At 35.9% G+C, this 72,089-nt stretch overlaps 1 protein-coding gene and 1 long non-coding RNA gene across 13 annotated transcripts; both read left to right on the plus strand.

The window, feature by feature from the left end:
* The first annotated feature begins 16,541 nt into the window (after positions 1–16,541).
* Positions 16,542–46,325, plus strand: LOC122052072. Of its 12 annotated transcripts, none has more exons than XR_006131775.1 (6): positions 16,542–16,891; positions 17,250–17,295; positions 17,514–17,580; positions 17,788–17,851; positions 34,099–34,211; positions 38,498–38,985. It is a non-coding gene; the product is annotated as an uncharacterized LOC122052072 (long non-coding RNA). The 12 variants fall into 12 exon arrangements; XR_006131774.1 differs by having other exon boundaries at positions 17,816–17,851; XR_006131780.1 differs by having other exon boundaries at positions 17,816–17,851; positions 38,587–38,985.
* A 1,061-nt stretch (positions 46,326–47,386) lies between these two features.
* Positions 47,387–50,258, plus strand: LOC122050526. The gene is made up of 5 exons (XM_042611420.1): positions 47,387–47,521; positions 47,605–49,008; positions 49,536–49,763; positions 49,971–50,170; positions 50,234–50,258. Exons 2-5 carry the CDS (start codon positions 48,898–48,900, stop codon positions 50,256–50,258), a joined length of 564 nt encoding a protein of 187 aa, XP_042467354.1. The 5' UTR covers positions 47,387–47,521; positions 47,605–48,897.
* Positions 50,259–72,089: the final 21,831 nt, after the last annotated feature.

Genomic DNA, 72,089 nt, shown 5'->3' on the forward strand with positions numbered 1-72,089 from the left:
TTCAAAGATTGACACAAACTTGAAAACTTGCAAAAACTTTAGTGTTTTTCTTCAGGTTTGTGTTTAACTATTCAATGGTGATTACTATCAAAAGATAGCCTTCACCAAAGTTTTCCAAAAACATTTTAAAAACATTTTCAAAACCAATATCCCATCATGTTCCTTGGGCATAATGCACATGACTTGTACATTAGCTTTCCCAATGATGGGAAAACACATAACTATGTGTTTTGATGAACCTAAAAACTCAAAAGAATGCACTAAATCAACATTTTGAGTTTTGTTCATCATCCTAACATCTCACTTGTATCTAATGTGCACTAATCACATACAAGTCACCTTATAGTCTTTGTGAGATGTAGATTTTGGTTTTTGCCCTAATCTAGGGATCATGCATATCTATCTAGGCATTCTACAAATATTAGACATCCACCTAGGATGTCACTTGTCAATAATTGTTGTTAAATGCCATTCGTCCTTAATTACAAGGAATTAAACTTAATGCATGATTATGTTATGGCATACATCAAAAGAAAATAATTTTCAAAAGAAAATATCCTATTACTACATGATGTATGAATGTCATGACATGGTATTTTTGGATTTTTCATACTAAAACAATGAATTCAAAAATAGACATGATGTCATGGCATATGATGGGCAAACAATCATGGCAAGATTTAGCATAAATAAAATATACCTAGATTAACTATCTAAGTATCCTTAAAGTCTTAGCTAAACTTACACCTTAAACCTAGATTGCCCTAAAGTGTTACAAGAGAATGCCAAAGCCTAAATTTGGCATTTCTAATTTCCTTGATTTAATGTATGCCAATTGAAAGTAAACATGTCCTCAAATGTTGGCATATTCCATTTTTCCTCAAGAGTGATTACATAAATCAAGGCCCGGATTGCCTTAAATTTCCAAGAGAATACCAAAATCCCAACTTGGTATTTCTCAAGGTTTTCCCAATTTGTGCCATTTTAGATTAAAATCAATTCTTCCACCATTAGGCACATTTTACTCTTTCAAGGAGTAAACAATAGGTCCATTTCATTTTCAAAGGTTAACTAAAACCTTGAAAATGCTCCTTGAGTGTCAATTTCCTCAAAGTTAGGTTAACTACCCTTCTAATCGGAGTTGACACTCTCTAACCCATCTATGGGGTAGAGAAGATGCTCCTAGGAACCCAACACCTATTGGTGCTCCTTGGATGCTCTAGGTACTCACTAGGGATAACTTCCCTAGATACCTTCCTAGTGACCTTGTTGGGCTTCTTAGAAGCCTTGGTCACATTTTCTAGGTCAACTCTAGGGATAACTTCCTTGTGACCTTGTTTGTGACTTTCTTAGACTTCTTAGAAGTCTTAGTCACATTTATTGCAAAAATACTCTTAGGGATGACTTCCCTAGTATTTTTGGCTTGACCACTAGACCTAGGGTTTGTTCCATAACTATATGGAACTCTATGGTAAGAGGGCACATCCTTCTTAGCCTTTGGTTTGTATCCCAAACCTCTATAGCCATTGGATGGCTTTTGTACCCCTAAACCTAGGTTATGCTCATTTTGCCCTAATAGGATATTTTCCATCCTTTTTAGGGTCTTTTCCATTTTATCAAGTCTTGACCTCAAGACTTGATTTTCTATCACTAAGTCCTTAGTTTTAGATTTTTCATTTAATTCATGAGCATATTTGTTCTTGGGCTTGTATCTAAAATCTTTAGAGTTATTGCCCAAGTGTCTATCTACCTTCCTAACCTTAGGTTGGGTAGTTTTGGCATGTAGGGCCACATGTTTTTCCTTAAAGCCCTCATGCTTTCTATTCTTATGGTAAATTGCATTAAAATGATAAAAGTTAGAACTATCATGCTTTTCACCATAATGTAAGGGGGTAGGCTCAATAAATGTTACCTTCTTCTTTACCTTGGAGGCTCCCCCTTGACGAATGCCTCCTTGAGCCTTGACCATCTTCTTCCCCTTGAGGCATTGACCTCGGTAATGCCCTTTTTGATTGCAAGAGAAGCACACAATGTGCTCCTTGCTCTTCTTTGTTCCGGGGATGGTCTCCTTGGGCTTCACCTTGCCCTTTTGTGCCACTTGGCCCTTCTTCTTGGCCAATTTAGGGCACTTGCTCTTGTAGTGCCCATGTTCTCTACACTCAAAGCATATAATATGATTTTTATTTTTAATTGAAATATTTATACCTTTGCTTGTAGGGGTGGCATCTTTTCCTTTGGATCCGGAGGTAGAAGCTTCCTCTTGATCCGATCTTGATTCTCCTCCATTTGATTTTTCTTGACTCATGGAGGTAGAAGCTTCTTCAATCTCTTCATCTCTTGACCCGGATGTAGAAGCTTCTCCTTCTTCTTGATCCGGTGCCACCAAGGATTGCTCCCCCTCAATCCTAGAGGTGGAGGCTTCATCATCTTGAATATGAAACAAGGAGTATGCTCCCTCCTTGTTCCCTTCGTTGCATTCCCTTGAAGATGAAGCTTCTTCTTGAACTTCTTCTTCGGAGGTTGAGCATCTCTCAACCTCGGAGTCCTCCTCTTGGTCTTGATCCAATGAGTCGCCCTCTTTGGATTCTCCTTGATTTGGTACAGTGGAGGGGATCTCATGAATTCTTGCCAATTTGCTCCAAAGCTCCTTGGCATCTTCAAACTCTCCAATTTGTTTCAAGATGTTGCTTGGCAATAAATTGACCAAAAGCTTGGTCACTTTGTCATTGGCCTCACATCTTTGGATTTGGTCTTTGCTCCACTTGCTCCTTTTGAGTACTTTGCCCTTGGAATTTGTGGGAGCTTCAAAACCTTCCATGAGAGCAAACCATTGCTCTATCTCCATCATAAGAAAATTTTCGATTCTTGATTTCCAAGAATCGAAGCTTGTAGATGAATATGGTGGAGCCACCCTTGTGTCAAATCCAAGTCCATCTTGGAATTGCATCTTGAAGTTGAGCTTGATAAAATCTTGAACTTGAAGAATTTGCTCCAACTTCTTCACCCCTCTAGATTTTCTTGTTATGCTTGACCCTTCCGGCGATGATTCCGGTGAAGAGCGGCCTTGCTCTGATACCACTTGTTAGGACCAAAAGTAGCTAGAGGGGGGGGGGTGAATAGCTCGTCGCGTTCGCTCGGTGCTCGGCGTTGCTTGTTCCTTCAAAGATGTGCAGCGGAAAATACAGAAACAAATACACCCACGCTAACACTAGGATTTTACTTGGTATCCACCTCCAAAGGAGGTGACTAATCCAAGGATCCACACCACGCACGCACCCTCCACTATGAAACACTCCTTTTCGGTAACTACCGAGGGCGGAGAAGCCCTACAAGACTCTCGGTACAAGAAGAGGGAAAGGGAAACAAAATACAAGCACAAAGCTTACAATGAATGCAGAAAACCCTAACCCTAGCTTCTCTTCTTGCCTTTGATCCGCCTCTTGACTCGGAGAGCTTCCAAGAACCTTCAAGAACTGGCGATCACGAGCTTTGAGAGTGCTGTGGAGGAGCTGGCGAAGATCTGAGATGAAACCGTGAAGAGATACCGAAGGAAATGAACGCCTGCGGCCTTTATCGATGCCAACGGTCGGATCCCGATCGATTCGAATGTTCCCAATCGATCGGGGAGGCTTTGGATCGATCCACGGATCGATCCAGAGTGCCTCTGTGCTCGCCTGGATCGATCCACGGATCGATCCAGCGCTTATCGCGCGAAGCAGCCGCGTCCCAATCGATCCACTGATCGATTGGAACATCTGGATCGATCCACGGATCGATCCAGAGGCTCTCTGTTCGCTTAGGAGAAGCCTGGATCGATCCACTGATCGATCCAACACTTAGTTTTTGCCCAAAATCAAGTTCCAAGCCTCTCAAACCAACATCCGGTCAACCTTGACCTGTTGGTACATCATGCCTAGCATCTGGTCACTCCTTTGACCTGCTAGGACTTCCCACCAAGTGTCTGGTCAATTCCTTTGACCCACTTAGACTTTTCTATTCATGCCAAGTATCTGGTCACTCCCTTGACCTACTTGGACTTCCCAACACCAGATGTCCGATCATCCTTGATCCATCTGGATTTTCCCTTGCCTGGCTTCACTCACCAGGACTTTCACCTAGCTTCACTCACTAGGGTTTTCCATCTGCCTAGCTTCACTCACTAGGGCTTTCACCTGGCTTCACTCACCAGGACTTTCACCTAGCTTCACTCACTAGGGTTTTCCTCCTGCCTGGCTTCACTCACCAGGACTTTCACCTAGCTTCACTCACTAGGGTTTTCACCTGGTTTCACTCACCAGGACTTTCACCTAGCTTCACTCACTAGGATTTTCACCTGGTTTCACTCACCAGGACTTTCACCTAGTTTCACTCACTAGGATTTTCCTTCTGCCTGGCTTCACTCACCAGGACTTTCACCTAGCTTCACTCACTAGGGTTTTCCTTCTGCCTGGCTTCACTCACCAGGACTTCCCTGTCAAGTATCCGGTCAACCTTGACCTACTTGACTCTTCTTCAATCAATTTCTTATTGTCAAACATCTAAACTCAAACCAAGACTCAGCTTGGTCACCCAGGTCAACCTTGACCTGAGGGATGTTGCACCAACAAAAAGCGCACTAAGAAAATTCTCCTTTGCTGAAAGCGGAGAAGCCTTTTACACTCTAATGGCTCAGAACTACTGCTAGGAAATGCTTACAGAGTTGAATGTAGAAGTTGTTCTGAATTCCTAGCTCCAGGGGCCTTTAAATAGCTTCTGGAAATCTGATCTCGATGGTCCAAGGCACCTCCAATAGGGCTCCAAGGCGCCTCCAAGAGGTGAGCGGATAAAACTTTATCCGCAGCTTGAAATGGTCACTTTGACCTGTTGAAGGCGCCTTCAAGCTGGAGGCGCCTCCAAGCTGGCAGCTCCAATTCCAGCTTGCTTTCTTCAGCTTCCGACGCTCCGTTCTTTTGGATGATTGCGGCCAACCGGAATAGGGCTCACCCGAACCCAATTCCCGGCCTTCTCCTCGATCAGCCTTCCGTGAGGACTCTTCCGCAACTCTCTCGTCCTTCGGACGCACCGAGCCCGTCGGCTCCCTTCCCGTGCCGTCCTTCTCGCTAGCTGCGTCTTCCGCTCGACTTCCTGTGCTCCTAAGCTCCTGCACACTCAGACACAGGGATCAAACACAGCAGGACCTAACCAACTTGGTTGATCATATCAAAACTACCACGGGGTCCAACAATCTCCCCATTTTTTATGTGCATCAACACAAGTTCAAGTTAGGGTTTAAATAGACATAAATAGTAATTTAAAGGAAATTACTAAACTAACATATTTAAGCATAAATTTGCAATAAATAAAATTGCAACATAGTTTAGAAAAAATATTAAAAAGTTTTTAATTTTCTAATTTTCCTAACTCCCCTTAACTTGTACCTTTCTCTCCCCCTTTGATCACAGCAAAAATGGGGTACCAATAAGAGAACAGTACGCAAATTATTAAGATAGAAAAAAAATTCTGAGCAAAAATGAAATTTTAGAAAAAAAATTTCTAAGTTAAATTGAATTTTCAGAAAAATTTTCTATGCAAAAGTGAAATTTTTAGAATTTTACAAAAAAAAATTCTAAGTTAAACTTAATTGTTGAATGTTCCAAAAAAAAAAATCTAAGTCAAATGAAGTTTTCTAGAATATTTCCAAAAAAAATTTCTAACTAAAAAAATTTTAAGTTAGAATTTTTAAGAAAAATTTCTAAGTAAAAGAAATTTTTGTTTATTTTAAGAAGTATTTGATAAACTTTCAAAGCATTATTTAATTCTTGTTTAATACTTTTTCAGAAAGTTAATTAAACATTTTCTTTTAATATTTTAGCTTCCAGGTCGTGGCGAGGCACTAGGCCTTCTTGGTTATTGGAGCAACAATCACTTCCTTAGACAAAGCTTCCATAAAGAATTTCAATGTTTAATTTTCTCTCTTGAAGCCTTTTAATTAAAATTAATTTAGCACAGATTTTGGAACCCAATAGAGGTTCCTTCCTATAGGGTTATTCAAAAATTTAGGGGGTACATAGTTTCTTGGTACTTTTCTAAGTTGACCCTGATGATTTCTAATGTACCAGTTCAATTTTCCATAAATTCTTAATTTTGAGTTTGGAAATTTATTTAAGCATGCAGCAGATTTCAGTTTTTCAATTTCTTAAACTTTCATTTTCTGATTTCAAATTTTTATTTTCTTTTTCTAATTTATCTAATTCTTTAGAAAGAGCTTTAATAAATTTAAAAGATTGAGTCGGGGTTAGATCGCGTACCTTACTTACCTGATCTGGTGACGCTCCCCCTTCACTGCTGCTTTCTTCTTCTGATGTTCCTCCCCCTTCATCGATGCTCATCTCTGAGCTTGAGTCTTCTTCTGGCTGATGGTTCGCCATTAGCGCTAACCCCGAGAATTCTTCGATGTCTGACTCAGAGGATGACGAATCTGACTAGGTAGCCTTCAGGTTCTTGTGCTTGGAGGGTTCTGGTTTCTTGTATTTTGACTTTTCCCTTTCTTTCTCCTTTCTCTTTAGCTTTGGACAGTCATCTTTGATGTGCCCCTCTTCGTTGCAGTTGTAGCAACGAACCGTCCTCTTCTTTCGATGATGCCTCTGCGATTTAAATTTATTAGTATTGAAAAACTTATTGAAGCGTCTTACCAAGGGTGTCGCTTCGGATTCGTTGAATGAGACTTCGGAGTCAGAACCATTTACTTTCGCTTTTAGGGCAATGTTTTGACTAATTTTCTCTACTCCAGTGGGCTCTGCAACTCGAGATTCGTGAAGTTCAAAAGTCGAAAATAATTGTTCTAAAGTGCTTACCTCGAAATCCTTAGAGATGTAGTATGCATCTACTAAGGAAGCCCAATCGGGAGTTCTCGGGAAGGCGTTGAGCGCGTACCGGATAGTGTCCTGGTTCGTTACCTCTTCTCCAAGATTGGTTAGTTGCGTGATCATCTCTTTGATCCTTGCTTGGAGTTGTGCTACTTTCTCGCCTTGGTTCATCTGGAGGTTCGTCAACTAGTTCCGGAGGATATCACGCCTCGCTAGCTTTGCTTCGGAGGTACCTTCGTGAAGCTCCAGGAATTTTTCCCAGAGATCTTTTGCGGAGTCGTAGCTTCCGATCCGATTTACCTCCTGAGGCGGCAGAACGCTGAGTAGGTGGAACTCAGCCTTTCCGTTGGCGACGAAATCTGCTTGTTCCTTTTTCGTCCAGGTATTTTCCTCCTTATCTTTTGGAACTACATATCCATATTTCATTATTAAAAGAATGTCAAATTCGGTTTTAAAAAATACCTCCATTTTACGCTTCCATGTGGCGAAGTCTCCGTCGAACTTCGGGGGATGGATGTTCGCTCCGGCCATCGTCTTGATCGTAGTGCTTCAGTTGACGGTTAGTCCTTCTGAGGTGATCAGGCTCTGATACCAATTGTAGGTGCAGCGGAGGCCGACAAGAGGGGGTGAATTGTTGTAAACAAAAATAAAACTACCCTCCTCGGATTTCAACTCAGAACAAATGCAGTAGTAAAATAATAAAGGCAGAAAATAAAAGCAGAAATAGAATTTTTAACCTGGTTATAACAAAGAGGGTTGTTAATCCAGGACAGTGAAAAGCGCACTAAGAAAATTCTCCTTTGCTGAAGGCGGAGAAGCCTTTTACACTCTAATGGCTCAGAACTACTGCTAGGAAATGCTTATAGAGTTGAATGTAGAAGTTGTTCTGAATTCCTAGCTCCAGGGGCCTTTAAATAGCCTCTGGAAATCTGATCTCGAGGGTCCAAGGCGCCTCCAAGAGGTGAGTGGATAAAACTTTATCCGTAGCTTGAAATGGTCACTTTGACCTGTTGAAGGCGCCTTCAAGCTGGAGGCGCCTCCAAGCCTAATGGAGGTGCCTCTAAGCTGGCAGCTCCAATTCCAGCTTGCTTTCTTCAGCTTCCGACGCTCCGTTCTTTTGGGTGATTGCGGTCAACCGGAATAGGGCTCACCCGAACCCAATTCCCGGCCTTCTCCTCGAGCAGCCTTCCATCCCGGCTTAACGTCCCTCGAACGCCGCGCACGCTCTTCACGTCCACCGGAGTACTCTTCCGCGGCTCTCTCATCCTTCGGACGCACCGAGCCCGTCGGCTCCCTTCCCGTGCCGTCCTTCTCGCTAGCTGCTGCGTCTTCCGCTCGACTTCCTGTGCTCCTAAGCTCCTACACACTCAGACACAGGGATCAAACACAACAGGACCTAACCAATTTGGTTGATCACATTAAAACTACCACGGGGTCCAACAATCTCCCCCTTTTTGATGTACATCAACCCAAGTTCAAGTTAGGGTTTAAATATACATAAATAGTAATTTAAAGGAAATTACTAAACTAACATATTTAAGCATAAATTTGCAATAAATAAAATTACAACATAGTTTAGAAAAAATATTAAAAAGTTTTTAATTTTCTAATTTTCCTAGCTCCCCTAAACTTGTATATTTCTCTCCCCCTTTGATCACAGCAAAAATGGGGTACCAATAAGAGAATAGTACGTAAATTATTAAGATAGAAAAAAAATTCTGAGCAAAAATGAAAAACAAATTCTAAGTTAAATTGAATTTTCAAAAAAAAATTCTAAGCAAAAGTGAAATTTTTAGAATTTTAGAAAAAAATTTCTAAGTTAAACTTAATTTTTGAATGTTCCAAAAAAAAAATCTAAGTCAAATTAAGTTTTCTAGAATATTTCCAAAAAAATTTCTAACTAAAAAAATTTTAAGTTAGAATTTTCAAGAAAAATTTCTAAGTAAAAGAAATTTTTGTTTATTTTAAGGAGTGTTTGATAAACTTTCAAAGCATTATTTAATTCTTATTTAATGCTTTTTCAGAAAGTTAATTAAACATTTTCTTTTAATATTTTAGCTTCCAGGTCGTGGCGAGGCACTAGGCCTTCTTGGTTATTGGAGCAACAACCACTTCCTTAGACAAAGCTTCCATAAAGAATTTCAATGTTTAATTTTCTCTCTTAAAGCTTTTTAATTAAAATTAATTTAGCACAGATTTTGGAACCCAATAGAGGTTCCTTCCTATAGGGTTATTCAAAAATTTAGGGGGTCATAGTTTCTTGGTACTTTTCTAAGTTGACCCTGATGGTTTCTAATGTACCAGTTCAATTTTCCATAAACTCTTAATTTTGAGTTTGGAAATTTATTTAAGCATGTAGCAGATTTCAATTTTTCAATTTCTAATTTTAAACTTTCATTTTCTGATTTCAAATTTTCATTTTCTTTTTCTAATTTATCTAATTCTTTAGAAAGAGCTTTAATAAATTTAAAAGATTGAGTCGGGGTTAGATCGCGTACCTTACTTATCTGATCTGGTGACGCTCCCCCTTCACTGATGCTTTCTTCTTCTGATGTTCCTCCCCCTTCATCAATGCTCATCTCTGAGCTTGAGTCTTCTTCCGGCTGATGGTTCGCCATTAGCGCTAACCCCGAGAATTCTTCGATGTCTGACTCAGAGGATGACGAATCTGACCAAGTAGCCTTCAGGTTCTTGTACTTGGAGGGTTCTGGTTTCTTGTATTTTGACTTTTCCCTTTCTTTCTCCTTTCTCTTTAGCTTTGGGCAGTCATCCTTGATGTGCCCCTCTTCGTTGCAGTTGTAGCAACGAACCGTCCTCTTCTTTCGATGATGCCTCTGCGATTTAAATTTATTAGTATTGAAAAACTTATTGAAGCGTCTTACCAAGAGTGCCGCTTCGGATTCGTCGAATGAGGCTTCGGAGTCAAAACCATTTACTTTTGCTTTTAGGGTAATGTTCTGACTGATTTTCTCTACTCCAGTGGGTTCTACAACTCGAGATTCGTGAAGTTCAAAAGTCGAAAACAATTGTTCTAAAGTGCTTACCTCGAAATCCTTAGAGATGTAGTACGCTCTACTAAGGAAGCCCAATCGGGAGTTCTCGGGAAGGCATTGAGCGCGTACCGGATAGTGTCCCAGTTCGTTACCTCTTCTCCAAGATTGGTTAGTTGCGTGATCATCTCTTTGATCCTTGCTTGGAGCTGCGCTACTTTCTCGCCTTGGTTCATCCGGAGGTTCGTCAACTGGTTCCGGAGGATATCGCGCCTCGCTAGCTTTGCTTCGGAGGTACCTTCGTGAAGCTCCAGGAATTTTTCCCAGAGATCTTTCGCGGAGTCGTAGCTTCCGATCCGATTTACCTCCTGAGGTGGCAGAACGCTGAGTAGGTGGAACTCAGCCTTTCCGTTGGCGATGAAATCTGCTTGTTCCTTTTTCATCCAAGTATTTTCCTCCTTATCTTTCGGAACTGCATAGCCATATTTCATTATTAAAAGAATGTCAAATTCAGTTTTAAAAAATACCTCCATTATGTGCTTCCATGTGGCGAAGTCTCCGTCAAACTTCGGGGGATGGATGTTCGCTCCGGCCATCGTCTTGATCGTAGTGCTTCAGTTGGCGGTTAGTCCTTCTGAGGCGATCAGGCTCTGCTATCAATTGTAGGTGCAGCGGAGGCCGGCAAGAGGGGGGTGAATTGCTGTAAACAAAAATAAAACTACCCTCCTCGGATTTCAACTCAGAACAAATGCAGTAGTAAAATAATAGAGGCAGAAAATAAAAGCAGAAACAGAATTTTTAACCTGGTTACAACCAAGAGGGTTGTTAATCCAGGACAGTGAAAAGCGCACTAAGAAAATTCTCCTTTGCTGAAGGCGGAGAAGCCTTTTACACTCTAATGGCTCAGAACTACTGCTAGGAAATGCTTACAGAGTTGAATGTAGAAGTTGTTTTGAATTCCTAGCTCCAAGAGCCTTTAAATAGCCTCTGGAAATCTGATCTCGAGGGTCCAAGACGCCTCCAATAGGGGTCCAAGGCGCCTACAAGAGGTGAGCGGATAAAACTTTATCCGCAGCTTGAAACAGTCACTTTGACCTGTTGAAGGCGCGTTCAACAAGGTTGAAGGCGCCTTTAAGCTGGAGGCGCCTCCAAGCCTGATGGAGGCGCCTCCAAGCTGGCAACTCCAATTACAGCTTGCTTTCTTCAGCTTCCGACGCTCCGGCCAACCGGAATAGGGCTCACCCGAACCCAATTCCCGGCCTTCTCCTCGAGCAGCCTTCCGTCCCGGCTTAACGTCCCTCGAACGTCGCACACGCTCTTCACACCCACCGGAGTACTCTTCCGCATCTCTCTCGTCCTTCGGACGCACCGAGCCCGTCGGCTCCCTTCCCGTGCCGTCCTTCTCGCTAGCTGCGTCTTCCGCTCGACTTCCTATGCTCCTAAGCTCCTGCACACTCAGACACAGGGATCAAACACAGCAGGACCTAAGTAACTTGGTTGATCACATCAAAACTACCACGGGGTCCAACAGTTACTAAGGTCATCTATAAATCGTAGGGTCTAATAGGTCTCGAGTTCAATTCCCGCTTAGGCTATTTTACGTTTTTATTTAATTTTGCTACTTCTGCTACTCCAAAAATTCCATAAAAATATTCTAAAATTCTTGAAAAATAATAAAATACTTCTAAAATTTATTTCGAGAATTTTCGGGCGTTACAATCCCCCATACCTTATAAAAAGTTCGTCCTCGAACTTAAAATAACTCTGGGTACTTCTGTCTCATACTAGCTTCTCTCTCCCAAGTTGCCTCTTCTGTTGTGTGATTTTGCTAAATGATTTTTACTAATGGTACCTCCTTGTTCCGTAATTTCTTAACTGCTTGATCTACTATCTGAATAGGTCGACTGTCATAGCTGAGGTCTTCGCGGACTTGTACCGACTGAGGCTCAATCACCTGGGTGGCATCTGGGATATGCTTTTCAGCATAGAGACACGAAATACGTTATGGATAGCTGACATCTCCTGGGGTAGCTCTAACTCATATGCTATCTTGCCAACTCTTCTGGTGATCCCACATATCTGGGACTTAATTTGCCCTTCTTCCCAAAACGCATTACTCCCTTCATGGGAGCCACTCGGAGAAATACTGTATCCCCAACTGAAAACACTAAGGGTCGATGCCGTGTATCCGCATAGCTTTTCTGACGGCTCTGAGCTGTCTCTATCCTCTGGCGGATCTGCTGTATAGCTGCTGTGGTATCTGCTACTAGATCTGTCTGAAGTTCTAGTTCTTTCTGTTCACCACTTTCATACCTGCAGCTTGGAGATCTACACCTCCACCCATAGAGAGCCTCGTAGGGTGTCATGCCGATAATGGCCTGATAGCTATTGTTGTATGCAAATTCTGCTAAACACAGATATTTGCACCAACTTACCTTGAAGTCTAGGGCACATGCTCGGAGCATATCTTCGAGTACCTGATTTACTCGCTCCGTCTGACCATCTGTCTGAGGGTGGAAAGTTGTGCTAAACTTTAACCTGGTGTCCAATGCTAACTGTACACACTCCCAGAAGTGTGACGTGAATCTACTATCTCTATTTGAAATAATGGTCCGTGGGACTCCATGCAGTCTGACAATCTCCTTGAGATACAACTGAGCTAGTTGTTCCATGGAGTAGGATATCCTGATAGCTAAGAAGTGGGCTGATTTAGTCAATCTGTCGACTATTGCCCAGATAACATCGAAACCGTTCGTGGTTCAGGGTAGTCCCACTATGAAATCCATGGAAACATCTTCCCACTTCCATTCTGGGATTTGAATAGGCTGCAGAACTCCTCCTGGTCTCTGGTGTTCTGCCTTGACCCTCTGGCAGGTCAGACAGATATTGACATATCTAGCGATGTCTCTTTTCATCCCAGGCCACCAAAAACGTCTCTTTAGATCTTGGTACATCTTGGTGGAGCCAGGATGCATCGCATAAGGAGTCCTGTGAGCCTCATTTAGGATCTTCCTCCGTAGTTCTTCCTGATCTGGAACGCACAATCTGTCACCAAAATACAATACCCCACTATCAGATACTCTGAACTCTCCACTTTCTGATTCTGCTAACCCTTGCTTGATTTTCTGAATTTTAGGGTCCTGATCCTGAGCTGTCTGGATGTCACCAAGCAGGGTAGATGCTAATGTCATAGTAGAGAGTTGCCCAACTATAAGTTCGAGACCGAAATATGTAATCTCCTTTTGTAGGGGCGGTGACATGGCTACTAGGGATAGTAAGGTGGCACTGGACTTCCTGCTAAGTGCGTCTGCCACCTTATTGGCCTTTCCTAGGTGGTAAATGATGTCTATGTCATAGTCTTTGACCAGCTCGAGCTATCTACGCTGTCGCATATTCAGATCCTTCTGAGTGAAGAAGTACTTTAGACTCTGATGATCTGTATACACTCTGCACTGAGCTCCATACAAGTAATGTCTCCAAATTTTGAGGGCGAAGACAATTGCTGCAAGCTCAAGGTCGTGAGTAGGGTAGTTCCTCTCATAGTCCTTGAGTTGTCTGGAGGCATAGGCGATCACCCTGCCATTTTGCATCAGTACTGCTCCTAGTCCTAATTTAGAGGTGTCATTGTAAATATCAAAGCTGTCTGTGTTTTCTTGCAAAGTCAGGATGGGAGCACTGGTCAATCTTCTTTTTAGCTCGATGAAACTGTTCTCACAGTCCTCTGTCTACTGAAATTTTCTGTTCTTCCTGGTGAGAGCTGTTAGTGGGGAGGTTATCCTGGAGAAATCCTCTACAAATTTTCTGTAATAGCCTGCTAGTCCCAGAAAGCTTCTGATTTCACTAGCGTTTTTAGGTCTTTTCCAGTTACTCACAGCCTCTATCTTACTGGGGTCTACCATGACACCATCCTTGGAGATGATGTGACCCAGAAAAGATACCTGATCGAGTCAGAATTCACATTTCGTGAACTTGGCGTACAGCTGGTTCTGCTGAAGGGTCTGCAGTACTATATTCAGATGCTCTGCGTGTTCTTCCTGAGTTCTAGAATAGATAAGAATGTCGTCGATGAACATAATAACAAAGTTATCTAAGTATTCTCTGAATACCCTGTTCATGATGTCCATAAAAGTAGCTGGAGCATTCGTCACGCCAAAGGGCATGACTACGAACTCATAATGTCCGTATCTGGTCCTGAAAGTTATCTTGGGTATATCACCTTCTTTAACTCTCACCTAGTGATATATCGATCTGAGGTCTATTTTAGAGAACACTACTACTCCCTTTAGCTGATCGAACAGGTCATCTATCCTGGGAAGAGGATACCTGTTCTTAATCGTGACTTGGTTTAGTGCCCGGTAGTCTATACACAAGCGCATGCTCCCATCCTTCTTCTTCACGAACAACACAGACGCTCCCCATGGTGAGTGACTAGGGTATATGAAGCCCTTGTCGAGCAACTCTTGTAGTTGTTCCTGAAGTTCCTTCAGTTCTGTTGGAGCCATGCGGTAGGGTGCTTTGGAGATGAGATTTGTACCGGGGACGAGTTCTATCTCAAATTCAATCTCCCTGTCTGGTGCTAGACCCGGTAACTCCTCGGGGAAGACTGCTGGGTAGTCACATACAACTCGGACCTCTTCTAGCTTTTGGTCCTTGTCCTGACTGGTATTGACTACATGTGCTAGGAACCCCGTACATCCTGAATCCAATAGTTTCTGTGCTTTCAAAACTGAGAGAAACTTCTTGGCCTTTCTCTTTGGTTTTCCGATGTACCCAAACTGTACTCCTGTTTCAGGTTGGAATACAACTTTTTGTTTACGACATTCTTTGGAGGCGCCGTACTTGATCAGAAAGTCTATTCCCAAGATGATATCGTAGTCAGCCATATCTAGCACTATCAGATCACCAAAAAGCTCTCTGTCTGCTATAATGGCACTGCTCGGAGCCAGTGCGTGGATGTCATGGTTTCTCCTGAAGGTAATGTTGTCAAAAACTGACCACTAAGTGCATCTGGAGTTATTGTTAACTTTTCGGTGAATGCCTTGGATATATAAGAATGGGTTGCCCCAGTATCGAATAAGACAGTTGTACTTTACTGTAAAATACTGATCTGACCTGTAACAACTGTCGAGGCATTCGCTACGTCCTCTCTAGTGAGTGAGTAGAGGGCGTTTGTCGTGGCTGAGGGGGCTTCTAGTCTGCCCTGGCTGATGTATGGACCATCTAAAGCAGTCTGCATCTGGTGCAACTGGACTGGTTTGTCTCCGTACTGAATCGGCTGCGGTGGGGGAAAACTGGTCTTGTTCGTACATTGCTTAGTCATATGCCCTTCCTGGCCACATTTGAAGCATCCTTGTGTGCCCTTGCGATATTCGAAGCATCCTCTTTCAACCATCAATTTAGTAAATCTCCATTGCCAAGGTATAACATCCCCACCATTTGGGCTACAAGTTTCTTCTTAGATAAATATTTGTTAGTGAAGGTTTTGTAATAAAGAATAGATGACTTATGATCATGAATTGAGATAATGACTGAAAGTGTGATTGCAAAGGGATGATATTGTTTTTTGAAACAAGTCATTGCAAACCCCTTCAATTGCAACCTACATTTGTTTTTGTAACTCATTTGAAAGGTTAAATAAAGTGGAGATTCTTGCATAACTAAAGTAAGTTAGAGATCTTTTATGGAAGCAACTAGAACTTTGACTCGAGAGAATGGGAGAGAAGAGAAGTGATCTCTCATGTTTGATTGCAGCAAGTAAACAAAAACTTAAGGGTTAAATAGGATCATGTAACAAAATTTGCAAGTAAAGAAAACTTGATAGGTCATAGTTAGTCAGATATTAATTAGGCATGGATAAATTCATTAGAGACATGAGATCTCTTTAAACCATATAAATTCAACCTAGGTATTATTGAAATATGAGTGATTGACTAATGAATTCAAAATTCAAAAATAATTTAGACTGACTTGACCATCTTGTGCATAATTACACCAAAATATATATATATATATATATATATATATATATATATATATATATATATATATAAATCAAGAGTTATCTATTTACACAAAATACTTCATGATAAATTAAAAAAAAAGATAAATTAACGTTTTTAAATATCCAATATCAACATACCCACGCAAAAATTATTAGATTAAGTGACCAAAGCTAATCATTTTTTTAGTTCATTATTTTTTAACATAAATTTTATCTTTGAAAATGAGTTTAAAAATTGAAAATAAATAAATAGGTATAGTTAACTAAATTCAAACCTATTAGTTATTTCGATAAATTATTAATTTTTTTGTGAAATTTTTCATAAATCATTATAGTAATATTGATGAAACAATTATATAACAAGTTTATTATTATATAATTAAAATGATTATTGTCAATACTAGCAAAAAAAGATAGGATTTTTTTTTTCCGTAAAGGAGCTGTTATTTTTTTTAACAACGTGATCATTGCCTCATTGGATCGTTTAAATTTCATGGTTATTGTTTTAAATTATTTATTAGTTTTTTTAAATTAATATTGTCCTTTTTAATGAGAACCGTTGCTTTTTTTTTTTTTCTAATTTTTGTACCGTTGCTTTTTTTTTCTAATTTTTTTACCGTTGCTTTTTTTTTTTCTAATTTTTTTTTACCGTTGCATCTTAATGCGCTAGGTTTTTTTTGAGAGTTTTTTAAGCAGCGCATCGTCTTCTTATCGGGTTGGCAAAAGGCTACTCATCGTCTTCTTCATCGGTGGCAAAGAAGCGAGCGAGAGAGAGAGAGAGATGAGCGCAGAACTAATCCAAGACCTCCTCGCCTCAGTTCTCGATGATGCAGCTATTTGATACCTCTTGAGGATGATTTTCTTTTGGATTTGGCGGAGTATTTGTTGACTGGAAGGCGAATCTGCCACGCCAAGAAGGTAGGCGCAGAACTAATCCAAGACCTCCTCGCCTCAGTTCTCGATGATGCAACTATCTGATACCTTTTGAGGAGGATTTGCTTTTGGATTTGGCAGAGTATTTGTTGACTGGGAGGGGAATCTGCCGCGCCAAGAAGGTAGGAGCTACTTTGTGATCGGTCTATTTTTCTTTCTGTCTATCTGTGACTCTCTGAGAGGTTAAATTTTAAACAAAAAGAAATTAGCTAGTTTCGATATGTTTCAGTTCTTCGTTTTCCCCCCGTTAGGTACGGTAGGAGCCCCTTTTGTTTCTAGCATTGTGCAGATCTTCATGATGCTTTGGGATTGTGAGTTCACATAAATGTAGATTCTTTTGGGACATTGAGAGTGTGGCAAACCTTTCTCTCTTTTTTTTTTTTTTCAAAACAAAGAAGTATTGTCTAGTATTTGCTGGAAAGTTTTTTTTTTCCATAGACCAATCCGTCACCTTCTCCTCCTAATTCTTTAACGTTGTAGGGTTTCTATCGGATCAACAGCCAAGCTGCGAGATGGAGAAGAAGATGTGAGTATTTCTTATGTGGTTGCTTTAGTTTTCTTCCTTGTTTTCTGTTGGTTCTTTTGTGCTTAGGGTTCTTCCAGAAGTTGCGTTCATTAGCCTTTGTTTCTCTTCATCCCCCTCTCTTTGAATAGTTCTCTGATTCTTCGAATCGACTTCTTCTATTGTCTTCGTTCAGTGAGATCATCAAGACCACCACTTCCTCCTAATTCTTTGCTTTGTAGGGTTTCTATTGGTCCCACGGACAAGTGGCGAGATGGAGATTAAGATGTGATTATCACAAGTGGGCAGGTAATCTTTGCTACATATTTTCTAATTGTCACTCCTTCGGTTATTGGATTCTTGTGCTTAAGGTTAGTCATCGTGAAGCTGTACTGAATGGCCTTGGTAGTCATCCTTGCTTCTCCATTAGCTCTAGGTCTTTCTTTTTAAAATAGTTTCTTGCCAGTCCTTTATCAACAAGCACTTTGTTTAGTTATTTTACTTTCCTAACTGCAGATTGTCATTCATTCTTTTGAAATTTCAGGATCAGTTGCTAAGCAGCTCATTCATCTCTTCTTAGGTAGTCATCTACTTTTATGCATATCTACCATAGCAAAATACTTTCTAGTGCTAGATACATTTTGCATACATCATCCAATTATAGATTTCCAGTCCTAGCATAATTTGTTTTTTTTTTCCTTTTGTTGCATGTTTCAAATTCTTGATAGGGATTATCTTTGGTTAAGTCCTAGCATAGATTGTCAAGTCTTGCCACTTTGAGTGGGTTATAAAATGAGATCATTAGTGGGATTTTTTTTAGTGCTTATATTGAATATGTGAAATCTAGAATTGGACCTTTATTTTATATTGCATCTTTAAAGTTAATAGTTTACACTCTGTTGCTAGTATTATGAATTAGAAAAGAGGGTTGGGAAGTATCTTTATTGTTGAAGAACGTACAGTTTTTTTTAGTATTGTTTGTACTACAATTATGAAGGGTATTATCTATTACATCAACATATAAATTAATGAAGTTGTTTTCCCAACGTCTTGTACAATTGTAGCTCCCTTTCCTCACTTGCTTGAGAAGTAAGCTATATCTTGGTTCATCATTTCCTCATACATAATTTATATTTTTGAGCACGCACCTCTCACTCGTTCTTGTACATATGTATTTGTTTATTGTTGTGGTTAAAACTTAAGACGTTAATAGTTGAGTTGATTGCCCATCTAAAATTCTTACGGCAATAATTTAAAAATTGGAGATTGAGCCACCTTATTAATTTAAAAGGCTATTTTTATGATGTAAGATACTATTTAAGCAAACCATTAATCTATATGCATTGTACAAAGTGGTTATATTTTTAGTCAAGAAATGAACGTTTGTGGGTGTTGAAGGCAAGATGACCATTTGGTTTTAGATGCTTTTTTGAATTTGTTTTTTCTTTAGTGAATATAGCTTATTTGTATCCTATTTTGCATTTGAATTGTGATAATATTGTTCATAGTTTATTTATATTTTGTATATAGACACATTGTATCATTAAAATTGTTTAATAAGAGTTTTTTTCTATATTGTTTCCATTGTATGCTTGCCTTTTTTTCTTTCACTTGTGTTTCTCCTCCTTTTAAGTTTGATCACCCTCATTGCTTCTATATGTTGACTTTCTCACATGTAACTTATAGTGTGAAAAAAAATTTATGATCCTCTTTGATATTAAAGTTCTTTTTTCATATTCAATAATGCATCTTTTGTTATTTTTGTAGCAATTCCTTTTTCTTTGGTGAAAATAGCTTAGTATCCTATTTTGCATTTGAATTGTGACATGAATATTTTGCATTTGAATTGTGATCATTCATGTCATTGCTAATTTATATTTTGTTTATAGACTTCCATTGTATTATTTGAATGGTTTGATATCATTACCATTTGGTTAAAGTGGATTGATCTTTTATCACTTGATTTTCTTTAAGGTATTTCATTCAACAAACTATGTCCTTCTAACCCTTTTTCTTGTGTTTTTCTCCTTTCTTCTTCTTCTATTTATTTTCTTCTATCTTTTTGTCCTTTTGTTGCTTCGACATATGCTTCTCTTTATATTTAACTTCGTTTTTCATTTTGTTTCTTTGATTTCTTCTCTTCTTTGTTTTCTAATGTTTGTTTTCTTTTTTTATTTTGTCACTCCTTGTAGCTTATTTTCTTTTGCTTGGTCTCTTTTTATTTTTTTCTTTCAACTATTATTATTTCTTCTTCCTTAGTTTTTGCTTTCTTTATGTTCCTCTTGTATTTTTTTTCTTGTCTCTCTCTTCATTTTTGGCCATTATTTTCTTCTTCTAATTAACCTCTTGATAATTTTATTTATTAATTTTTCATTTCTTTTTCATCAATTGGTAACCTTTTTTTTATTCTAATTTTCAGATTTTAATTGTTTGCACTCTTCTCCTTCTTTATCTACTCCTTTCGCTTATTTATTTTTTTCTTGTTCAATACCTAATTTATCTACTTGATCATCTTTATAACTCTTCTCTTGTCTTTTTGCTTTTCTTAGCCTTTGCTTATCCTTTACTATCATCATTTTTCTTATTGTCTTCTTTGTATAATTTTCTTTCTTTTCCCTTCTCATCTTCTTCCTCTTCTTCCTCCTTGATCCTTGTTTATTTTTTAAAGTTTTGTCTACTTTTCTTTCTCTTCTCTCCCCTCATGGGATTATTTTGTCATCCTATTGTCTTTTTATGTAATATATATAGATGCTTGATACGATCATAGGATACAAGAACAAAATTTAAAATATGGTAAAAGGAAAAAAAAAAAAAAAGGAAAGAAAAAGTGAAAAAAGGAACAAGAAAAAAGGATTAAACATCCTTATTTTTTTGTTTTGTTTTTCCTCTTAATTTTTATTGGGATGGGATATAAGAGAAAATTCAAATTGATGGAGAGAATGACATAGGTAACCAATGCACATTCATACAAACTCAACCTAATAAAGTGACATTCCAATATATTTAAATCGTTCTTGGCTTATATTGGCTACTAAATTTCCCCTTCATAATCGGTACTCACATTATTAATAAGACGATCTTAAGTTTAATTAATTTCATGTATTATGTAGCTAAATAGGATGTAGGTCGAATCACATGGTAAAAAAAATATTGATTATCTTTGCCATCCCAATACAAATTGAGAGGAAAGACAAAAATTTTAAAAAATAAAGGATCTTTAATTCTTTTTCATCTTGTTCCTTTTTTTTCCTTTTTCTTTCCTTCTTATTTCTTTTTACTCTATTTTAAATTTTGTTCTTCTATCCTATGTACTTTTTGTCTTCTTTATGTACTCTTCTCTTGTCCTTATGCTTTTCTTCACCTTTGCTTATATTTTTTTATCATCATTCTTTTTTTCTTCTTTATATCTTTTGGTTCCTTCCCTCCTCGTCTTCTTCCTCATCCTTGTTTATTCTTCTTATTTTTTCTACATTTTTCTTTCAATTTCCTCCTCTGTTTTCTTGTTATTCTTATTTGTTTCTTATTTTTTTTATTGACTTTTCATTTTCCCTTATAACTTTTGATTACCTCTTTTTCATCGTCCTTTCTTTAACTTATTCTTTTCCACCTTTTCTTTCGTTTATTTATTTTTCTTCTACAACTTGTTCTTGCGTTTTATTGCTACTCTATGTTTACCTTATTTGTATTCATATTTGTCTTTCTTTCATTAATATTTAAAATGTTTGATCTAATTTTTATTAAATTTGATCCTATACTCTTTTTTTTTTTCTTTTCCTAGTTTTTCGCTTCTTTTTCCTCTTCCCTAATTAGTCAACTTTAATTATTTTTCTTCTTTTTCATTTACTAGATCTTGTTCATTTTTGTACCTATTTCTTTTCTTCTTGTTTCCTCTTAGTGCATTCTCAATGTTGATCTTCAATTCCGTCTACTTCCTCTTTGTCCCCTTTTATGACTCAACCAAAAATTGATTATCCTTTTTTGTTTACTATATAACTATCCTTTTCATATTTGATGATGCACTCTCCATGGTACTTTTCCTTGTTAGAATTTGTTTTTTAGTGAATATAGCTTATTGTATATCCTATTTTGTATTTGAATTGTGATAATGATGTCCATATTGATTTATATTTTGTGTATAGACTAATTGTATTCTTAGAATTGTTTAAGGTAAATTGACTTTTCACACTATTTTTGAAATTTGATAAATTGAGATTTTTATTAGAAGATGTTCAAGTTGTTCCATTCAGCAATCTTTTTCTAACTTTGCATTTTTTGTTCTTTTGTTCTTTTGTATTTTTCTGTTTATATTTTCTTCTTTTGTTTTTTGATCTTTTTAGCTTCTTTTTTTGCTACATTGTTTCCTTCCTATGCTTGCCTTTTTTTCTTTCACTTGTGTTTCTTCTTTTAAGTTTGATCATCCGTATTGCTCCTATATGTTGACTTTCTCACATGTAACTTATAGTGTGAAAAAATTATGAACCTCTTTGATTTACAATTTAAGTTCTTTTTTCATACTCAATAATGCATCTTTTATTGTTTTTGTAGCAATTCCTTTTTGTTTGGTGAAATAGCTTTGTATCAAATTTTGCATTTGAATTGTGATCATTCATGTCATTGCTAATCTATATTTTGTTTATAAACTTTCATTGTATTATTTGAATGGTTTGATGTCATTACCATTTGGTTAAAGTAGATTGATTTTTTATATCATAGTGTTAAAATTCAATTACATGAATTTCATTTTTCTTTTATTATAGTAGATCTTTAAGTCAATTCATTCAACAAACTATGCCCTTCTAACCCTAACCTAAACTCGCTCTTCTTATCTTTCCTTCATTTGTGTTTTTCTCTTTTTACTTTTTCATCTATTTAACTTCGACATGTGCTTCTCTTTATCTTTAACTTCATTTTTCCTCTTATGTCTTTGATTTTTTCTCTTCTTTTTTTTCCCTAATGTTTGTTTTCTTTTTTTATTTTGTGTCTCCTCGTAGCTTATTTTGTTTTGCTTGGTCTCTTTTTAATGTTTTTCTCTTTCAACTATTATATTTATTTATTTTCTATAAGTTACTTTCTTTTGGTATTTTCGTTTTCTTTATGTTCCTCTTGTGTTTTTTGTTTTCTTGTCTTTCTCTTCATTTTTTGCCATTGTTTTCTTCTGCTAATTAACCTTTTGATAATTTCATTTATTTTTTATTTCTTATTCATAAATCAATACCTTTATTTTCTTATTCTAATTTTTATCATTCTTGATTTTAATTGTTTTGTACTTTTCTTCTTTATCTACTCCTTTTGCTTGTTTATTTTTTACTTGTTCAATACCTAATTTCATGTTTATCCTCTTCTTATGCCTTTGTGCTTTTCTTAGCCTTTGCTTATGCTTTACTTTCATCATTTTTCTTGTTGTCTTCTCTGTATAATTTTCTTTCTTTTCCCTTCTCGTTTTCTTCCTGCTTGATCCTTGTTTATTTTTTAAAGTTTTGTCTACTTTTCTTTCTCTTCTCTCTTCTCATGAGGATTATTTTTAGTCACTCTCTTATATTTTTATGTATTTCTACCACAATACCTTACAAAAATATATATAGATGTTTGATATATATGATCGTAGGATAGAAGTACAAAATTTAAAATATAGTAAAAAGAAACAAGAAGGAAAGAAAAAGTGAAAAAAAGAACAAGAAGAAAAAGATTAAAGATCTCTTTTTTTTTTTTGTTTTGTTTTTCCTCTCAATTTTTATTTGGATGGGATAGAAGAAAAAAAACTCAAATTGATGGAGAAGAATGACATAGGTAACCAATGCACAGTCATACAAACTCAGCCTAATAAAGTGAGATTCCAATATATTTAAATTGTTTTTAGCTTATATTGGCTACTAAAATTTTCCTTTCCAATGGGTACCCACATATATTAAAAAGATGATCTTAAATTTAATTAACTTCATATATTATGTACTTAAATAGGATGTATGTTGAATTACGTAGTAAAAAAAATAGATAACCTTTGCCATCCCAATAAAAATTGAGAGGAAAGACAAAAATAGAAAAAAAAGGGTCTTTTATTCTTTTATTTTTTATTCTATTTTAAATTTGTTTTCTTTAAATTTTCTTCCTTTTTTGTCTTCTTTTACCACTCTTCTCTCCCCCTAGTATTTTTCTTCACCTTTGCTTATGTTTTTTTTTATCATTATTCTTTTTCCCTTCTTTGTATCTTTTGTTTCCTTCTCTCCTTGTCTTCTTCCTCGAGATCCTTGTTTATTATTCTTCTTTATTTTTTTTTGTACATTTTTCTTTCAATTTCCTCCTCCATCTTCTTGTTATGCTTATAAATGTTTCTTATTTTTTTATCGACTTTTCATTTTCTCTTATAACTTTCTCTTTTTCATTGTCCCTTTCTTTGTTCTTTTCCGCTTTTTCTTTCATTTATTTATTTTTTTCTTCTCCAACTTATTCTTGTGTTTTATTGCTATCTATGTTTGCCTTGTATTCATATTTGTCTTTCTTTCATTAATATTTAACATATTTGATCTAATTTTTGTTAGATTTTCATCCTATATTACTTTTTTTTTTCTTTTCATCTTCTAGTTTTTTGCTTTTATCTCCTCTAATTAGTCCTCTTTAATTTATTTTTCTTTTTTTTTTCGTATGTTAGATCTTGTTCAGTTTTGTTCCTATTTTTTTTCTTGCTTCCTTTTAGTGCATTCTAAATGTTGATCTTCAATTCTGTCTACTTCCTCTTTGTCCTCTTTAATGACTCGAACCAAAAATTGATGATCCTTTTTTGTTTACTATTTAACTATCCTTTTATATTTGATAATGCACCTCCACGGTCCTTTACTTGTTAGAATTTCTGTTTTTAGTATATAGCTTACTTGTATAACCTATTTTGCATTCAATTGTGATAGTGATGTCCATTGATTTATATTTTGTGTTAATTCTCTTTAATTCTTTTCTTTCTTTTTCTTCTTCTTTACTAGATCTTGTTCCTTGTATTCCCTTTTTTCTTTTCTTCTTTATTTTAAATATTGTTATTCTATCATATATATATATATATATATATATATATATATATATATATATATATATTTTGTCTTCTTTTACCACTCTTCCCTTGTCCTTTGTGCTTTTCTTTACCTTTGCTTATGTTTTTTTATCATCTTGATTTTTTTTCTCTTCTTCTTTGTATGCTTTTGTTTTCTTCCCTCCTTGTCTTCTTCCTCTATCCTTGTTTATTCTTCTTTGTTTTTTATAATTTTTATTTACTTTTCATTTTCCACTATAACTTTTGATTATTTCATCTTTCTTCCTTTTCTTTATCTTGTTCATTTTCATTTTTTTTTCATTTATTGTTCTTTTTATTCTTCAAATTATTATTTTTTATTACCTCTCTCTATGTTTTCCTTAATTTAATTCATATTTATTTTTCTTCTAATAGTATTCAAAATGTTTGATCTAATTTTTTTTGATAAATCTTCGTCTTATATTACTTTTATTTTCTTTTTTTTCCTATCCTTTTTTCTTCTTTTTCTTCTTTCCTAATTTGTTCTCTATTATTTTTCTTCTTCTTTTTCGTTTTCTATTTTTACTATTTCTTGCTTCTTGTTTCCTTTTAGTGAATTCTAAATGTTGATCTTCAATTCTATCTACTTCCTCTTTGTCTTCTGACTCAACTAATATTTTATAATCCTTTTTTGTTTACAATTTAACTATGCTTTTCATATTAGATAATGCACTCTCCATGGTATTTTCTTTGTTAGATATTTTTTTAAAAAAATATAGCTTACTTGCATATTTTATTTTGCATTGGAATTGTGATAATGATGTCCATAGTTGATTTATGTTTTGTGTGTAGTCTAATTATTTCATTAGAATTGTTTAATGTGAGCACTATTTGTTTAACGTAAATTAACTTTTCACACTATTTCTTAAATTTGATAAATTGAGGATTTTATTAGAACTTCAAGTTGTTCCATTCGACATACTATATTCTTGTAACCCTTATCCAACTTTGCACTTTCTTTTCTTGATCTTTTTTGCTTTATTTTTTGCACTCTGTTTCCTTCGTATGATTGTCCTTTTTTTTTCCATTTCACTTGTGCTTCTCCTTTTAAGTCTAATCACCTTCTTGCTACTGTATGTTGTCTCTCTCACATATAACTTTATATTGTGAAAAAAATTAATGATCCTCTTTGGTTTACAATTTAAGTTTTTAGTTTCATATTCATTAATACTTGTTGTTCTTGTAGCAGTTCCTTTTTCTTTGATGAAAATATCTTATTTTTCATTTTATTTGTGATCATTGATGTGCATGGCGAATCCATATTTTGTTTATAGACTTCCATTGTTTTATTCAAATGGTTTAATGTTATTTTAATTTGGTTAAAATAAACTGACCATTATATCATAATGCTGAAATTCAATTACTTGAATTACTTGAGTCTTTTATTACAAGATCTTCAAGGTATTTCATCCAACAAACTATGCTCTTCTTATTATTTCCTCATTTGCATTTTTCTCTTTTTCCGCCTCTTTTCTTTTTTTTTGTTTCATTTTTAACTTTTTTTTTCCTCTTGTTTCTTCGATTTGTCCTGTCTTTCTCTTTTAATGTTTGTTTTTTTCTCTCCTTTTAGCTTATTTTCGTTTGCTTGGTCTCTATTTGTTCTTATTTTTTTCAATTAATATTATTTATTTTGTGGTCCTTTTTCTTCCTTAATTTCCATTTTCTTTATTTCCTTCTTGGAATTTTGGTTTTTTTTTCTCTTCATTTGTTACGGTTGTCTTTTTCTTCTAGTTTACAATTTGATAAATTTATTTTTATATTTTTTATTTCTTATTCATCGATCAATATCTTTATTTTTTATTCTAATTTTCATCATTCTTGATTTTAATTGTTTTCTCTCCTCTTCCCCTTCTTTTATTATCAACTCCATATGCTTGTTCATTTTTTAATGCCTTATTTATCTACTTTCTCATTTCTATGATTCTTCTCTTCTTCATCCTCCTTGATCCTTATCTATTTTTTAAAATTCTGTCTACTTCTCTTTCTCCTCTCTCTTCTCATGTGGTGTATTTTTTAATTTTTTTGTCAACTTTATGGGCACTCTTTTATTCTCCAATAACTTTATTCACCTATAATTTTTAATTCTCTTCTTGATCATCCTTTATTTTTTTCTATTTTTGTCTTTTCTCTCAATTTTTATTAGAATGACAAAAAGTTATGTATATTTTTTTTCTACATGATTCGACCTACAATCTATGTGTTGTTATATAATACATGAAGTTAATTAAATTTAAGGCCGTCTTATCAATATAATATGTGGGTACCCATTGGGAAGCTAAAATTTAGGAGCCAATATATAAGCCAAGAATGATTTAAATATATTGGAATCTCACTTTAGTAGGTTGAGTTGGTATGAATGTGTACTGGTTATCTATGTCATTCTTCTCTATCAATGTATATTTTCTTTTCTACACTATCTACTTCCTTTTTGTACTTTTTTACAACTCTTCCTTTGTCCTTGTGCTTTTTTGTCTCATGTCTTTTTTTTATCATCTTATTTGTATACTTTTCTTTCTCTTTCCTCCTTGTCTTCTTCTCTTGAAGTTTATTCATTATTCTTAATTTTTTGTTTATTTTTCTTTCGCTTCCCTTCTCTTTCATTTTATGGGTTTCTCTTTATATTTGTCTTCTTTTTTTCCTTTTTCATCTTTCCGAATTAATCCTCTTTAATTCTTTTTCTTTCTTTTTTTCTTCTTCTTTACTAGATCTTGTTCCTTGTATTACCTTTTTTCTTTCCTTCTTGTTACTCTATTTTAAATATTGTTATTCAATCCTATATATATATATTGTCTTCTTTTACCACTCTTCCCTTGTCCTTTGTGCTTTTCTTCACCTTTGCTTATGTCTTTTTATCATCTTGATTTTTTTTCTCTTCTTCTTTGTTTGCTTTTGTTTTCTTCCCTCCTTGTCTTCTTTCTCTATCCTTGTTTATTCTTCTTTGTTTTTTATAATTTTTATTTACTTTTCATTTTCCACTATAACTTTTGATTATCTCTTCTTTCGTCCTTTTCTTTATCTTGTTCATTTTCATTTTTTTCATTTATTGTACTTTTTATTCTTCAAATTATTATTTTTTATTGCCACTTTTTATGTTTTCCTTAGTTGTATTCATATTTGTCTTTCTTCTACTAATATTCAAAATGTTTGATCTAATTTTTTTGATAAATCTTCGTCTTATATTACTTTTATTTTTTTTTTCTTAACTTTTTTGCTTCTTTTTCTTCTTTCCTAATTTGTTCTCTAATTATTTTTCTTCTTCTTTTTCGTTTTCTATTTTTACTATTTCTTGCTTCTTGTTTCCTTTTAGTGAATTCTAAATGTTGATCTTCAATTCTATCTACTTCCTCTTTGTCTTCTGACTCAACTAATATTTGATAATCCTTTTTTATTTACAATTTAACTATGTTTTTCATATTAGATAATGCACTCTCCATGGTACTTTCTTTGTTAGATTTTTTTTTAAAAAAAAATATTGCTTACTTGCATATTTTATTTTACATTGGTATTGTGATAATGATGTCCATAGTTGATTTATGTTTTGTGTGTAGTCTAATTATGTCATTAGAATTGTTTAATGTGAGCACTATTTGTTTAACGTAAATTAACTTTTCACACTATTTCTTAAATTTGACAAATTGAGGATTTTATTAGAACTTCAAGTTGTTCCATTCGACATACTATATTCTTGTAACCCTTAACCAACTTTGCACTTTCTTTTCTTGATCTTTTTCGCTTTATTTTTTGCACTTTGTTTCCTTCATATGATTGTCTTTTTTTTTTCCTTTTCACTTGTGCTTCTCCTTTTAAGTCTAATCACCCTTCTTGTTACTATTGTATGTTGCCTCTCTCACATATAACTTTATTGTGTGAAAAAAATTAATGATCCTCTTTGGTTTACAATTTAAGTTTTTTAGTTTCATATTCATTAATGCTTGTTGTTCTTGTAGCAGTTCCTTTTTCTTTAATGTAAATATCTTATTTTCCATTTTATTTGTGATCATTGATGTGCATGGTGAATCCATATTTTGTTTATAGACTTCCATTGTTTTATTCAAATGGTTTAATGTTATTATAATTTGGTTAAAATAAACTGACCATTATATCATAATGCTGAAATTCAATTATTTGAATTACTTGAGTCTTTTATTTCAAGATCTTCAAGGTATTTCATCCAACAAACTATGCTCTTCTTATTATTTCCTCATTTGCGTTTTTCTCTTTTTCCGCCTCTTTTTTTTTCATCTTTAACTTCTTTTTTCCTCTTGTTTCTTCGATTTGTCTTGTCTTTCTCTTTTAATGTTTGTTTGTTCTCTCCTTTTAGCTTATTTTCGTTTGTCTGGTCTCTATTTGTTCTTATTTTTTTCAATTAATATTATTTATTTTGTCGTCCTTTTTCTTCCTTAATTTTCATTTTCTTTATTTTCTTCTTGGGTTTTTGGTTTTTTTTGTACCTTTCTTCATTTTTTACCGTTGTCTTTTTCTTCTAGTTTACAATTTGATAATTTTATTTTTATATATTTTTTTTCTTATTCATCGATCAATATCTTTATTTTTTATTCTAATTTTCATCATTCTTGATTTTAATTATTTTCTCTCCAATTCCCCTTCTTTTATTATCTACTCCATATGCTTATTCATTTTTGAGTACCTTATATATCTACTTTCTCATCTATATGACTTTTCTCTTCTTCCTCCTCCTTGATCCTTATCTATTTTTTATAATTCTGTCTACTTCTCTTTCTCCTCTCTCTTCTCATGAAGTTTATTTTTAAAATTTTTTTGTCTACTTTATGGGCACTCTTTTATTCTCTAATAACTTTGTTCTCCTATAATTTTTAATTCTCTTCTTGATCATCCTTTATTTTTTCTATTTTTGTTTTTTCTCTCAATTTTTATTAGAATGACAAAAGGTTATGTATATTTTTTTACTACATGATTCAACCTACAACCTATGTGTAGTTACATAATACATGAAGTTAATTAAATTTAAGATCATCTTATCAATATAATATGTGGGTACCCATTGGGAAGCTAAAATTTAGTAGCCAATATAAGCCAAGAACGATTTAAATATATTGGAATCTCACTTTAGTAGGTCGAGTTGGTATGAATGTGTACTGGATATCTATGTTGGTCTTCTCTATCAATGTGTATTTTCTTTTTTACACTATCTACTTCTTTTTTATACTTTTTTACAACTCTTCCTTTGTCCTTGTGCTTTTTTTGTCTCATGTCTTTTTTTTTATCATCTTATTATATACTTATCTTTCTATTTCCTCCTTGTCTTCTTCTCTTGAAGTTTGTGTAACGATCCGACCCTTTGGCCTCTTGGGCGGCTCTTGTGGCGTCCCAACTGGCGGCCCTTATCCATTTGGCGACCTCTCGTGTCGTTGACCGATGACCTTTGGCCATCTGGTTACTCACTAGGACTTTCCAACCTAGCGGTGGATTTTGCCTCCCGAGTTGAACTCTGACCTCGAGGCAAGTACTAGGTTTATGAATCCCAAAATCGAACTCTAGTACTTAAGCACGGAGGTCAGAGTTGAATCCGGGAGGCAAAATTCAACCGAGTGGAAAGTTCAGTGAGTAACGACAGGCGTCGTCGACACGAGGTCGCCAATGGGCCGACGGCATAAGGCACCCATGAAACGGACGGGTCGTTACAATGCCTTTATTGTAATGACCCGACCCTTTGGCCTCTTGGGCCATGTCGTCGGCCCATTTGGCGACCTCTTATGTCGTCAACCGACGACCCTTCGACCGTGCCGTTACTCACTAGGATTTTCCCTGGCAGTGGATTTTTGCCTTCCCAGGATTCGAATTCTAGACCTCCGGGCTAAGTAGTAGAGTTTATGAATCCTAGTAGCCAAGTGACGAGAGGTCGTCGAATGGGCCGACATAAGGACCACCGGTTGGCCGCGCAGGGCCGCCAAGAGCGGTCGTTACAATAAAAGCGTGAGGTCGTCGAATGGGCGATGACAGGACCACCGGTTGGGCCGCGAGGAGCGCCGAGGCGAAAGGCGGGTCGTTACAATAAAAGGCGCCTTTTATGTAACGACTCGACCCGCTCTTAGGCCCCTGTATGACAACGACCTGTCGGCCCATTTGGCGACCTCTCATGTCGTCGACCGATGACCCTCGGCCGTGCCGTTACTCACTAATTTTTTCCACCCTTGACCAGTGGATTTTTGCCTCCCCCAGTCGCCTCACTTGACTACCAGGATTCATAAACTCTAGTACTTAAGTCTGAAGGTCTAGAATTCGAATCCTGGGGAAGGCAAAAATCCACTGGCCAGGGGTGGAAAGACTTAGTGAGTAACGGCACGGCCGAGGGTCGTCTGTCGACGACAGTAGGACCTGGTCGTTACAGTTTGTTTATTGTTCTTAATTTTTTGTTTATTTTTCTTTCGCTTCCCTTCTGTTTCATCTTATGGGTTTCTTTTTATATTTGTCTTTTTTTTTTTCCGTTTTCATATTTCCGAATTAATCCTCTTTAATTCTTTTTCTTTCTTTTTTTCTTCTTTTTTACTAGATCTTGTTCCTTTTATTTCTTTTTTTCTTTCCTTCTTTACTCTATTTTAAATATTGTTATTCAATCCTATATATATATTTTTTGTCTTCTTTTACCACTCTTACCTTGTCCTTTGTGCTTTTCTTTACCTTTGCTTATGTCTTTTTATCATCTTGATTTTTTTCTCTTCTTCTTTGTATGCTTTTGTTTTCTTCCCTCTTTGTCTTCTTCCTCTGTCCTTGTTTATTCTTTTTTGTTTTTTATTACTTTTTATCTACTTTTCATTTTTCACTATAACTTTTGATTATCTCTTCTTTCGTCCTTTTCTTTATCTTGTTCATTTTCATTTTTTTTCATTTATTGTTCTTTTTATTCTTCAAATTATTATTTTTTATTGCTACTCTTTATGTTTTCCTTAGTTGTATTCATATTTGTCTTTCTTCTACTAATATTCAAAATGTTTGATCTAATTTTTTTGATAAATTTCGTCCTATATTACTTTTATTTTCTTTTTTTCCTAACTTTTTTGCTTCTTTTTCTTCTTCCCTAATTTGTTCTCTAATTATTTTTTTTCTTCTTTTCCTTTTTCTATTTTTACTATTTCTTGCTTCTTGTTTTCTTTTAGTGAATTCTAAATGTTGATCTTCAATTCTATCTACTTCCTCTTTGTCCTCTGTCTCAACTAATATTTGATAATCCTTTTTTGTTTAAAATTTAACTATGCTTTTCATATTACATAATGCACTCTCCATGGTATTTTCTTTGTTAGATTTTTTTTTTTTGAAAATATAGCTTACTTGCATTTTTTATTTTGCATTTGAATTGTGATAATGATGTCCATAGTTGATTTATGTTTTGTGTGTAGTCTAATTATGTCATTAGAATTGTTTAATGTGAGCACTATTTGTTTAACGTAAATTAATTTTTCACACTATTTCTTAAATTTGATAAATTGAGGATTTTATTAGAACTTTAAGTTGTTCCATTCGACATACTATATTCTTGTAACCTTTATCCAAGTTTGCACTTTCTTTGCTTGATCTTTTTTGCTTTATTTTTTGCACTTTGTTTCCTTCGTATGATTGTCTTTTTTCTTTTCCATTTCACTTGTGCTTCTCCTTTTAAGTCTAATTACCCTTCTTGCTAGTGTATGTTGTCTCTCTCACATATATCTTTATAGTGTAAAAAAATTAATGATCCTCTTTGATTTACAATTTAACTTTTTTATTTTCATATTCATTAATGCATCTTTTGTTGTTCTTGTATCAATTCCTTTTTCTTTGATGAAAATAGCTTAGTATCTTATTTTCCATTATATTTCTGATCTTTGATGTGCATGGTTAATCTATATTTTGTTTATAGACTTTCATTATTTTATTTAAATGGTTTAATGTCATTATAATTTTGATAAAATCAATTGACCTTTTATATCATAATGCTGAAATTCAATTACTTGAATTACATTTGATCTTTTAGCACAAGTGCTTCAAGTTTTTCATTCAACAAACTATGCCCTTCTAACCCTATTCTAAACCGGCTTTTCTTATCTTTTCCTTATTTGTGTTTTTCTCTTTCTACTTCTTTTCTTTTCTTTTTCTCTTTCTTCTTCTTCTTCTATTTGTTTTTTGTGTTCTTGTCCTTTTGTTGCTTCAACATGTGCTTCTCTTTATCTTTAACTTCCTTTTCATTTTGTTTCTTTGATTTCGTCTCCTTTTTTTATCTCCTCATAGCTTATTTTCTTTTGTTTTGTCTCTTTTTATTCTTCTTCTCTTTCAACTATTGTTATTTTATTTCCTATGAGTTCACTTCTTTTGCGGTCTTTTTTCTTCCTTAATTTTCATTTTCTTTATGTTTATCTTGCGTTTTTGATTTTCTTCTCTCCTATAGACTTCCTTTTTCTCTCCGGCAGCTCTACTTCACCTCCTTCCTTAAAATAGCTTGTAGGTTGTGTCCTTGTTGTCAAATTCAGGAAATTTCTGAAGAGATGCTGAAATTTGAAGCTAGATTGCAGCATTAAGTAAATGCAAGATTCCAATCATGAAGGGGTTTATATGACAAAGTAAGTGCAAGTACTCTTAAGGTTTTCAAGAAACAATTCACATTTAGGTATTAGCTCACACTCTTCAACATAAACAAATGTGAACTCCTTGGATTAAGTTTAAGTATCTGAGAGTTGAGGTAATTTCATCTTGCGTTATGAAGGGCTCAACTGGTCCTTGACTCTCATTTAGCACCAGGAGAATAAGGGGTTGAATTGCAGTTGTTGTTGCTGAGAATCAACACAGAGAATTGACACTCAACTTGTTTTAGACGCCAAGTTATAGATCCTTTGAGTTCCTGCTAATTTTTGTTCATAACTTCTTTTTTTTTGTGACTAACTTAAGATTCCACAATGGCTTAAATGATAACATCTATATTTCCATGATCTTCTAAACTTAATGTTTATCTCAAGTAATTCAACTTCCTGTAAACCCCACTACAAATTCTACAAGTGTTGTAAAATAGAGACCTATCAGTCCTCAACTACAGTAGGCAGAATATCAAAACATCCAAGTCTGTACAGCATGAAGGAAGAAGACCATCTAAAACATAAATATCTAATAGGCTGGTATCAGAAGACGATGGTGGTTCATTGCATATTGATGAGGAGAATAATAGGTTGCTCAATTTTTGCACTGCAATTCAAAATACAGTTTCAGAAGTCCTCTACAACTTCTGTTTCAAATCCAACTGATGTAATTCCATTATGTTGGGAATTATTTTTATCTTCCTTCATATTTAATCTTTTCCCCTTTTTCTTATTTACTTCCTTGGTTGTAACTTTTTTTTTCAACTCATGCCAATTTACTGATTCTTGTTCTGGAATGAAGATGGATAGTTTCGGAATTTCAATTCATTGAAGTTGTATGCTTTGAACCATGTAAATCTTGGAAAGAAAAGAACAACAAATGACAATGAGGTGGTCACAAGTTTAATTGAACATTTCCTGGTTAGAGAATTGCATAAATGAATTGCACACAAACAAAATCAAGACAATACTCAATTCCTTCCTGAATCAGAAAATCAATAATTTAATTATAAAAATTTGGACTACAAACTCGAATCATGAAAAATCTTGCAAAGGACGTGTTGAAACTTGGAAATAAGATAGCACAAGCTTTGATTTAAGTATCACTGCAACAAAACTGCAGTTTCTTTCATTTTTTCTTGACAAAATTCTAGAAATGAACTAACATTCTAATTGTTTTTTTCTCTGTTACAGTTTCAAAATTCATTTGCTGAATTCTGAACTTTGTGTACTTGATGAAGATCTTTCTTTGCTTGCTATTTAGAAAGCTAATCTTCTCCCAACAAAATGGAAAGACAACAGAATTGGTACAACCATCTTTGCTACTTTGTTTCCTTCGTATGCTTGCCTTTTTTTTTCCATTCACTCATGCTTCTCCTTTTCACCCTTATTGCTCCTATATGGTAACTCTTTTACAGGGAGCTTTATAGTGTAAAAAAATTTTTTGGTTGACAATTTATGTTTTTTTTTTCATATTTGTTAATGCATCTTTTGTTGTTCTTGTAGCAATTTCTTTTTCTTTGATAAAAATAGCTTAGTATCCTACAAATTCAATTACTTGAATTATTTGAGTCTTTTATTATAAGATCTTCAAGTATTCCATTGTGTTAGTATACTCTTCTAATCCTAACCTAACGTTGCTCTTAACCTTGCTCTTCTTATCATTTCCTCATTTGTGTTTTTATCTTTTTCTACCTCTATTTTTTTGTTCCTTTTTTATTTCCTCTTCTCCTATTTGTATACTACTGTCTTCTTGTGCTTTTGTTGCTTTGACATGCGCTTTTCTTTATCTTTAACTTCTTTTTTCCTCTTGTTTCTTTGATTTGTCTCGTCTTTCTTTTCTAATGTTTGTTTTTTTTTCTCACCTTGTAGCTTATCTTCTTTTACCTGGTCCCTTTTTATTCTTATTCTTGTTCAATTTATATTATTTATTCTATGAGTTCACTTAATTTGTGGTTTTTTTTCTTCCTTAATTTTCATTTTTATATTAATTCACCTTGTACCTCTCTTTATTTTTTACCATTGCTTTCTTCTTTTAGTTCACCATTTGATAATTTTATGTTTTTTATTTTAATTTCTTATTCATTAATCAATACCTTTATTTTTATTCTAATTTTCATCATTCTTAATTTTAGTTGTTTGCTCTCCTCTTCCCCTTCTTTTATCTACTACATTCGCTTGTTCATTTTTTAATGCCTTATTTATTTACTTTCTAATCTTTATGACTCTTCTCTTCTCTTTATGCTTTTCTTAATCTTCGCTTATATTTTCTTATCATTATTTTTTATGTTATCTTCTTTGTATCATTTTATTTCTCCCCTTCTCGTCTTCTTCCTCCTTGAGCCTTGTCTATTTTTTTAAAATTATGTCTACTTCTCTGTCCCCTCCCTCTTCTCATGAGGTTTATTTTTTTTATTTTTTGTCTACTTTATAGGCACTCTAATATTCTCCTCCAATAACTTTTATTCACCTATAATTTTTAATTCTCTTCTAGATCATCCTTTATTTTTTTCAATTTTTATCTTTCCTCTCAATTTTTATTGGAATGGCATAAGGTTATGTATTTACTACATGATTTGACCTACAACCTATTTTGTTACATAATATGAAATTAATTAAATTTAAGGTCGTCTTATCAATATAATATGTGGGTACTCATTGGGAAGTTAAATTTAGTAGCCAATATAAGCCAAGAATGATTTAAATATATAGGCCGAGTTAGTATGAATGTGTACTAGTTACCTATGTCATTCTTCTATGTCAATGTGTATTTTCTCTTCTAGGCTATGTACTTCCTTTTTCTAACTCTTTTACAACTCTTCCTTTGTCCTTGTGCTTTTTTCGCCTTATGTCTTTTTTTATCGTTATTCTTTTTCTCGTCTTATTTGTATACTTTTCTTTCTCTTTCCTTGTCTTCTTCTCTTGATCTTTGTTTATTTTTCTTAATTTTTTGTTTATTTTTCTTTCACTTCCCTTCTCTTTCATCTTCTTTTCATGCTTTATTTATGGGTTTCTCTTTATTTTTGACTTTTTTTTCTTTTTCATCTTCCTAAATTAATCCTACTTAATTCTTTTTTTCTTCTACTGGATCTTTTTTTCATCTTCCCTTTTTCCTTCCTTTTTCTTTTTCTTTACTCTATTTTAAATATTGTTCATCAATCTTATATATACTTATTTTTGTCTTTTTTTACCACTAAAGACCTATCCTTTGTGCTTTTCTTCACCTTTGTTTACGTCTTTTTATCATCCTTTGTATGCTTTTGTTTCCTTCCCTCATCTTCTTTTTCGATCCTTGTTTATTCTTTTTTGTTCTTTATCTATTATTCTTTCAATTTCTTCCTCCATCTGCTTGTCATCTTCATTTCTTTTTCTTTATCTTGTTCTTTTTCAATTTTTTTTTCATTTATTGTTCTTTTCTTCAACTTATTGTTTTTTTTCTATCGCTACTCTATGTTTTCCTTATTTATTCATATTTGTCTTTCTTCAACTAATATTCAAAATGTTTGATCTAATTTTTTGTTAAATCCTCATCCTCTATTACTTTTATTTTCTTTATTTTCCCCTAACTTTGTTGGATAAGAATGAATATGATATGAAAACTAATAATCTATGATTTGGAACATGGAACATAGAAACTCTAACTCGTAAATCAATGGAAATAGTAGATATGATGATTAGGAAAAGAATTAGTATTTTGTGTGTACAAGAGACAAAATGGACAGGCGAAAAGGCAAAGATGATAGAGAACTCAGATTTTAAGTTATGGTATACTGGAAAGAGTAAAACAAGAAATGGAGTGGTATTATTGTAGTTAGTTTGTTAAAGGATGAAGTTGTAAGAGTAGTTAGAAAAGGGGATAGAATTATAGCCATTAAGATAATAGTGGCGAAAGAAACTTGGTTTTGGGAGGACTTAGATGAAATATTACAAAATATTCCATTAAATGAAATGATTTTAATAGGAGGTGATCTAAATGGGCATGTCGGAGTGAAAAATGAGGAATATGAGAGAGTACATGAGAGTTATGGGTTTGGAACGAAGAATGAGGAAGGAAAAACTATATTAGATTTTGCGATAGATGCTATCGCAAAATCTAATATAGTTTTCCCTTCCTCATTCTTCGTTCCAAACCCATAACTCTCATGTACTCTCTCATATTCTTCATTTTTCACTCCGACATGCCCATTTAGATCACCTCCTATTAAAATCATTTCATAGGAGGATAAGGCTGCGTACAATGGATCCTTCCCTGGGATCTCGTATGACGGGAGCTTCGTGCACCGAGCTGTAGACATCCTCCCAATTTAGTACACATATGAGTCAAGAACTCTTGTTTCAAAGAACAAGTTTCAGAAATTCAAAACTTCAGATAAGGCAATTAGATTCAAAGGAGTTTCAGATTTCAGAATCATTAAAGGCTTGTAAAGGAATGAAGAATACCACTTGACATTAAGGAAATAAGAGTTTCACTGTAACTTTTCACTGATCATAAACTTACAACAAAAGCTTGACACACAAACCACAACATACAAAATTTTCAGAAACTTTCATCACAGACAGTTACAATAGAGCAAGCAAATGCAATCCTTGATCTCATGAGGTAGACATCCATATTGTTTGAAAATGCTACTGGTATGATTAGGCAATTAGGAGAAAATAAAACCACCAAAGAAATAAGATAGAGAGCTAATAACCAGGCAGAGGGATAAACTCACTGATATGATCAGTTTTCCAATACAGAATCTAGGAAGGAATGCTTTCATGCTATGCAATCCATTCCTTCCCTAAGCTGATCACCAGATTCTGAAAATTCAGAAACACTGTATATTTTTAGAAAAACAAAGCAATCATCTGCTGAGCTTGTCCTCCCTGGTATGAAACTACAATCTTCAACTTGTTGAATTCAGCAATTCTAGCATTGTCAATTCCAAAAGGCATAATTCTGTCTAGTTACATTTTGAGACTTGCAAGGTGAGCTTCATGGAACCAATTGACATTGTTTTCAGCAAACCTTGTAACTAGAATTCCTTGAACTCCTTTCTTTTTTTTTTTCCTTTTGTTCTTCTAGTTTTTCGTTTCTTTTTGCTCTTCTCCAATTAGTCCTCTTTAATTATTTTTCATCCTCTTTTTCGGTTACTAGATCTTGTTTGTTTTCCCCCTATTTTTTTGCCTTCTTGTTTTCTTTTAGATGCATTCTAAATGCATATGCAGGCCTATTCCTCCATCTCAAGTTGTACTAGTTATAAGCAATACTTATGGTCAAGTTCGAAAACCTATTGGCTTCAAGTTTATAGCATCCATTTCTAGTATTCTGGATTTCGGAAGTGCAACCCATTAAACAAGGATACAGACTGTTCTATATGGATGCCAATCCCACCTTCAGCATACTTGGCTATAGGATGTGTAGCACATCCTGGAAATCAGCCTCCTCCAAATCACATTGTCTATTGCCTTCATTTTGATCTTGTAACATCAACTAAGTTTTCAAGCTGCATTTCCCTCTCATCACCTAGTTCTAGGTTCATTTCCTTACCTCTCCGTTTTGTACATTCACTAATAACAATACACTAATTTTTCTTTGATATGATTGTAGGGCTCCTTCTGCATTTAGCATATGGCATGTTCATTACGTTGTTGGTTCTTTTTATGCTCATAATTCAATGGATTGTCCTCCTTCGACAGAAAGTTTTGATTTACACCAGATTCTTTTGTGCAATCCTGATGACATTTACTCAAAGGAAATAGCAGACAAGGAGCCACAATATCAACAATTTGAATTCCTCTGGATGGGATATTTTGAGAACTTTATCAGGTGCAGCTGCATATTGTATGTCTACTCCACGATTTGCAAAAATTTGGTGGGATAAAGGATGTGACTTGGGAAGATCAATTTTGATATGGCGACCGATAGGATGCCCAGCTTTTGGCACACTTGGTGATTGTGTGATACAAGGGTTAGACATTGGCTCTTCTTATGTTTTATAAATGATACAAAATTTGTGATATAATAATTCACAATTTACTTGTTTCTGTTTAGAACCACCAGCTTTAGATTGATAACATAATTTGTGTTTATCATAACTCACGAGTTACTCATTTGTCTCAATGTGACAATCCATCAATTTCTGCAAGTCCTGTATAATTCGCTAAAGTTGCACATATTTCTGGAAAAGGATTTGATCAGGCTTTTTTTTCTGGTATCCAATTCCTCCTGGCTATGTTTCATTTGATTGAGTGGTGACAACAACTGATTATCCACCAAAAAGGGATTCATAACTCATGAGTTACTCATTTGTCTCAATGTGACAATCCATCAATTTCTGCAAGTCCTATATAATTCGCTAAAGTTGCACATATTTCTGGAAAAGGATTTGATCAGGCTTTTTTTCTAGTATCCAATTCCTCCTGGCTAAGTTTCATTTGATTGAGTGGTGACAACAACTGGTTATCCACCAAAAAAGGATTTTGTCTGCTGTCCTAGATCGGATCTGTTAACCAAACAAATGTTGCTAGTGAACCCATTTCTAGGTCATCTAGTTCAAAGGGCACAAATTGCTAGAGTATCTGGAAAGTTGAGAATCAGGTATCCCCCAATTTTTTTGTTATTCTCTTCTATTTCACGTCCTGATGTCTTCTTATTCTTGACTTGTACTTTTCTTGCATGTTTTGATCACATTATACCAATAACCCGATTGGTGTATAAATTTAGTGACTATGCCAAAGCTAAAGCACATGAAAATGTTGCTGCTGAGTTGAAGTTGGAACTTCTCTCACTGAGGGTTTTGGACAATTTTTGTGGAACAATGAGTAGCCTTGTCTTGCTTACATTGGTCTTAGAAAGAAGACACTTCAGTCTTCTTATTTACTGTATTAATGCTTACTTTTGATTTGGTTCAGATGACGCCACTTCTTGACACAATAGTGACAATTATTACACGTGGGAATTTTCAGGCAATGAATGTTGTTCTAATATGTTCAATTGCTTCATCCACATTCAACAGACAACTAGAGGCATGAGAGCCTCTAATTGAACCATTTGATGCCATATTCCAGTAATTATTTGTAATTTATATATTTTGTAAGATTTCAATAAGGGTTTGAAAAAAATGGGAGGGGGTTATGTCATTTACAGTTCCATATATTCCTATACTTCCTTAAATCTAGTATATGTTGGACTTTACTAGTATTTTCATTATTAGTTTTTTTACCCTTTAGAATGGAAACATATTATAAGCAAAAATTCACAATCCACAATCAGCATGCAAATTCATTTTTCTTCAACGAGTGCCCTAAATGTTAACATTAGTGCTGCAAATCTAGAAACTCTCATTGAAACTATTATTTTCTGGTATGCAAAATGATGTGGAGAACAAATTGTTGAGAAAAAGCAAGGTAATGTATGATGTCAATTCACATGTTACCCCATTGAGATTTGTTGTATCTACAGTTGAACTAATTATATGTTTTTGTTCTTTCAGGAAACTGGTGAAAATTATAGTAATTTAGATAATTTAATATCCTCTGTATAGTTGATGATTGTAACGACCACCCTTCTTACTACTACTACTCTCTAAGGATGACCGTTACTTAACTACTAACTCTACTTAACCGGTGTGATTAAAAATCACGTGGAAACCCTACCGAAAAATTTCGGCAGAATCTCCCCTGTACCGGTGACCATAATCATTAATACATAACATAATATACACAGCCACAGGCGACTGGAACACATATCAAACACACAAAAGGAATAACATCACCACGCAGTTTAATGAAATCAAATCATGCAAGCAATGAATAGAGGAAACAAAATAAAAACATACAATTAACTAACAGCGGAAGACTAAATGACTCATCTAATACATTCTTAATAAATGACAATCTTAATAAATTCCTAAACTAAGTCCCAAGGCTTCCATAGTCCTGGCATCACACACCATCCGCGCCACCTTGTCGCCTTCCTTGCTAAATCTTCTCTTTTCCTTTATCTGCAGTAAGAGGAAGTGTAGTCTATAAGCAAAATTTGCTTAGTAAGCGCTACCTAACTCACAAAAACTCGATATGCATGTATATAAATAAAAACATGCTAAAACTGAATGCTAACATGAAAAGCTACTCATGCTCATAAATAACAAATAACAGTAAGCTAACTCATGCTCTTCTAATAGTAAAGAAACATATTGAAAGGCTAAACATGTAAGACAAGTCTATACTATCATGCTAGCATAAAGAATTTAACTCACTGAATTCTAAACACTTTCTGATTCTTATTAAACTTGCTTAAAAACTTATTCTTTTATTTCACTTATTTAAAACTTATTCTTTAATACTTGTAAACTTTTGTAAACACATTGTTTTATTAGTTCAAAAGCTTATACTTATAATACTTCAAAATAATAATCAACTTCTTCTTGGGCCCAGGCATAGTACCATCTTATGCGCGTTCCTAATAGGTTGGGGTAGCGAGCCACCAATCCTAAAAGAGCAGACCTCGGTCTACCAGGGCCAAGACCTCGGAATTGAACACCTGGATTTGTTTAACGACAACCTCGGAAGTCGGGTACTAGCCTCTTCTTAAAAGTAAAATACTTATAATCTTAATTACTTCTTCTTTAAATACCTCGGCATTTTAATAGGCACCTTGTGTGCCAAAAATCCCTCAAGTCTCGACTTTGGGATCTACTTAAGGCCTTGGCCTTTTCTTTTCTTTTCTTTATCTCCTTTTTACTCTTATCTTTTGGTACTTTAGTAGGAAACCACAACTAAAGCCGAAATAAATCTGTCCATGCTAAATGAGGTAGTAATGAAACAACAAGATCTACTAACTGAAATTTAAACTTGCTGAAATTGAAGCGTAACACAAAACTAGACTTGCTGAACTTAACATAAACTGTCCATGCTCATAATCTGAGTTCACATGCTTCAATTAAGGAATTAACAAGGAGAAACCAACCTTAAAACTAATCATGTGTATAGAATTAGCAAGGAAAACTAAGCTACAATGACAAATTCTGCATACCTAACCAATACAAAAGAAACCAGAAACTGATTGCTTTAAAGGGATGCCACTCATGCACATTTAATTACCTAAGGAACTAGAACTCTAAATCTACTCATGCTCAAACCTATAGCAACGAAATAGAAAATGAAATCTAATCATGCATATTCAATAGCAAATGGGAAAGTCCAAACAGCATGCTAGAATAAACCAAAAAAAAACTGAAATGCTAATCTACAATGCTAACCATTCAAAATCTGCTATGCTAGACAATCAAAAATCTGCAATGCAAGCTCTAAAGCTAGGATAGGTTTAATGGGCTGTTCTTGTTCAACTTATAGCACAAAAGGAATGGGTTGTTCTTATTCGGAATTTACTACAAGATTTTGAAACTAAACTTCCAAATCACCCAACTGTGCAGGCTTGTAAACTACAAGGAAGCCAACCAATAAGACTAAATCTGTTACAGGTTCCAAAGCAAAGACAAAGTGCACTAATTCCCTAACAACATAACTGGTTACAGCAGAAAACAACAAATTGTTAATTCAATCTAAAACCTTGTAATGATTTCTGGAAACGAAACAAAACCATCTCGAAACAGCAAATCTCATAGCAAGGGATCACAAGCTACTAATCTTATCCACCGAATTCAAACTTCAATTCAAAGAAATACAATCTGTTTCCCTTCTTCGTTCCCTTTTGAGACTCACGGCAACAACCTCACAGCAGGCTCCTTACGGCATTCATCACAGAAAACAACAAGTAAAGCAAAAACTCGATAGCTACTCTTACCGCAGGTGAGTAAGCAACTTACATCGGTTCCTTAGACTTACAGCCGGCGAGAACAATTCTAGGGCTTCGGAGAACTCGAGCTTTCGGTCCCTCCTTGTGCTCACGGCTCCTCCTCGACGAGAGGAACGCAAGGAGATGAAGAAGCCTTTGAATGAGCCTTTGGCCGGCCACCGGAGACGCCCTAAAGCTCGGCTGCGTTTTCGCCGAGAAGAGTCGCGCCGTCGAACTCGAGAGAAGGGGAGAGGGATCGAGAGAATAAATTTCCTCTCTTAACTTAACCTCTTTTATAACCTAATACTTCTGTTACAGCTTAAGAATATTTCGCTTCCTTTTTATTACGAAATTCCCGTTGGATCACCTGGTCAGCAACGTTTGATCAAATCAAACCGTTGCTGGTTCGATTCCCCCGCAGCGCCCTTTCTCGTTTTAATTAATTTTGATTTCCCAACTACGGCTTAAGTACAATTCGACCCTTATTTGATTAAATAACAACTGCTAGTCCAGTTGGTCCGTTGGGCTTTGCTCGAAGCCGCAGGTCTGGGCTTCGATTCCCGTCCGCGCCCCCTTTTTCTCCAATTTATTTTAAACGTTCCATCTACTGCATATATACATTTCGCTCCAGATAAGGTTAACAAAAATCGTGTAGCTCAGCTGGTTGGGCTGGTTTTGCTCGAAATCACAGATTAAGGGTTCAAAACTTGGCTTCAACATATTCCTTTTCTCTTTTTTTTTTTTTTAAACTTCTTCCTCTTGGTAAAAATACCAAACGAACTCCAAAAATTGCATAAAAATATTCTAAAAATTTCTAAAAATCTCTAGAATATTTTAAAAGTATTTCTAAATATTTTAAAGCACTTTTAGGACTCCTAATGAGGAAAATTAGGTCGTTACAATGATGTTCAGGAACAAGCTCGGATGTGATATGCATTTGAGAGAATTTGAACAAAATTCAGAGACAACCAAGTTTTTACAGCACAATGGGCATGTTTCACTATTCTTTCCTACTCCAAGATTTTTGGATAAGCTAAATGTCGTGGCCAATTCTAGGGAATCAAGCTACTATGTTGCTATATAGATTCTTGAGTCGGAGGTCATACAACTGTATTTATTCTTATAATCATACTCTAAATCAATAGTTTTGGATATAATTCTATTTCATACATTTGCAAAGGCCAACTATAGTGGATGATGGTAATAACCATGACTACTTTTGTCCTTTATGGTTGCTTATTGATGGTAAGGTATTGGATCAATACAAACTTTTCCCACAAGTGCAAGGACAAGATGCATGAGTCCATTGCTATCAAAGAACACTAAGAGCCACGCTAGGCGGAACAAACTCTTCATATTTTAAGTTCCTGAGAAGGTTTTGTATCAACTTCTATTCTTTATTTTATTATAGCTTAGCAAGTTTCAGCAACTTTGACTTCGAAGATATTCGATTTAAGCAGTTTTTTTTTCTTTTATTCCTTGGTTGTGCCCATTTTATGTGCACTTGTATATTTTTTTATTAATATTATATTTTGTTTGATTGTGTAATTTATTTGAGTGTTATCATGGATGGGAATGAATGTCTATATAATATTATTGTGCTAACGAATTAGTCTATTTCATATTTTAAAATTTCAATAAAAAATCCTCTTAACCCTAATGACATTGAATTCCGGCGAAGATGATGTAAAGGAAGAATATGAGTGTCGTCTCCCTCTTCCGTGCGCCGATCCTTTGTTTTTGGATGATCGCCCAGGAATCTCTTTTGAATCTAATCTCATATTTGAACAAACAGCTGAGTTTATTCCAACTCTGATCTAATGGTGGGAGTCAATCTAGATCTGATCTAAGGGTTCAGATCTAGATCAAGGGTGATGATCTACTCTCTCTTTAACTTGGATGGACTAGATCATGATAGATGGCCGAGATTCCTTCAAATCTTAAATGAACGGTCTATATCTCTCCAAATTAGTTCTCCTCCTTTAGCCCTATCCTTAAGCTCAATTTGAATAGATCTGACTATAGTTCATTGCTTTTTTTTACCTACAAAGACCACATTCAAATAATTAGTCATAATTCTACAAATAAAAGATAAATTGCATTAAAAACCAAAAACGAATCCAATTCGTGAAATGTAGTATAAATGCGAATTTACCACACGAGGAGATCAAAAAGCATGAATATAGAAGCTTAAATACGTGACAAAATGATGGTTATCAAATCCCCACACTTATTCTTGCATGTCTTGGACAACTAAACAAAACTTATCTCCCGAAGCATTTCTTCGCAATACTTCAAAGATAATAAAAGGTAATTAATTAAGACAATCTAAATATTAAATATTTATGAATTCAATCCCTATAATAATCAATAAGCATGGTGATTTTAATCCATTTGAAAAACTAAGAAAGATGCAACCTCCCAAGATAAATGTTCACTCTAACTCTCACAATCACATGAAAATGGAGGTCACTCAATGTCACTCACAACATTTCAATACCATAATCTTGCTTATTTTCTAATTATCCATCATTGTAAATATATAGCATGAATGAATCAAAAGGATTTATTGAAAATTGAAATGAAGTCAAGAGTAACTAAAGGAAGCAAACAAAATGATTGAAAGAAAAGGAAACAATGAGAGATTGCAAGTATCGGTGGAGTAAACTTGATGAGCTAGTTTGGAACTAATGTTGGACTATTTTACCACCAATGGAGCATGTTCTGCTTCCCTTCCTTGTTTACTATCTCATTGCTTGAAATCCCATCAAAGTATCAGATTTAACTCAGACTTCTTCCAAAATTCATATCTAATTTAAGTTGGAGAATTTACCACCAATGGAGCATGTTCTATTTCCTTCCTTGCTGTTTATTATCTCACTGCTTAAAAAATCCCATCAATTCTGAAAATTACAGATGCATATTAAAGTATCAAATTTAACTCAGCCTTCTTTCAAAATTCAGATCTAGTTAAAGTTGGAGAAGAGAGAAGAACTACAAATTGGCTTAGGTCTACTGTATGTGTAAGTGAACTATAATGTGAACCCAATACTCCAATTCAGCATCAAAACCAGCACCCAAGACCAGGAATTCAAATCTGTTCTGCATTTCACAAGTTCAGTTTCAGAAATTGATTTCAGGAATCTGATTTCAGAATTCAGGTTCCTCTGTATGATATGTTCTCAATCACAAAGTCATGGGAAGAAGAAGAGCCACTAATTTGCTATAGTTCAGCTTCAAGAAATCAAATTCTGATTCAATTCTCAAAGGACGTCTACATTTCCGACAATCTAGAATTTTAATTTCAGAGTTTCAGAATTGAGATTTCAAAGTAAATTCAGCTTAATTCCTGAAGGATTCAGCTTTGAAGTGAGTATCTTTTAGCACTAGAATGATTAAAACTTAAATTCAAAACTGTACCAATCAAGAATAGCATAGCGACTTGGCACAAAATCAGATTCTCACTGTTTCCTGCTGATTCAGTTTCTGAATCAAATGGAAGGATCTCACTTGCAGCATGTCGCAAGTTGTTGGAAGCTTACTTCCTGCACAGGTATGGAAAGACACTATGATTCATTCAGCTCTCCTGCAGCTCTAGTTTACCTCCTTCCTTAAAATAGCTTGTAGGTTGTGTCCTTGTTATCAAATGCAGGAAATTTCTAAAGGATGCTGAAATTTGAAGCTAGATTGCAGCATTGTAAATGCAGGATTCCAATCATGGAGGGGTTTAGAAGACAGTAACCCCAAACCACAGAGTAAAGGTTGTCCTTGGAATATAATTCCAATAGGGTTTGCACGAAACAATTCACATTTAGTTATTAGTTCACACTCTTCAGCAGAAACATATGTGAACTCCTTGGATTAAGTTTCAGCATTTAAGAGTTGAGGTAATTTCAGCTTGAGTTATGAAGGGCTCAACTCGTCAATGACTCTCATTTAGCATTGAGATAATAGGAGGTTGAATTCCAATAGCTGCTTAGAATCAACACATAGAATTAACACTCAACATGTTTTAGATGCCAAGTTACAGATCCTTTCAATTCCTGTTGATTTATGTTCATAACTTCTTTTTTTCTGACTAACTTCAGCTTCCACAATGACTTAAATGATAACATTTACACTCCCATAATCTTCTAAATTTAATGTTTATCTCAAATAATTCAACTTCCTATAAACCCCACTATAGATTCAGCAAGTGTTGCAAAATAGAGACCTATCAGTCCTCAATTGCAGTAGGCAGAATATCCAAACATCCAAGTTTGTGTAGCATCAAAGGAAGAAGACCATCTAAAACATACATATCTAATAGGCTGGGTACCCGAAGACAATGGTGGTTCATTGCAAATTGATGAGGAGAATAATAGGATGCTCAATTTCTGCACTGTAATTCGAAATACAGTTTTAGAAATCAGCTACAACTTCTGCTTCAAATCCAGCTGATCTTTTCCCCCTTTTTCTTATTTGCTTCCTTGGTTGTAACTTTTTTTTTTCAACTCATGCTAACATACTGATTCTTTTTCTGGAATGAAGCTGGATAGTTTTGGAAATTCAATCCATTGAAGTTGTATGCTTCGAACCATGGAAATCTTGGAAAGAAAAAAACAACAAATGACAATGAGGTGGTCACATGTTTAATTGAAAGGTTTCTGATTAGAGAATTGCATAAATGAATTGGCACACAAACAAAATCAGGACAATTCTGAATTCAGGAAGTCAAGAATTTAATTCCAGAAACTTGGACTGCAGGCTTGAATCATGAAAAATCTTGCAAAGGAGGGAATGCCACTTGGAAATAAGATAGCACAAGCTTTGATTTAAGTCATCACTGCAACAGAAGTATAGTTTCTTTCATTTCTTCTTATTGACAGAATTCTGGAAATGAAATGACATTCTGATTTTTTTTCCCTCTGTTGATATAGTTTCAGAATTTATTGGCTGAATTCTGATCTTTGCTTGCTGTTTAGAAAGCTCATCTTCTCCCAACAAAACGGAAAGACAACAGGATTGGTACAACCATCCAGTAGCTGAACAGATATCAAACACCAACTTTAGCACTTCCGATTCCCAAAATTCAGCTTCAAGGACTCAGTTTAAAAGAAATCAGAATGCTACTTGTAAAAGCATTTCAGTAACCACTCCCTTCTTGAATTGCTTGAAGATGTCTTCTTGTTGCTCATATGCAGGAGTTACTGAAGTTAAACCAACTGCTGTATTTCAGTTTCAGTAATCAACCCATAAAATGCTCACAAATCAGAGAATCCAAGGGATTGCAGTTACGTCAAAATTCAGATTAAAGGATTTTAGAAATCAGAAATCTTAGTTTCTGTAATTTCAGAATTTGGATTCAGATTCAGTTATACTTAAATTCTGTAGTAACCATTTTCTCCAAGGCTTTTGAGTCAGTAAGGGGTGGCTTCATGGAATAAATGGAACATCAAATGACTAATGAAAGAGCAAAGAGCTGCACTCGGAATATCCACGGATCAAATGCTGCAAGGCAAACTTGGCACATGGCAATACTTCAAGTTTTTTTTTTCCTATAATGCAGTTCTTTTTTTCCCTCAATTTCGGGTCATTGCTACATTTACATCAAATTAAAACATCCTTTTTCATATTGAGATAAGCCTTCCACTACATTGTAAACATCCTTCCAATTTGGTACACATATGACTCAAGAATCCTTGTTTCAGCTCAGAAATTCAAAACTTCAGATAAGGCAATCAGATTCAAAGGAAATTCAGGTTTAGAATCATTAAAGGCTTGCAAAGGAAAGAATACCAATTGACAATAAGGGAATAAGAGTTTAACTTTTCACTGATCACAAACTTGCAGCAAAAGCTTGGCACACAAATCACAACATACAGAATTTTCAGAAACTCCAGTTTCACCACAGACAGTAACAATAGAGCAAGCAAATGCAATCCTTGATCTCATGAGGCAGACATCCATATTGTTTGAAAATGCTACTAGTATGATTAGGTAATCAAGAGAAAATAGAACCACCAAAGAAACAAGACAGAGCTGATAACCAAGTAGAGCAGTGGGATTAACTCACTGATACTGATTAGTTTTCCAATACGGAATCTAGGAAGGAATGCTTTCATACTGTCCAATCCATTCCTTCCCTATGCTGATCACCAGATTCTGGAAAATTCAGAATCACTGTATTTTCCAAAAAAAACAAAGCAATCATCTGCTGAGCTTGCCCTCCCATGTATGAAACTACAATCTTCAACTTTCTGAATTCAGCAATTCCAGCATTGTCAATTCCAAAAAACATAATTCTATCTAGTTCCATTTTGAGACTTATGAGCCAATGCAAGGTGAGCTTCATGGAACCAATTGACATTGTTTTCAACAAACCTTGTAACTAGAATTCCTGGAACTGATTTCAGCAGCAAGGTCCTGAAAAAATTCCAACTGTTTTTACATAATTTCCAACTTCTTGTGCAGATTTTTCCACAAGTTCTATCAGATTTAGTTACTGACTCCTACACCACTAAAACCTAATTTTCTCACATCTGTAGCAAGAACTTGACCACAACATCAAATTCAGTAATTCAACTTTACGATTTCAGAATTAGAGCTCCTTAATTCTTTAGCTTAACAAGTTTCAAGGACAAGTTTTAAGGAAGTTGCAAGCATGTTAAAAAATATGATGGATAGATGTACAGTGGTTTAAAATGTTTTTATTCCTTTGTTCCCTAGCATATATTATTATACATAAGTACTACAAGACTCTAGATAATGAAGCCTCGCAGAATAGTTATATAACTGTGCTAACTTGCTAACTCTTCTTGTTGATTCTTATCTACCTTTTTAATGTTTTTCTCCTAATGTGCTTTTGAAGATTAAAGTACCCCATCCAAGGTATCCATCAGCTAGAGTTTCTGTACAAGTGCCCAATCTCTGTGTTCATTTTTCTTCAGAAAGATATTTCAGGATCATGGAACTCATGGGAATATTGCATGGGTCAAGTAAAATCATAGAGCAAAACCTTGATGCCCATCTGCAATCTGGTGATAAACCTTGGCATCCTGTTGATCTTGCAACTAATGCTAGAACTCTAGTTTGGCAGGTATGATCCTTAAATGGTTGATATTCATCTCAGTTTTCATACATATCTTAGCCCCACTTTTGGCTTATTCTTGTTCCCTCTATTTAGATCAAGGGTCTTGAAATTCGTTGGTTGAGTAGCATCCTTGTTATCTTGTTTTATCCAGTCTATATCTGTATGTTTTGGAGTCTGAAGCTTCTAAGGACTATCAAAGATACTTTTGTGTAGGTTCAAAGTTTTGTTTTCTTTTTGACTAAAAGTAATTTGGAATTACTTCTGGAGAAAAATTGCAAGTGTTGTATGATATTATGGAGTTTGGGTAAACTTGCAGCATGGCTAGTGGACAAGTACTTGAAGTTCCGCCAACGAGTGAAGATGGATCAGCTAATGCTATTTCTATTAACCACAGAGGAGTTGATATTCAGAAGGTAATTTTTAAATTGGATGGTGTCTCATTTGATACTGATTCGTGCATCCTATTGCTTCTCCAGCCTTTTGTTCATCCTAAAGGTGTAATATGAAGAAGTTAATGGTTCCACACTAAAAGATCTTAATATTTTTTTTTAACAAAAAACACATTATTTTTATGTCATTTTTTTGTCCAAGTCTTCTATTGGTTTCTGTATTGGCATATGTTGTATTTTAAATTTTTTTATTAACTTGAAATACTAGTGTTTTATTACATCATTTGAGATCTTATTACATGAAATATTAGTATTTTTAATTTATCATATATATTAATTTCAATATATAGTAATACCAAGCAAGGTTTGATATCTTGTTCTAAGATGCTTTGTGGCTAGAATAAGATGTAGGGTTGTGCTTGGTGTGTGAGTGAACTGAGCACCAACTCTAGGTTTAGGATGAGGTAACCTAATGTTGCTTGTTCTATGCATTTATCCTAGGTAGAACAGTCGTACCTGCGTTTAACAAGGCCTGAAGCGAATAATAAAAAGTTGCCTTTTATTGCGATAAATAGCTGTAAATTTCAGTTTACAAATAATCAAAGAGCTTGCATCCAAAGTACATCCCTACTTTGAATCCATGAAACTCCAACAAGGCTATCAAACTAGCAATGCCCTTAAACTGATTACAATATCAAATGTCTTGATGTATACCATACACTAATAATCAACACTCACATAGTAATTGACGACCAACCGAAGCTTATAACTAGAACGATATTGATGCATATTATATGATAATTGATAGTTCACAAGATTCCAATTTGGGCACATATGCATTGATCACCATAAACAACTTCAAAAATCCTAATCTTGCAATCTAAACAAGACAATACTCATCCACTTAAAAGAGAGACTTGTTCATCTCCTCGACCACGACTTCATTGAAATTGATGTGAGCATGAAAAATCAAATGACCCAACCAAGAACAAGAAGAGGGGGAAGAAGCAGAAAGAGAGAACTTGCAATCCTCGCCAAGAAGTCAACCCACCAATTGTTGCTTCTATGGACTACAGCCACTGCTCGTTTCTATCCTCTGCCGTCTCGGTGGAAATAACACCGGAGAAGAAATCACGTGCAAAAAAAAAAAACTAGGTTAGAATTGTGTCACGGACTAGTAGCGTTGGTGCATGCATCGCAGAAGGTGTGTGCATCAGAGTGTGAGAATAGGGTTTTTTTTATTGTAATTAAAAAAAATTGGGCCCTTTCTTGGGTTGGGCCCTGAGACAGTCACCTCTTTGGTCTCATGAAAGGTTCGCCCTTGGATAGAACAGAACTAGATCACTACAAGAAAAGAAAAAATTTGTCTCTGAAAATCATTTTCCGGTCTTTAAAAAAGTTTGAGACGGAATATTTCATCTCAAAATGTTGATCCTGATAGCATGAAATAAAATCAGAAACTAAACTGTAAATGACTTACATTGATCTCCCGAAGAAATCACAGAAGATGTCGTCGAAGACGTTGTTGCTTCTGTCGCCGAGAAGATCACCGCTTCGAACCTCCTCGAACTTTTTCACAAACCAAATCCCGGAGCCCAGGACATTCTCTTTCTCTTGCACACGATCACCTCACACCTTTGCTTCCTCCCTTGATCACTCCTCTGATCTTATCTTGGACGCCTATTATAAGAAGAAAGAGGAAGACGAAGGGGAAAGGACGCCCCTTCGTCTCCTTGACGTTTGCATAAAGGGGAGATGAAGGGGAAGCAACGCCCCTTCGTCTCCTCTCAACATCCAACATCTCCCACTTGTCCAAGTTAATCCATGAGGTTATATAGTCACATAGACCATGTCAGTCACGTAGACTACAAGATGATCATGTTATAGCGTCAAAATCAAACATTAATTGGTCACATAGACCAAATAAGTCACATAGACTATTTGACGATCAAGTCACGAAGACCAAAGCAAAATTAATTAGTCACAAAGACCAAATAAGTCACGTAGACTTTATGAGGATCAAGTCACGAAGACCAGAGCATAAATTAGTCACAAAGACCATATAAGAACATCCATTCCATACATTAGGGAAAATGGTTCGTGCGACAGTAAGCACATTGAGCATTCAATTGCTAAGAAGATTGTCACACCTTACTTAGCTGCTCCATTGAACGAATCAGAGACATCAATGACTTGCCTTTACCCCAGATTAAATTATTTACATCAATATGAACATCTCTAATCTCTCATATTGACTATATGTCAAGAACATGTTCAACATCTCCAATCAAACAAATTATTCACAATTACATTTTATATACTGAACTAAAAATGTAACTGGTACCAGTGAATAAATGTCATAGATGTAAATCAATCTTAATCTTCCTTTTTAGCTAGAATCTATTCATTCTAATCAATTGCTTTCCTAGTTATGCTCCATAGACCGAATCATCCATAGCCAATAGGAAACATACTAAAGTAGCAGGCACTGATCAGAACTTCAAGTAGACAGCTAAATAGTCACTTAGAGTAAGATTGAGATTAACTTATAATCTCAAGGGTCTCACATAGTAGAGAAGTAGGAATCCATTCTCCTACTACCCTTCTTGTCGCCATAGCACATGTGGTATGAATCACATGCTACGATGTTATTCTCTTTACTAAAAAGAGCGCATGTTGTTCTCAAATTTTAACATCGTACAGATTTCGATCTAGACATACCTAATGTCTAATCCTGAATTCAACATATGAATTCTAATATGGCTTTCAACATGTTTAGTAAATAGTGAGTTCATTTACTTCGATCATTACATAAATAATCTCATCTTGACACAATTATCAAAGAGACCTTAACTTATAGATATATCTCTATTCACAGCTACATAAGCTGTCCCATAAGTAACCGTCTTACCTCTATTTATACTCAACAAATAGAGATAATTGTCCATATAAGTGGACCAATCTCAACCTGCCTGTAACGACCCGACCCATTTGGCGACCCATTTGGCGACCCTCGGGTCGTCGACCGTCGGCCGTGCCGTTACTCTCTAAGACTTTCCACCCCTAGCCAGTGGATTTTTGCCTCCCCCAGGATTCGAACTCTAGACCTCCAGGCTTAAGTACTAGAGTTTATGAATCCTGGTAACCAAGTGAGATCTCACTTGGTTACCAGGATTCATAAACTCTAGTACTTAAGCCTGGAGGTCTAGAGTTCGAGATCTCACTTGGTTACCAGGATTCATAAACTCTAGTACTTAAGCCTGGAGGTCTAGAGTTCGAATCCTGGGGGAGGCAAAAATCCATTGGCCAGGGGTGGAAAGTCCTAGAGAGTAACGGCACGGCCAAACTGGGGGCCCTTATGTCGTCGGCCCATTTGACGACCTCTATGTCGTCGACCGACGACCCTTGGCCGTGCCGTTACTCACTAGGACTTTCCACCCCTGGTCAGTGGATTTTTTGCCTCCCCCAGGATTCGAACTCTAAACCTCCAGGCTTAAGTATTAGAGTTTATGAATCCTGGAGGTCTAGAGTTCGAGATCTCACTTGGTTACCAGGATTCATAAACTCTAATACTTAAGCCTGGAGGTTTAGAGTTCGAATCCTGGGGGAGGCAAAAATCCACTGGCCAGGGGTGGAAAGTCCTAGAGAGTAATGGCACGGCCGACGGTCGACGACCCGAGGGTCGCCAAATGGGCCGCCAAATGGGTCGGGTCGTTACACTGCCAACATGCTCATCGAGACTTTAATCCAAAATGTAACAACTTATACACTGAATAGATCATAACATTTTACAACGTGTTGTTACATTTTACGAAGTCATAAAGACTTCCCATTCTTTGAAATGACCCTTTAGTCAATGGCTTAGTATAAGGATCTGCAAGTATAGTACGTGTAGGGATATACTCAAGAATTATCATTTTCTTATCCACAATATCCCTTACAAAATTATACTTAATTCTATATGCTTGCCTTTGCTGTGATATTTAAGATCCTCAGCTTGGTCATTACAGTATACTGTAATAGGACTCTCACTGTCCTCAGCAATCTTCAAATGCTTTAGGAACTTTTTTCAACTAGACAGATTGTTGCACAACTGATGCGCAAGCCACATAGCTTCCAATGTCGACAAGGCTACATAAGCCTACTTTTTACTATTCCATGAGATGACGCCACCATTTAGCAAGAAGGTATAGCTTGATCAAGGTCTCCTGCCCAATCTACATTTGTGTAGCCACTCAGGCTCATCTTAGATCCTTAAAATAAACAGATACATAATCTATTGTCCTTTTGAGGTATTTAAATATCCTTTTTACCGCTTACCAGTGTCTCGATCTTGGGTTTAACTGGAAACGACTAACAAAGTCAACATCATATCCTATATCAGGACGAGTACACAACATAGTGTACATTAAACTACCAATAGCACTAGCATATTTTTTTTTTTCTTCATTTCGGCTATTTTCTCAAGAGTCTTGGGATACAAATTTTTGCTTAAAACAATATCTCTCGCTATAGGTGTCTGTTCGATATTGCAATCTGACATATTAAAGTGTTGTAGCATCTTAGTGATATAAACTTCTTGAGACAAACCCATATCTATTATGTCAAATTGTGATGAGAGCTAGGATTTGACTTCTATCATACACTTTATGTCACTTCCAGCTATTAGCATATCATCAACATATAATGATAAAATGATGAACTTTTCTTTTTTCCCTTCTTAAGTAAACACAATGATCTTCATTGATCATTTCGAAACCATAAGACAAAATGACTTCATTAAATCTTATGTTCCATTGTTTTGACGATTGTTTTAGCCCATATATAGACTTCCCAAGTCTACATACTCTTTTCTCTTGGCCTTCAACAACATAAATTTTAGTTGTACTATATAGATTTCTTCGTCAAGATTACCATTAAGGAAAGTCGTTTTTACATTCATCTAATGTAATTCCATGTCATATTGTGCTACTATAGCTAGGATGACACGTATTGACATAAACTTCACAACTGGGGAGAATGTCTCTTCAAAGTCAATACCCTCCATTTGGGTATATCCTTTTGCAACTAGTCGAGCTTTGTATTGATTAATCGATCCATCTACTTTCCTTTTTACTTTGAGAATCCACTTATTCCCAATAGCCCTTCGGCTCGAAGGAAGATCAACTAAATCCCTAACTTGATTCTTTCTCATTGACTCCATTTCTTCATTCATTGCAACTTTCCATTCTTTTCTAACTGAGCATCTCAAAGCTTCCTCAACTGTTCGAGGTTCAACCGGGAGAATCATCAATGCCTCATTCTCAATATCAAACCTTCTCCGATGAATAATCTGACGACTACTTCTTCGTAGGTTAGACTGTTGAGAAATTGACTTATTCTGTGGCAGATTACTACCACTAGGTTGACTAGATTCAGGTATCTCCTGATCTGTTGATAAAGGAACATTATCCTCCTCCTCTATCTCATATAAAGGAATTGTCTTATCAACTTCACCTCGTGTTGTGAACTCAGTTTCAAGAAAAGTAGCATCTTTTGACTTTATTTCAGAGATGATTCCATCTTGTCGCTCACCAATAAAAACATAACCCTTAGAAGTCTCAGAATACCTTATAAAGATATACTTCTTATCTCTGGGTCATAATTTTCTATGTTCGTGAGTCTTATCATAAACGTAGGCAGCTGACCCCCAAGGTCTCAGATTACTTAAATCCGACTTTCTGCCTATCCAACGTTCATGTGGGGTAGATGGAACTGACTTTGAAGGCACTTTGTTAAGTATATAGGTCGCAACTAATAATGCATCTCCCTAATAGGAGATTGGTAAATTAGGCTGCGTCATCATAGACCTAACAATTTCAAGAAGAGTCCTATTTCTTCTTTCAGCAACCCCATTTTGCTGTGGAGTTTCAGGGATAGTTAGCTGTCTAATAATCTCTTTCTCATTACACATTATCTTGAACTGATCAGACAAATATTCACCTCCATGGTCTGTGTGCAAATTTTTAACCTTACGTTCCAATTGATTCTCAACTTCGTTCAAGTAACGAATAAAGCAATATGATGCTTCAGATTTGTGAGAAATCAAATACACATGACCAAAATGTGTGAAGTCATCAATAAATGTAATGAAATAAGAACTCTCATTTCTAGCCTTCATATTCATTGGACCACAAATATCTGAATGAATTAATTGCAATGGTGATTCAGCCCTAATAGCCTTACCAAATGGTTTTCTAGTCGTCTTTCCAGCAAGACAATGCTCATATATAGACAAGTTAATCTTAGCATGAGTGCCCAAAATGCCCTCCTTAGCTAATCTATTCATTCATTCTTGTCCTATATGTCCTAGCCCTAGCCTAGTGTCACGCCCCCAGAAGAGTCCCTGTCCGAGAAAATTTCGGCAGCATCTCCCCTGTACGGCGGACAATCAAAAATTTTCTACAAGCACTAAATACTCAGCCACAGGCGGCTGGAATAATAACAGTAAATAAAATCAATCACCACGCAGTTTATATATGTATTCAGCCTCTGGCTGTCACAACCACGCAGTTAATAAAATAAACAACATAGTAATACTCTGACTCGAAATCAACCCTACTCAACTACACTCGTAAAGCCCAAATCCGATTTTTCTTACCTCTTCTGCCGTCCAGGCAGGCATGTAGTAGAGTAAATCCAAATCATACTAAAAGTCCATCCAACGGAAAGATTCCATACAATATCCATATGTAAGTCCAAAACAAAACTAAAACAAAGTCTGATAGCGAAAAGCTAAAATGAAACAACAACTCAAAAAAAAACCAGCAGCGGAGTAGCACTACGTGCAGTGGGGACTAGCGACTGGAACTCCCTCCTGACAGCATCAACCTGAAAATAACAACAATGGAGGCGGGGTGAGTCCAACACTCAGCAGGTACAATTGATATGCAAAGTAAAGAAACAACACCTAGCACTAATCATGCGTACAGTCTCCTGATAAGAAAGATAAAAATGCATCTGAAGTAAACAGGAGAATGCTGTACTAACCAGGTCCTGAGTATAAGGTCAAACAGTCCGAGGGATAAGGAAATCCTGTATGCATGTCAAACATAGGTATCCAAACAAAATGCAGCATATAAATGCAGCAAACACAAACACAAGCAATAAATGCATCATGCATATGATGCCAATGATGCGTCCTGGTCACCCCTGACGCCAGTCGATCATCTCATACAAAAGTGAGGCCGAGTAGGTAGGGCTGTGACAACCGTGCACTCTGTCGTCACTACTCCTGATGAGTGACCGAGTGGACGGGATGCTGTCGGAGTACACCTATCCTCCTACCCCATATCATAGATGGGGGAGCGCAATGCTCTCAACTCCCGGTACTCAAAAACGGGGAGGAATCCCTGCTGGATAACACGTTGGGTCACACTACCCATGAGCGGACCAACGGTGCCTAACAGAGTCCCTGCTGCAACACACTCAGCCTGAATCGACCACTAACCCATGAGTGGTGATGTGTGCAGATCCATGTAACTGGCGATGTGCTCAACAATAATGGAGCGGACTATCGCTCAGCATGCAATCATGCAAATGGTACATGACACTAACCACAAGAATATCCTGACCTAATCCACATATATTTAAAAATGCATCATAGGTCAACGAATCCAAAACAATCCAAAGGTATACAGAAGGTATAAAACCTAGGTCCTGAACATGGTCAAGCATGGCATATCACTACCCCTATAAGCATGTATAAACAGGTAAAATATACCTGAGATGCAAAACCAATCAATCAATCAAGCATGTAAGGTTTGGGTAGTGATTAACCGGAATAGATAAGAAACATAATTAATGAAAACATGTTAATTCCATTACTAAGCATATCAAAGACAACAAAAGTCAAAAGTACCTGCCTCCGAAAATAGAAAGGTCCAATCTGACTCCGAGATACTCGTCTCGCGTCAAGGTCCTGAAATATTTATAGTTTCCAGTTTTAGCTAATTTCATATAGATAAAATAGCTAAATCAAATCCACGAGAAGCTAACATAAATCCAACAATTAACTAGGGTTAATTTACCTTAACCCTAATCATACCATCAGACCAATTCCACACCTAATCCATTTTCACATGATTACACCTCTACATAATCAATCACCTAACTCAAATGCATAAGAAATTATATATGCACCAATTCCTACCTAAATCAACTCATACATGATCAATAGCATATATCAAATTCCTATGCCTCACCTTAACCTCCACAGCGGTTCCTTGCTGCTGGATGAAAGTAGCTGCCAAATCCAAGAAAACTTACAGTAAACACTTCTCTTCAAGATTCCCCTACACTGTCCAGATCAAAGGTAATGGCAAGAGTGGAGACCACGGATCAGATTTAGGGTTCAAACATAGTATTCCAACAACAACCTAACTCAAGAAAATAATTCACTGATCTTACCTCACCCACAGCAGGGATGTTGCTACCAGAGAAAGGTAGCCGCTGGAAAATGGCTACCGAAGCCAAGACAACCAACAGCAAACCCTAATTACTAACTCCCCCGAACAGCACAACTTGGAGGCAACCTAAACTCGGAAGAGGAGAAGAAAAATCGGCGCTAGGGCTCACTGTCACGGAAAATCAGAAAGAGGGCCGACTGTCGGCGTCGGCTCACAAGGTCGGCGTCGGCTCTGTGGTGGCGGCAGAGGAGAGGAGAAGAGAAGAAGGTGGTCGGGCGGCGCCGGGTGGCTAGGGCACCGAGTGGTCCACGGTGGCGCCGGCACTGGGGCACAGACGCGCTGTGGTGGCGTCGGGTGGCTAGGGCAAGCAGAGGAGAGGAGTTTGGCTCGGGCAGGCGGTGCTAGGGCTCCAGCAATGAACCGGTCGCCGGCGTTCGGGAAGAAGAAATCGTCGGCCGGCGGTTAGGGCAAGGAGGAGGAGAAGGCTCGGCGGCGTCGGGGAGATAAGAGAGAACGACGAGAATGAGAGAAAATAAAAGAAATAAGATAATAAATAAGAAAAGGAAAAAGAGATAAATAAATAAATCTTTTCCTCTTAAATGGGTAGCCCAAACAGGCTTTCTCGGGGCCCCGTTTTTATCCCCGTGAACTCGTCCGTACAAGCTCCGAAAAATTCCCGAAAAATGTCCAAAAATTTCGGAAAATTCCCTTATTCATATTCGCCTATTTTTGGTATTTTACACCTAGTATGCCAAATTTCATCATTAACATCAACATTACTAGTAAGAGAAATGTTTGAAAAACAACCATCATTATTATTTGGTTCTACATCAAGAACCATAAAATCATTTGTTACATAACCATACCCAATTAACACAGAGTTAATTCGAAATTCCACACAATGGCTATAAAAATTTACATTATAACCTAAATCAAGAAGACAAATGATGGAAATCAGGTTCCGTCGAATCTCAGGAGCATACAGGACATCATGTAGAAACAAGGTATGCTCACCACGTAGGTTGAGCTTGCAAGTGCCAATTCATTTGACTTTAAGTCTTGCATTGTTTCCTACATATATCCATTTGTTGCCAGCTGGTATTCGACGGTACTCCACATATGTAGCTCGATCATGTGCTACGTGGTTCGTTGCTCCTGAATCTATAATCCACAAAGGATACAAATCAGCTAACAACACTGTACTTGCAACATATTGCTTGTGGAAAGAAGATAACAATGGATCTACCTTTTTAGACTCAGTACAATCTCGAGCAAAATGACCCTTCTTGCCATAGTTATAGCAAGTCAACTTGCTGTTAGGTCTTTGTCCATATTTCTTTCCTTTCTTCTTGATTTGGTTTTTGCAACAACAGCATTAGTCTCCTTTCCTTTTCCCTTTCCTTTCTTAAACAATTTATTCTTATTCTTGGAACCAGAACCTTTAGTTACAAAAGCTTGACCAGAAATCCTTGCGAATTCAATCCTCTCCGCCTCAAGTTCTACATGTCGTGAGACATCAGTGAGAGTCTTGATACTCTCACTATGGGTCAGATTATATTTCATCGTTTCCTAAGAATAAGGAAGGAAATGGATAACTGCTTGAACCTGTTGTTCATCGATCAACGCATAGCCATCAGTCTTAAGCTCTCGAATCATGTTATCCATCTCCCTGAGATGTTGGGCCATGGTAACATTCGAGCGTTTTTTGCAGCTATCAAACTTGATAGTTAGCTGACAGAGCTTACTCAGACTTACTCTACTGTACTTCTATCTAAGGGCTGCCCAGACAGCATGAGCCGATGGTAATGGCTTATACTCAAATACCAGGTCATCCACCATTGAACTAATCAATATTCCCTTAGCAATGGAGTCCTTCCTTTTCCATGCCTTATAGGCATCAAGGTCACATCTGTGCTGTGCTGTAGAACCATCAGTCGGTTCCTCCATGAATTTATTTACAGCCTCTAGAACTTCTTGTTCCTCAATAACGTATTGTATCTTGAGGTGCCAGATTTTGTAGTTATCTCCATATAATTTCTCTCCCTTATTGAGTTCAGCTATGATATTTTTAGTTGTCATGATCTACATAAATAAACATATTATTTATTATTTTAGTATAATTCATATATCTGTAATTTTGACTCAGTGTAAATTAGAGTTAGTTTACAAAATCAAGTGATAACATTGTTTTCACTCATCATTTGTATGTTTTAATCTAATCAACATTGATCAATTATATTACACACATCCCATCTAATAAACGAATCATTATTAAAATGAACTAATCATTTTTCATATGAACTAATCATATGGATATATGAACTAATCATATTCACATGAACTAATCATGAGCAAGTTAGTTAACACATAACATAACTGTTTATTTATGATAACTCTATTCATACATAACAACAGAAATTATTACATGACTCAAACACTAAATAGGCTAACTCTGTTCGTACATAACGACAGTAAATAGAACACTAATAAATTAGATAGGCCAACACCGCTCCCACTAGGACAAATACTAGTGCAACGACCAACATTATTCTTATTAACCTGAACTCATTTGGGATAATCTCAGATGAAGCAACTTCAGGATTCTTCATCAGATCCATTTATAAATCTTCCTCGAACATTTCCTGGTCCTCTTCAAATTCTTCAGACTCTTCTTCACCCATATAGTGAAGTAGTTCTTCACACAGTTCTGAATATGTGGTGCGTCCTTCATGACGTCTTCATATATAGTCTACTATTACCCTAGGATACTCTGGCAATGAATGCATCAATGCTCAGATCCTATAACTGTCCAGGACTGGAAACTCTTCTTGCTCAAGTTTCCAGAATAGTCTATCAAGCCTTCTAACATGTCCGTCGACTCCATAAGCAAACTTATACTCTATCTCCTGAATCTCCTCACGGAGCTGGTTTCGCCGCACTTCGTGATGAGTTAATGTGGTAATCGTTCGAGCTATCTGAAAAATTGAATTTAAATAAGTCAATACAAAACTGACTAATCAGTACAAAACCAGTTTAATTCAATTTATACAGATATATAACCATCATTATAAATCAAGAAAAACAAATCTTCTTAATTTTCAGGAGTTTAAGTCGACTGACCGATTGGACCGATTGATCAGGAGTCCGGATCTTAAGCTTAGTCTATCGTCCTCATTAGAACTAATCTAATTGGACAAGGATTTCTGACATATGTTCTATTATTGTTTAAACCAATTTGAGTCCATCTTATACTTATTGATCAAACTTATGTCCGTTTGATTCATCCAATTGCCCTTTGGATTAAGTCTGACCCATTAGAGCAAATCTAATCTTTTTGATCCAATCTGACACAACAGAACTAATCTGGTCATATTTGATCAGCCCAACTTTTGTAATCAAGATCACCCCAATTAATTCAATAATAAACCGAATTGGTTAAACCAACAAATAATTTGAACCAGATATAGGTATCATTGAATCAAACTGTTTTGCTTAAATCAACTAATAATTTAAATCAGACCTGGGTTTGATTGGACAAGTTGGTCTGGTTCAATTTTCAGTTAATTGAACCATAAATTAATTAAATATCTATTTATTAATTAATAATATATTTCTATATGTATTTAATTAATTAATAAATATATTTAATTAAAATTTAAACATGCACTGTTTATCTATATGAAAAAGAAAAAAAAAAGAAAACAAACATGTAAGTGATTTTCGTCAAAACCTACTGTTTATGTCGGGTTTTTTTTTCTTTTCTTTCAATCTTCAATCGATTCATGAATCGATCGAAGAACTGTGCGCGTTTTTGAATCGATTGAAATGAATTTCAATCGATTCAATTCAATTAGATCGATTGATTAATCGATCAAGCCATTTGACGGATGAACAGTGCTCACTGTTCATCTTCTTCGCGACAAAAAAAAACGCGAGCTTTCTCGTGATAAACACGAGGCGTCCTGCAACCGAGTTCCACCGATATTTTAACGCGATCGTCGGCGCTCCTCTACCGTCATATGTCCGGGAGGAAATCGCGACTTCGACAGCATTGACGATTATTGCAAAATCACAATGTCGCCATTTTACAGTTAATTTCATGCTTTCAGAACCATAATTTTTGGCTCTGATACCATTGTTGATCCTGATAGCATGAAATAAAACCAGAAACTAAACTGTAAATGACTTACATTGATCTCCCGAAGAAATCACAGAAGATGTCGTCGAAGACGTCGTTGCTTCTGTTGCCAAGAAGATCATCGCTTGGAACCTCATCGAACTTTTTCACGAACCAAATCCCGGAGCCCAGGACATTCTCTTTTGCTCGCAAACGATCACCTCACACCTTTGCTTCCTCCCTTGATCACTCCTCTAATCTTATCTTGGACACCTATTATAAGAAGAAAGAGGAACACGAAGGAGAAAGGACGCCCCTTTGTCTCCTTGACGTTTGCAAAAAGGGGAGATGAAGGGGAAGCAATGCCCCTTCGTCTCCTCTCAACGTCTAACACAAAAATCTATAGTTGATTTTGAGACGGAAATATTTCGTCTCTAATTTTAAAGTTTATAAATCCGTTTACAATTTATTTTTTAAATTTATCACTAAATTTGTTATATTCTATTTTTATATTTCACATATACATATTAATTTACCCGAAACAATCACACATTTCAAATAAATTTAAAAAATATTAAAATATTAATTTTTAAATCTAAAAGTGTCATGCAATTAATATTGAGATAAATAAATATATATATCATCGAAGTATATTTAACCATTAATCAAACTATAAGTAATTGTAGTCCCATGATTTTTTTTCCATATTTTCTTTCTAGAGCTGGCTATGTATATAATAATACTTAATTCACCATTAAAAATATATCTACAAAATTAATTAACTTGATTGAAAAGTTCTTCATATCATATGTATTTTCTTCGAATATTTTTTTGTTTGATTACTTTTGTTCGAAAAAAAATCTGCTCATTTTATAGAAACTCTTGTGTGTGTATATGTGATACATGCTAGAGTAGAGTAATTAATTAGTGCCTTAACGATTAGATTCAATCTAAATCGAGTATATGATGAACCACGATTAGATTAGATCTAAATCGCGTATATGATACACATCAACGATTAGATTAGATCTTAATCGCGTCAACTCAAAATGCCTACCATGCCGTAATACCCATCACTACCTCGATCACATGTTGTTGTTAAATCTGCCAAAGTAGAGCAACGCATATTATCTTGGTAGGGTGCGAAGGGACAATCTTGGTCCTGCCTATCAACGCCTGGGTTAGTACAAACTCAATCAGATTGAGTAAAACTAGTTAAACTTAATTGGATCGGGTTTAACTATAGATATTTTCCAATGGTTGGTAGATAAGTCAAAATCACATTTATATTAACTCTTGGATGATTTAGCCAAAGCTAACTCAAGTTCTAATATAAATACAGATCTTGATCATATAAACAAGAGTTGCATAGAGATGTAATTGATAATTAGTTATCTACCGATCATACTAAGTCTTGGGTGATTTAGCCAAAGCTAACTCAAGGTGTAGTATGATGTGGATCTTGTCCCACATGAATTATAGAATTCAGTGGGAGCATCATTTAGTTAAAGACCTAATTAAAGGATTAAATAGAATATGATATTTATTTTCTGCATTTTCTGTTGTAGATTGCCATGTCGTCAAACACGAGCATCTTCTCCCTGCGTTCTGTCCTTGATAAGGACAAGCTCAATGGAGCTAACTTTCTGGACTGGTACAGGAACCTGAGAATTGTTCTCACTCAGGAAAGGAAACTGTACGTCCTGGAGACGCCCATTCCCGAGGCACCTCCTGCCACTGCCATGTGAGCTAACCGTGATGCTTATAAGAAGCATCAAGATGACACATTAGATACGTCCTGTCTCATGCTCGCGACCATGAACTCTGAGCTTCAGAAGCAACACGAGTTGATGGGTGCTTATGATATGGTTGAACATCTTCGTCAATTGTATCAAGGACAAGCAAGGCACGAGAGATTCGAGATCTCTAAGGCACTGTTTTAGTGCAAGATGCAAGACGGAACTCCCGTAGGCCCATATGTACTCAAGATGATTGGATACATAGAAAACCTACAGAGGTTGGGATTCCCACTCGGCCAAGAGCTGGCCACTGACTTGATCTTACAATCCTTGTCAGATAGTTACAATCAATTTGTTCTAAATTACAACATTATAGAAATTGATAAACCCTGTCCGAGCTGCTAAGCATGTTAAGAATTGCTGAGCTCAACCTTAAGAAGGTTAAGCCCAACTCCATTTTGATGGTGCAAAGACACAAAGGCAAGGGCAAGCCTAAAGGTAAGGGAAAGTCCCAAGCCAAGGGAAAAGGCAAGGCATTGAAACCCAAAGGAGGGGTTACCATGGATGCTACCTACTTCCACTGCGGTCAGACCGGGCACTGGAAGAGGAACTGCAAAGTGTACCTAGAAGATCTTAAGAAGAAGAGAAGTGAGACTTCTACTTCAGGTATATATGTTATAGAAGTCAATCTATCTATTTATTCATCGTGGGTATTAGATACCGGATGTGCTTCTTACATTTGTACTAATGTGCAGGCGCTGAGAAATAGCAGGACATTGGCGAAGGGCGAGGTGGACCTACGAGTAGGCAATAGAGCATGGGTTGCTGCTGTTGTTGTAGGAATTTACTGTCTATCTCTGCCCTCTGGGCTTGTACTAGAATTAGATGAATGTTGTTATGTGCCTGCTCTTACTAAGAACATAATTTCAGTTTCTTGTTTAGACAAGAAAGATGAACAAATGTTGTTCAGTTTATTTAAATGATATGTTCTATTGTAGTGCACCTCTGATGAACGGACTCTATATTCTAGACTTAGAGAACCTCATCTATAACATAAATACCAAAAGGTTCAAATCAAATGAAATGAACCAGACCTATCTCTGTCACTGTCACTTAGGTCATATAAATGACAAACGCTTATTCCAGCTCCATAAAGATGGTTTGCTGAACTCATTTGATTTTGAATCATATGAGACATGCGAGTCATGCCTACTGGGCAAGATGACCAAGACTCCCTTTAGTGGACACAACGAGAGAGCGACTGACTTGTTAGGACTTATACATAGTAATGTATGTGGCCCTTTCAATGTTGCTGCCAGAGGTGGTTATAGGTACTTCATTACATTTACTGATGACTTCAGTAGATATGGTTATGTGTATCTGATGACACATAAGTCAGAATCTTTTGAAAAGTTCAAAGAATTCAAGAATGAAGTACAAAACCAGCTTGGCAAGAGTATTAAGATACTTCGATCAAATCGAGGTGGTGAATACCTTAGCCATAAGTTTCGTGACTATCTAGCTGAGTGTGGGATTCTATCCCAACTCACTCCTCCTGGAACATCACAGTGGAATTGTGTATCTGAAAGGAGGAATCGTACCTTGTTAGATATGGTACGGTCTATGATGAGTCACATAGATCTTCCTATATCTCTTTGGGGCTATGCTCTGGACACAGCAGCCTTCATACTCAATCGAGTTCCATCCAAGGCTGTGATAAAGACACCATATAGGATATGGACTGGGAGAGATGCCCATGTGTCTTTTATGAGGATTTGGGGTTGTGAGGCTTACGTTCGACGTCAAGTCTTGGATAAACTGGGACCCAAATCTGATAAGTGCTATTTTATAGGATATCCCAAGGAAACGAAGGGATATTACTTCTACATTCCCAGTCAACACAAAGTAGTTGTGGCTAAAACTGGGGTATTTCTAGAAAATGACTTTGTTTCTAGAAAAACTAGTGGGAGTACATTCAATCTTGAAGAAGTTCAGGATATGGACCATAGCACTGAAGCCTTGATGGAAGTTGAACTAGAACCACAAAGTGTTGTGGATGATGAGATTGTTCCACAAGGAGTTGAGGAACAACAACCAGTTCAAGTAGACAGACCTCTTCGCAGGTCTGATAGGGTACATCGTCAGCCTGAGAGATACTCATTTCTCTTGTCTGACTATAATGGCGCTGTGCTCATTGAGAATGAGCCTACCTCCTATCAGGAAGTTGTGATGAGACCAAATTCTGAGAAATGGCTAGAGGCCATGAGATCCGAGATGGAATCCATGTACACCAACCAAGTATGGACTTTGGTTGATCCACCTGAAGGCGTCAAACCCATTGGGTGTAAGTGGGTCTTTAAGAGAAAGACTGACATAGATGGACTTATCTATAAAGGTCGTTTGGTAGCAAAAGGTTTCAAGCAAATTCATGGTATTGACTATGATGAAACCTTTTCTCCAGTAGCGATGTTTAAGTCCATTCGGATTATGCTTGCTATTGCAGTATACCACGATTATACTTACTCAAGGATGTGTACATGACACAACCTGAGGATTTTGTAGATCCACAGTATACTGGCAGAGTATGCAAACTGCATAAGTCCATTTATGGACTAAAACAAGTTTCTCGGAGCTGGAATCTTCGATTCGATGATGCAATCAAACAGTTTGGTTTCATCAAGAATGAAGATGAACCCTGTGTCTACAAGAAGGTTGTAGGAAACACAGTTGTCTTCCTTGTATTGTATGTGGATGGCATACTACTCATTGGGAACGACATCCCTTTGCTGCAGTCTGTAAAGACTTGGTTAGGGAATTGTTTCTCAATGAAGGACTTAGGTGAAGCAGCCCATATTCTAGGCATACAGACCTATAGAAATAGATCTAAGAGATTGCTTAGCCTAAGTCAGAGTACATACATTGACAAGGTGCTTAAACGTTTTGCCATGGAGAATTCCAAGAAGGGATTCTTGCCTATGTCACATGGTGTGAGTCTTTTGAAGACTCAAAGTCCCTCTTCTATAGAGGAGAGAGACCGCATGGATAAGATCCCTTATGCTTCAGCCATAGGATCTATCATGTACGCCATGCTATATACTCGTCCTGATGTTTCGTATACTTTGAGCATGACGAGCAGATACCAGTCAGATCCAGGTGAAAGTCACTGGATAGCGGTCAAGAATATTCTTAAGTAATTGAGAAGGACTACAGAATATTTCTTGATATATGGAGGCGATGACGAGCTAGCTGTAAAGGGTTACAGTGATGCCAACTTTCAAACTGACCAGGATGATTATAGATCGCAGTCTGGGTTCGTGTTTTTCTTAAATGGTGGTGTTGTGAGCTGGAAGAGTTCGAAGCAGGACACAGTTGCTGATTCTACAACAGAGGCCGAGTATATTGCTGCATCAGAAGCAACAAAGGAGGCAATTTGGATCCATAAGTTCATTACTGAGCTTGGGGTGGTTCTTAGCATAGCAGATCTCATAGAGCTCTATTGTGACAACAATGGAGCAATTGCGCAGGCTAAGGAACCTCGCTCACACCAACGGACCACACACATACTACGGTACTTTCATCTCATTCGAGAGATCATCGATAGAGGATATGTGAAGATTTGCAGAGTACCTATAGAGGCTAACATCCCAGATTCCTTGACCAAGGCTTTGGCACAGAGAAAATATGATGGTCACACTAGGTCATTGGGGCTTAGAGCCTACACTGATTGACACTAGTACTAGTGGGAGATTGTTAGTTAGAGCCCTATAGCCAATCATTTAATAATTGTTGTATAGACTCGTTATATCATATTCTTGTATATAAATAAAGATATTTCTTTATGGTTATTATATTTACCTGTATTGGTGCCAAATAACTAAGTATAATAGCATCCTTGAGTAGAAGGTTCATATCTATATCAATCGATTGGTTGAATCGATAGTGAGATGATATAGAGAACACTACTCTTAATCATTCCTAGTCAAGTATTAACATTCAAGGACATTGTTAATGCGATGAGACTAGCATGTAGGTCAACTCGATGACTTGATCTCACAAGTCATGGATATAGAGATATCAAGTTGAAACATGGGTATGCATTGAAGAATGTATACTGAATGACCCGCCATGAGAAAGTATCATGGATCGTTATATGAGTGTCATATACTTTTTCATGTGGTTATTAGTATGACTATTAGTCCTTGGACCTGAAATCACCATGGTTCCCACATAAGAGTTGCATACTTTGACTTCGTCAAACGTCACCCGTAACTGGGTGGACTATAAAGGCGATTATTGGGTATGTAACAAATTATACGGAGGGATGTGAGTGATGTAGATGGGATCTATCCCTCCTATATAATGGGATTGACATCATTATTCTTGATAGAGTGAGACCACTAAGTGCATGACCATGCTCAAATGAGTCAATATGAGATATTGAGCTCATTTGATTATAGTGAGTCTACTTGGAGTTCAAGATTTAGATTAATCAGAGGATGACACCGTCTATGCTTCAGATTGATCAATCTAAATGTCAATGATAAAAGGACATTATCATATATTGTGAAGGGTCACAATTAGTAGTCACAAGGTGATGTTGGATCTCAACATTCTTGTAACTTGGGTAGTAATGATGTGTTGCTAGATACCGCTCATTACTTATGCTTCTAAATAGGTTTAGGAGCATTGCCAACGTTACAAGAACCTATATGGTAATAGACAAAGGGCAATTAGATGGAGAATAGGTTCATATGATGAACCAAGAGGATTAGGTTCATATGATGAACCAAATTGGATTAAGAATAATCCAAATTAAACTAATTGAGTTGGATTCAATTTGATTCATGTGTTAAATGAGTCTAATTTAGACTTAGACTCATTGAATCAATTTAATTCAATGAATATAGATTCATTAAATTAAATTGACTTGAATCAAATGTTAGATTTGATCGACCATGGGAGAATTTAAGTTAAGTTTAACTTGACTTGAGAGGGAAGATAAAGAGTCAAGTTTGACTTGACCTTGACTTGACCAAATGTCATGTCATTGTGACTTGGCATAGGGCCAGCCAATAATGATGTTCCACATCATCAAAGGTTACATGAGTGTGTGCCACCTCATGAGGGAGACCAAGAGTTGTGACCCTTGGTATACCATGGAGATAAAAACTCCTCCATTAAGTGGTCGACCACTTAAGTGTTATTTTGGTGTGCTTGTGTAACTCCATCTTCTTCCTTCTCTCTTCTTGCTCTCCCTCTCATCCTCCTTGGTCGAAACCTCCTTGAGTGCTAGCACACTTAAAAGGTTTTTCTCCACCTAATCATTCGTGTGGATACACATAGAGGGGTGTTCACTTGACACCCTTGAGATCCGGCATCTTCTTGGACGAGCGGGATAAGCGAAGGGTTTTGCATCAAAGGTATAAATCTCCACCAAGTAGATCTAGAGTAGATCTAGGATAGAAAACATGTACACAAATTTTTTGTTCTTTTATCTTCGCACGGATCCGGTGGTATGAGACTTCGAGGTTTCCGCAACGTAAAAAGCGATTTTTGCGGCTCGAAAGTCCCAACATGTTCTAAGGTAATTACCTTACGATTTTTACTAAATATAGATTTACTATTTGAGCGCATATTATATATTTGATTATCTTAAACTTATTTACCGAATGTCCAAAATACAATTCATAGCATGAGAGAAATTGTGATTGGATCACAACTAGTGATTATCTCTATACGTGCAATTATGAATGTATTAGAATTTTCCTAGTCGTCAAATTGATGCATTCACACATTATCAATTCGGTAAGACTAGCACGAGTTATACTTCTTGGTTCGCCAAGCAACTATTTTCTCACTAGCTGGAGACATTGAGATGTCGAGAGTTAAACGTGAATACTAGTTATGGTAACTAGTTCATTAGAGTGACTCGCTGTAAGATTTCATATAGTTATCTATATATATAGATATGTCTGTGAAGCTCTTACTGCAGCTCGAGTGCAAGTTTCCTTTGACTCGAGGTATACAAGTCATCTTGGTTATGGAGACTTATATTTTGACATCTTAAGCAAGCACCTCATTGAGGTGTGGACCCGGGATGATTGGATATAAGTCAAAATGCTAGAAGATTTTTGGATAACTCACAGAGGATTCACTGCTCCTTACGAGGAGACGTATATCCAATGACCACTTGTTTAGATTATTACTCAAAGTCTTTGGCCAAAGCATCACATGTTAAGAGTATGATACTCTTGTATACATGTACAAGTAATTTGAATCTATAAAACGAGGAAGAATTACTTGGGCTAAGTGTGATGTAGTCATTCTAATGGGGGCAGATACATAGACCATGTCCTGAACCAAGTGGGTATAAGACGTGTAAAAGGAATAAGGCACGACTCACTATAATTGCTGAAAGGTTTAGAATTAGTTCTAAGATCAACTATGATTTTCGGCTAATTGGGAATCATGATGTACTACTAGGTGCTACTCATGATCGTTTTATAATTAAGTAGTTAATTATGAACGACCAAGATAAATCGGGAACCTATTAGGTCACACACACTAATGAGTCTCTAAAAGACGTAAAATAAGTTTAAAAAAATAGAATTTTTAGATCAAGAGATAAATGTTTGGTTGGACTATACATAAGACAAATATGAAAATATTTGTCATGACGTATGGTAGAGTTGAACCATATTTGATTTAATCATGAATTAGTCATAAACCAACTTGGTTTAGTTGTGAACCAAACAAAGAGGTTAATGGGCTAATTTTTAGTTAAGGGATAATGGGTTAAATTTGAGCTTTCTAATCCAACTCATTAAAGAGGATTATATATAGATGTAATTAAGAGAGAATTATATACAAATTTCATTATTTGGTTGATTGACTTTTGGAAACCCAATCCTTATCTCCCTCTCCTCTCTCTCTCTCGTTGCCGACAAGAGGGTGCTCCCACTTGTTGTTATGACCACCACAAGGGAGAAAAATTCTCCCTTGTGTGCTTCTCTTCTTCCTCTTGATCCCTCTTCTTCGTTCGTGGCTAGTAAATTTCAAAGGAGAGGCTTGTACTTAAGGAGTTGTCTTAAGGAGCTTGGCGTGGATATGAATAGAGGCGAGGTTCGACAACGTCGCTACGGTTGATGCCCTTCTCGTTACAGGTCATCCGTAAGGTATACCTAGCGTAAATTTACTTTCCATAAAATTTTAATTATGCGTGTGGTGTGTGTTGTAATAATTAGGAATTATTATTATTTTATTTTTCACTGTGCATTCTTACGAAATGTGTTCAAGCACGCACCCGCATCAGGCATATCCCAACATAAGCTATAATCGAACTTAATGGATCAATTCCAATTCATTGCCACACAGTAAGAGAAGGTAACTCGGGGGTTGTGGGATCACGTGATAGGGATCTCCTTAAGAAAGCAATCTTTCAACTCTGTCACTCTAAAAATAGGCTATAAATTGGAACAAATATGATGGTGTTCACATCGAATACCATAGGATGATCTACCTACATAAATAACCATTGAAGATAGAAAATCAAATATAGATTAAGTGTTACAAGCATCATACTGAAACCGAAGTCCTAAAATCATTCCCACCAATTTCAACTTCTCCCTTCAACCATTTAC

Source organism: Zingiber officinale, chromosome 3A (assembly GCF_018446385.1).
Source record: "Zingiber officinale cultivar Zhangliang chromosome 3A, Zo_v1.1, whole genome shotgun sequence".
Lineage (NCBI taxonomy): Eukaryota > Viridiplantae > Streptophyta > Magnoliopsida > Zingiberales > Zingiberaceae > Zingiber > Zingiber officinale.

What these genes read in the sequence shown, in the direction of transcription:
- LOC122050526 (XM_042611420.1), top strand. Translation starts at nt 48,898, where the DNA reads ATGTATGAAACTACAATCTTCAACTTTCTGAATTCAGCAATTCCAGCA. An exon ending in GACTTATGAGCCAATGCAAG is followed by an intron (nt 49,009 to 49,535) that starts GTGAGCTTCATG and finishes GTGCTTTTGAAG; the next exon opens with ATTAAAGTACCCCATCCAAG. An exon ending in GAGGAGTTGATATTCAGAAG is followed by an intron (nt 50,171 to 50,233) that starts GTAATTTTTAAA and finishes TTGCTTCTCCAG; the next exon opens with CCTTTTGTTCATCCTAAAGG.